Source organism: Neopsephotus bourkii, unplaced genomic scaffold (genome assembly GCF_033783945.1).
Source record: "Neopsephotus bourkii isolate Nb327-2 ecotype Australia unplaced genomic scaffold, CSIRO-AGI_Nbou_v1 NB_911, whole genome shotgun sequence".
In the NCBI taxonomy this organism is placed as follows: domain Eukaryota; kingdom Metazoa; phylum Chordata; class Aves; order Psittaciformes; family Psittacidae; genus Neopsephotus; species Neopsephotus bourkii.
Window position 1 is genome coordinate 1,469,817 of NW_026901405.1, and position 60,948 is coordinate 1,530,764.

Sequence of the window (60,948 nt, forward strand, 5' to 3'; positions counted from 1 at the left end):
TGGCCTTCATTTCTCCTGCCTTTCCTTTTTATTCTTCCTTTGCCCTGAGATTTTTTCTCAGTGAGCACCTGCTCCACTGAGCACTTTTCTGCCCTCCACCTAAACTGTCCTTGCTTTCAAAATGTGGGTTCAGTCAGGACTGAGTAAAATCATGTGCCTTCTTTTTCCCTTTTGTAATTATACCAACCTCCTCCCCTTCCCCAACTTACACGTGAGAGACGCAGGAGGAGGCTCTTTAGAAGTGCTACTTGTTTATAGGTGTCCAGCAAAACAGTAAGGTGGTGGTGAGAGGAAGGGGATCGGAGAGATGCTATTAGCTCCTTTCCCCTTCCACACGTAGCAGGTCTTTCCAAGGAGACACCCTCCACCACCACCTCCTCAGATGCTCTCTCCTACAGAGTAGTCATAGTGGGCATGGGGCGGCTTTTCTCTCCCATTGCTATCCTAGATGAGTGAAGCACTCAATTTGAGTTCATGCCATTTGCAGGCAGTTACATTGACAAGACAAATGCAGTTTGTGGCCTTATCAAGATGACTTTTAAACCACTAAAGGTTAAAAAAAAAAAAAGGCAACTCATTTCCCACCCAAAGTTTGTGTCATTTCTAAAAACACAGTCCACAGCAGTTTAATCTCAGTCCATTTTACTGATGATGGCTAAACTGACTAGCCTAGAGCTTAAGTGCTAGACTGCCTGGTCTCACACTTTCTTTGCTATAACCCCTACTGTCTGCTTGCTTTTCTTTCTTTCTTTCTACTATATTCTCTGCTTTATGAGGCAGCCCTAGCCTTTGGTGAAGGGTGAGAGGAGCCAGTGGAATCCTGGCTCAGAGGAGGTAGTTGATTGATAGACTGTTTTGAGCCTTTAGCAGGAGAAGGATATACCAGCTGCCACAGCAAATGCATATGATGGGCTGACTGCAGTATTTTTAGGGTCAATTAACCCCACTCAGTTACTGGAACAGGGCTTGTTCCCAGGTCAAAACCACGGGGAGAGAAAACAATTCATTGGCACAACAGAAAAGTGGCTTGCAATCCACAGCCGCTCGTGGGCAAAGACGGGGACCCTACTGCCACCCGGCTTCCCTGCAGATGTGCCCACTGCACAGTCAGTGTCCCCATCTCCACGGAGGAGCCAGCTGAGCTCTAAAGGCTTTTCTGGATGTAAAAATCAGCATGAAGCAGCCCTTGAGTAGTGTCCATCTGCCAGGCAAGCACGAAGGTGTGCGCTGTTCCTCCACACAGCAGGAAGCTCCAAAGCTCCATGCAGGCTTTCCGGGAGCTTACCTTTTCAGAAACCCACCTGTAAAACCTGTAGCACCTGTGTGATGAGAATGAAAAAATCTCTCAATCACTTCCATAAATGATCCAGTAAATTAAAATGGGGGGCCTTAAATTTTTTCCTTTAGGCTGGGCTCTAGAGCCAGGAAGGAGCAGCAGGGGAACGGTGTAGTTATTCCTGCCTCCCTATTAACAGTCTGCATGTGTGCATGTATATACAAGAGAAGGGTTATATTCCTACCCATCTTTGGTGCTGATGGACTTACTTAAAGGCATTTGTCCAAGGCTTACTTTTGACACACACAGAGAACATAAGAATAAGCTCTAGCACATGCAGTATTTCCCCCCCAGAAAGGGAAGGAGGGAGAGGAGAGCAGTGTGGGCAGTTGGGATTGTTAAGGTTGGATTACTTTGCATCTTTTGTAAAACTGTAACTTCAGCAGTGCCTTATTCCTAATAGATGCTGGCACTTGGGACACACACGATGAAAGACAGAACTAGAGAGAGTCAGACATGTACATCCTTAAGACAGAGGTCATTAATCATTGTAAAGGAAGCTGTATTGGGAATGACACAGCTATGTCAGAATTGAAAATAGTTCAAATATTCAACCTCTAAAGCAATTTCCCTTCCACCACCTCCTGCCTTCCCTCCTTGCCAATGGTGCTGCCCAAGAATAGCTGCCTACACTGAGGCCTGTCACTGCCCCATTTGCTTTTGGCTTTGTCAAGTCCAAGGAGTTTAGCATAGTCAAGCTTTCCACTGCTATCATGTTTTTCCATGGGGTATGTGAATGCTAGTTATTTTGCTTTAAATGCACTTTAAATAAAAAATCAAAATCAAAGCTCCAGACTGTTTCAAATACATAGGGGAAGACAGTGCATATGTGTTTGAACCCAGTTCACTTTATCTCCAGTTCTAATCTACTCCATGCAGTGTGTATGTATAGAACAATGTGTATGCATACAAACACACACACATCAACCTTAAAATATCAGCAGACTAACCTTTCTCCTTAAGCTCATGAAACCAGATGCTACACAAACACAACAGCAGCAGAGGAATTACGGTTGGGCTCTTGAAACAGATCACAAAAAATAAAAACAACTACTTGGTCCTTTCTGTACGTTCAATAATTACAGAAGGAATTGGGTTGTCACCAGAATAAAAAGGAACGGTGCTAACTGAATGAATGGGCAAAAAAAAAAACAAAACAAACAAGACAAAAACAAAAACTCAGCCCAATAATGCAGTTTGACTTCTAGTCTCACATTGGGTTGGTTTGTTACTTTTTTTTTTTGTTGTTTTATATGAAAAAAAGAATATGTGCATCTAAACTGATCCATCACAACACCACCACCAACGGCAAAAAGAAGCCAACAAACAAAAACGCATCCTGCCCTGAGGAAGCTCTTGTTTCTGGAGGATGTCAGAAGTCTCAAAACTCTCGGCCTTGCTCTCACGTACCACATGCTCAATCAGTCCTTTTTTTTAAATGTCTGAAACTGAAAAAAAAATAGAAAAAAATAATAAAAAAAAAAAACTTTTTGAAGCACCTTACGTGGCTTCCCATTCCACGAGTGGGAGCCACCTTTTTTTCTTTGAGCACCTTACTGATGTGTTAATGCTATCTGCTGTCTTTTTGTTACCCATGGGCCGAGTGGCTGGCTGTTAGCACGGACACGCATGCATGATGGGGAGGCCAGGCACACGTACACGGCCTTTCTGCAACACGCGCGCCTGAGTGTCCAGCCATGGTCCCATTCCTTGTGGCTTGAACCCGGATGAACATTTCTTGGTCAGTCTTTGTGGCATGGAGGGGAAGCTAAATGATGGATTGGAGAGCACGCACAAGTGTGTGCAGATGTAAAAAACACCCAAATGGGACATTTTCTTCTTGGGGACAAAAACTCCCAACAGTCGTTTGATGCTGAGTGAATGGGAAACTGCACCCGGGCCTAAATCCTGGGGTCTTTATGCAGGCAACCAACAGTTATGACCTCAGGGGCTGTCTTGCCAGCACAAAGACTTCAGGATTTGACCCCAGAGTGGCAGAGGTACTCCACGGGAGACGGGGCTCTGCCAGTACCAATGCGTGTTGCTGTGGTCCTAAGTGTCGTCAGGTGCCCTCCCATCCGCACACACACACACACACCCACACACCCCTGCTGTACAGGCATCTCTTGAGAAACACAGTTTGTCACGATGTGAAGAGCAGGTCAAAAGTTTTGAGGGGTTAAGTAAGTTCCTTTTTTTTCTCTCATTATACTCTGTAAATGGTATGTCAGTTATGAAAAAAAACCAACAAGCAAATAGAAAAATTGATTAAAAAAAGAAAACAAAAATTACCTTGCATACGCCTTTTCTATCAAGTGCTTTAAAATATAGAATAAATACACACATCCTGCCAGTTTTTTCTTACAGTGAGAGTATCCTTACCTGCCATTTAATATTAGCCTCGTATTTTTCTCACGTATATTTACCTGTGACTTGTATTTGTTATTTAAAACAGGAAAAAAAAAACCCAAAAAAAATCCTAAAAAGAAAAAAACAAACAAAAAAAGAAGAAAATTAACTGTAGCGCTTCATTATACTATATTATTATTATTATTATTATTATTGTGACATTTTGGAATACTGTGAAGTTTTATCTCTTGCATATACTTTATACGGAAGTATTACGCCTTAAAGAAAAAAAATACGGAAATAAATTTTACAAGGTTTCTGTTTTGTGTGGAAGAGTAATTGATGTTGCTAAGAATGATGTTTGTTTTTTCTTGTTTTTTGGTTTCTTTTTTCTTTTTTTTTTTTTTTAATGTTACCAGCACTTTTTTTGTAAGTTTCACTTTCTGAGGTATTGTACAAGTTCACACTGTTTGTGAAGTTTGAATATGAAGGAATAATTAAAAAAGAAAAAAAAGAGAAAAAAAAAGACAAAAAGAACGTGGCGGGTGTCTTTGTGCGTTACTTTGTCTCTGGAGGATGTGGGAGGGAGATGGCCCCAGGACCCCCTCTTAGAGCTGGTGCAGCATGGCGCGAGGCCCTGCTGCCATAGCAGAACCTTTATCCTGTTGGGATTATCAACCAGTTTCTATACTGGGCATGATGTGCTGTGGTATGGAATACCCCTTTGGCTGGTTTGGGTCAAGGTGTCCTGTCTCTGCTTCTTCTCAGCTTCCCGTGCCCCTCCTCACTGCAGAGCATGAGACTGAAAAGTCCTTGATCGGGGTAAACATTACTGAGCAACAACTGAAAACATCAGTGTTACCAGCATTGTTCCCAAACCAGAATCAAAACCACAGCACTGCACCAGGTACTAAGGAGAAAAATGACTGCTACTGCTGAACGCAGGCCAAGGTCACAAGGATGTTCAGGGGACTGGAGCATCTGAATGAAGACAGGCTGAGAAATTTGGGGCTGTTCAGCCTGGAGAAGAGAAGGCTGCGTGGAGACCTCATAGCAGCCTTGCAGTATTTGAAGGGGGCCTATAGGGATGCTGGGGAGGGACTCTTCATTAGGGACTGTAGTGATAGGACAAGGGGTGATGGGTTAAAACTTAAAAAGGGGAAGTTTAGGTTAGATATGAGGAAGAACTTCTTTACTGTAAGGGTGGTGAGGCACTGGAATGGGTTGCCCAAGGAAGCTGTGAATGCTCCATCCCTGGAGGTGTTCAAGGCCAGGTTGGATGGTTGAGATGGCAGGAGGGGTTGGAACTGGATGATCTTAAGGTCCTTTCCAACCCTAACTATTCTATGATTCTATGCCTGGAAATCTTGAAGATAGAAAGAATGACTTCTCATTCTCCCAGTTTTAAGCAACTCTGCACCAAGTCTGTGAAAGCAAGACATTCATGACTCCCTGTTAGTCCCTCCAAGTATCAGAAACATGCTCTGCCTGTTGGTTCTAGCTCTGAAAGACTGAAGAGCTCCTTGGGATCAGTGGGATCCACACTCCCTCTGAAGGGTCTTCTTTCCCCTGGAAATCTTTTTCTTGACAATGACTAGTCCTCAGTCCTGTACTTTCAACGAGAAGTTGTTCCTCAATCATTACAAGCAGCACATTAAAAAGCTCTAAAAGCTACTAATAACTATGTTGAATGGTGGCAAAGAACACCAGCTGATAGTTCATACAGGTTCGTGCTGTTCACTAATGATTTTTCCTGCAGATCCAAGGTTGAAATGGTCAAAATCCCACAGGCACTGTGTGTGCAGCACAGATGCGGCTGAAAGAAAGCTACATTTAAGTAACTTTTAGAAGCAACGAAATCTGCTCCATTTTAAAAGTTTAAAGTTTAAAAGTTTTAAAGTTTATGGTATTTTCAAAGTTACTGAAGATCTAAGCAGTTCTACCTTTCAGCTGTGTCCTTGCAGCCCTGCCATTTTCATAGTGGATGTCACTTAACTTTCCATACCTAAACTAAGGTTTTCCCTTCAGTACCAATTAACCATTGAGTTGCAATATCCTAAGTTTGATGAATTTCATTAAAACCACAGAATAGTCAAACCCCACCAAATTCACTCCCAGGTCGCACTTAAGCCAATGGCATAAAAACAGAGATAAGCTTGCTGCAAGTAACAGCAGAAGTGATGTAAAAACAAGGGCACAGACATGGCCAAGCTGAGGATGCTAAAGCTGAGAATTAGAATTACTGTAGAAATTGGAAATGCAGACCTAAACTGAGCTTCTGCTCACTGCCCAAACACTGCTCCCACTTAACCAAAACCATATTGGATCTAGAAAAGCCCCTAATTTTGTTTCCAGGTCATCATATTAAAAACAAACAGTAAGGTTTACCTTAGGATAAGCTTTCTGCTTGGAGCAGAGCGAGAGCCCCAGGGTAAGACCAATACCCTATCTTAACTTTCTCCTTGTGAAAATCAGGACCATTTTGTCCCTTTCCATTCTGCTGCATGAACTGCATCCAAAAGAATTGGCTTCGTTTTCCATAATGGCATAAAGGACAACTGGGAGAAACCATGTTGGGTAAGCTGCTCCATGAGGCTGGGAGAAACCATGTTGGGTAAGCTGCTCCATGAGGAGCTCCGAGGGGAATTTTAGCATGGAACTAAACCCCTGCTTCTCAGCCACCATCAGCAGACATGTCAAGCTATCTCATGTCTAACCCTTCATACTTCCCGTGGAGTGAGGAGGAGAACTATGCAGGGATAGCTCTGGACACTGAGGTTTGCTGGGTCATGGGTGGCCCAAGTTTTCCTGCATCTACCACATCCTTCTCCCACCCTCCAAGACCTGGTTTTACAGACCTGTGACGATACAACTGATGCAGGAACAACAAGCCTGATCTCGTGTCCGAAAGCCCTACCCTCACAGTCTCATCTTCCTCTCTCTCCACCAAATCAGACAATTTTTATTGCAGTGCTCACACTACTGATGTGGCTTTTGTAGTTCAAGACATTAAATGCTCAGGTTAGTTATCAGCCCCCTTCTGTACACTGGTACTTGGGGCTGACACTGCCTCTCCCTCTGCCATGGTGCCTGGTCCCCTGGCATCCCTCAAAAGCACCTCCATGGTATATTTGGCAGCATGTTTGTGGTTATATTTTTGCAAGGCAAACCAAACTAAACCAAACTGCTCCACACCAGAGAAGGCACACAGGCACACACACCAAGAACCACTGAAACCACCACATTCCCCAGGCGAGACTGATACCAAGGTGTTTGGGTGATGCATTGCTAGAAGGGCCACACTGTCCCATGATGGTGGAGCTTAGTGGAGGAGGGAGCAGGATCCAGGGAATAGAGGTGGTTTGAGATGTGTCCCTATACCAACCCTGTAGGCTGGAGTGCTTCTTAGAGGTGTCACACACTCAGTTGATGAGGGAGAAGCTCCTGCAGGAAACCTGTCCTCAGTCAGGGAAGAGATGAAGGCTCTCAAGCTGTACCCTCACCTTTGGTCTGGAGGGAGAGGAGAGACTGTGGCTTCTCAGTGGAGTGAGGGAACGGCTGTAAGATATGCTGGCACATGTAGAAACACAAGATAAGCTTAAAATGAGGATCCTGACATGAACCTCTTGCAGAATTGCACCTGTAGTAGCTGAGAGTGGGAAAACTGCAAGAATGCCTAGAAATGGGCTTCTGGGGAGCCACTGCATGTCCTCAGAAAGCACTTAGAAGTACATAGGGACATCTCATAGATACATACACGGTCATACAGGTACAGATGTCCATTCCTACTGCCACACAGCCCGGACAAGTTTCCTCACCTTGAAAACCACAGGGGAACTTGAGTCATGGCCGCAGCTTGGCCCTCTTGGGGGCTGGGTCCTCAGGCCTCAGAACAGATCAGAAGATGCAGTTGAACATAAAAGCACAGCGTTAGGGTGGGTTCAGTACCCTTCTTCAGATTCTCTAAGGTCAGAAGCTGTTGGCCGGGAGACATCTGTATTGGTTTGAAATGCTCAGCCAAAACACTGCTGCCAAGAGCAGGGCTGGAGAGGTACCACCCCAGAAACAGCAGCTAGAACTCCCCTGTGTCCATCCAGGGTCTGTGCTGGTACCTTGGCCCAACACAGGGTGCTGGATGCACACCAGTGGCCTCCCGGTATGGCAAGAGCCATGTGGCTGCACAGTCCCTTCACCTCCCCATTCACGGGTCCAACTCTAGTCAGAGGAAGGTGACAAGTATTGGTGAACCCTGCCTTGTTGAGTTAGTTCATGCTTATAATAATCACAGATAGGCTGGGCCATGGCCAGGGCTCTCTCTTACCTGTTGGGATGAAGTAGAAGCCTAAATCTACCAGCGGTGCATGCACCTCATGTCCAAGCTGCGAGACTAGCAAAGGGAGTGCAGTGTCAAGCTCCTGAGTTAAACATGGTCCAAGAGTCTCCTTGCAGGCCTTTCCCCCAGCCCTCAGGCTCCTTACAGCCATGGAACTGGGCAATGGAAGTATTTGCAGCTCACCACCAGCACAGCCACCTGGTAGCCCTCATTCTGAACACCTCCATCGCCTCCTCTGACTGGGACCAGACATTGCTTGGCTGCTCAAGCATCTCCATCCAGGCCTGTATGCCGAGACTCACAACAAAACAGGTATATGACCATGCAAGGGGTGTACATCAAACCCTTCAATAAGGCAGGCACCACAGCAGCAAGTCACTCCAGAGTCACCATAAACAGCCAACAGCCTTTCCTAGCCCATCTGCAGGAAGGTGCAGCTTCATTGCTGGCTGGCAGACACACAAGGTGAGCCTTAAGTTGCTTGTGGTTCTGTTCTAAAGACCCTTCACTGCAAGGGTCAATGCCTAAATTGCCCCCACAGGAAGAAAAATATCCTCTTAATGCACATTTGTCTACATCATTAATAAAGAAATGCAAGATCTGTGGCCCAGTGCTCAGGTTACCGCACAACTCCCAGATCAGGGTTTACAGAAATGCATGTTTAAAGATTCACATTTGCATATTTTACAGCATGGGAAATGGAACAGAATTTTAGGAAAAACTAAAAAAATCAATCAGGAACCTCAAAGTTTCTTCAGGCCATTTCTTCATACAACTAAAAATGCTTCCTTGTGCCAAACCCAAGATGAATAGTCCCCATTTCCAATGAAAATGTGCAAAGTTCAAGCAATTTTTAGCAAAACTGTGGCTTTTGCTAAGTGCTGATAAAAAATTAAATTGTAATCATATTTCATTAAAAATAGCTTGGGTTTTTTTTTTTCCAAAGGGCTACAGTCCTAATGTTCCAAATGGATACCCATGGGATGCAGAGCAGTTCAGAACAGTAGCTCTATGAGTCTGTAGGCCCGAACAGATTTATTAAACACTTAAAGGCCAGGTCCATGGGGGCTGCTCTGTGTGTCGAACACGGCTCTGTTTCAAAGGAGGCAAAGCATCCATGCAGCTCCTCAGAGCTGAACCCCAGTGCCTTTAGAGAGCAGGATGTACCTGCTTTTGGAACACTGCCTCATTTGCCAAGAGCCTGCTTTCCTACAGTTTTCCTTGGCTGCCCCATTCACTGGTGGGTCTGTGCACAAAACCCAGGTCTGAAACACAACAGGAGATTGAAATATCATTTCCCCTAAGGAACAAAAAATGTGATTTCCTTCATGAGACACAGGAGGATGCCCTTACACAACTGTATGGATACAGAGCAGATGAATACTGCCATCATTGCACATCTTTCTGAGTATCAGAGATGCTCCCCATGGCCTTGGTGAAATGGAGCCAACTGTGCTTCAAGGCCTTGACATAGGTGCTTTAGTAATCATCATCAATGACATCTCTGTGACACTTGCATAGGTGCTGCGCAATACATCTTGCAGACCAAGTCATTATATTAGGATGGAGGAAAGGCATAAATATCATCAATCCAAGGAATTAAAAGTGTCCGTGGAAACTCACTCTGACAAAAAATCTCTGTGTGCCTACAAACCAGCAGACAATGGTCTCGCAGCCTACATTAGTCCCAGAAAAGTATTTGCTTCACATGTGCCCCTCAGTGGTAGCCCTTATGCCAACCAGCGGATTGTAGGCAACAATGATTTAGCATTTATTTCATGCAGACACTGTCCCCCTAGCACAGCACTGATGAACCTCACACCAATACCATGGCTGATAGTCAGTTTCGAATCCCTGTGTGCTGTAGGGATTTCAAGCCTGGCTTTTCTACCCAAGCCAGAAGAAATGCCTGAAAACGGAACTGGCAGTACTACTGACCTCAACCACATCTATCTCATCTCATCACATTAAAATATGCAAGCGAAGAGGAATTCAGCTATTCAGACAAGTTCTATTTTCCATATAGCCACATTGCCCGTCATCAATTAGCCTGATGAATGAGACAGAGCCAGCTGTCTGGGAGAGAGTAAAAACAAAGCAATTAAAGGAAGGAAAGAAAGAAAACAAACAAATACGCAAACAACAGGAGCTCAGCTTCCCCAGACAACAGCATACCCCTCCTGGTTTGCTTCTTGCATGATTCTGGAGGCTTGCAGCACCGAGGGAAGCACTTGAGTGCTAAAGCAACTTGCCCCCCTGTGAATGAATAGCTGCATTTCAGACAAACCCCATGGTTTCTCCTTCTCTGCCTGCACCCCTGGAAACCCATCATAACCCAGCACACCCCTAGGACCGTACCTGGACCAGAGAGCATGAAGATGCTGATCACACACCAGCGCAGCCCCCTTGGCCATGCTGCCACCAAGCCATGTAAGCTAACAGGCGATAGCTCTTGCAATTCCCACTGCAGCAGGCATTGCTATTACAAAGAAAATTGAAGAGGTTATATTAAAAGCTGTCCTCTGAAAGAAGCATAAGTGAGCATGTCACTGAGCTGCAGTCAGCTGCTTCTGCCTGCAAATGCATTTCTAGTTCCCAGCGTAGCATCTGCAATGTGGGGGACAACTACATTGCCCCCATGGTGTAAATAAGCCATAAGGAGAACACTACATGGGTTCTGGGAGGAGGGAAGACAGGAGAAGCATCTGCAAGCTCATGTCTATAGTGATGTGAGGAGAAGGAAAGCTTCTCAGCCCAAGAGATCCTCATCTTCTAAAATTTAGGACATGCACATCCCATTCCACAGAGTGCTGCGGCTTTGCAGTGTCGCACCTCTACACCTTGGCCACCAGCAAAGTATGGAGCTGCAGCCCAGCTGCTCCACCAGCAAACCTGTGCCCATGGGAACCAAGCCTGCCCCAGGAATTTGGGCAGTGGTTGCTTTGCCTTCACCTAAGTCATGGCTTTAAGATACAGAGCAAGCTGGCAAGGAGCCTCCAGAGTTTGCAGCCACAACTTGCGCTTTCCTAGGTTTTGAAACTCCCTTGAAGCCTCCCACAGAAACGTTGTCACCACATCTCTGCTAATTCAGGCATGCAACTGACCCCTGATCACTTCTGGCAGCATGTGCCCAAGACCTGTCTTTTAAGTCAAGTCCTGCCTGGAGAGGCTTACTAAGCCTGTACCCATTGCTGCTCAATGGCAGCTTTGCCCAAGCGTTTAGCAAGTGTCTACTGCCTTGGAGGAAGGGTTTGCCAGCTGCCAGCTCTCCAAATGGGTCAAATTAAGTTTCTTTCTCACTTTACCTCTCAACCTATGTACCCTCTGATCCATTTGCCCAAAGGGGCTGTGGATGTGTCATGGAATCATAGAATGGTTTGGGTTGGAAAGGACCTTAAGATCACCTAGTTCCAACCCCCCACCATGAGCAAGGGCACCTCACACTAGACTATGTCACCTAAGGCTCTGTCCGTCCTGGCCTTGAACCTGATCTAATTGAAGATGTCCCTGCCCATGGCAGGGGGGGTTGGACTAGATGACTTCTGAAGGTCCCTTCCAACCTAAACCATCCTATGATTTTATGATTAACCAACCCCCCTCCCTCCCCATCCTGCCCCACAAGCTGATTTGGGGCATCGTGGTACCATCAGCCCACAGAGCCTGTGCCCCTCACACTGCTCACTGCCTCCTTCCACCAGCTTAACAGTGCACCAAAACTTTACCTGCTCTTAACTGTTCTTCTCTTGCCTGCCCAGACGCCTTCTGAAGCCAAGCAGGCTGCCTCCATGGGGATTTACTGTCCAGCACAGCAAGGTCTATAGCTTGGCTTCACAGCCGCTCATGGCTTCAGAATGCTTTGTGGCCTTTGCAAGCATGGCAGTGTGACAGCTCAGGGCTGCAGGTCTCCTCACTGCCCCTTGGCTCAGAACTGCATTAGTGACCTGAGCTGACCATAAATACAAGCTGCTGAGTGCAAGATAGGCGCAAAGCGAACTTCAAGGCATTTTAATCCTGTTTCCTTACCCCTCATCCCCTATGTTTCGGATGACGCCTACCTGAATTCATATACCTTCACACCCACCTCTCTTCCTCAGACCTTTCTTTGGTCCATTTGCAATCTGCTTACATGGCTTTTGGAAAGATATTTTAATGACTGTGTTTCATCGCAGCACCCAGGCTTATTTGGGTTTGCGTCTTTGGACAGCCTCCAAAGGACTTTATTCAAGGGGCTTAATTAGTCACCATTAATAAAGTGTATAAACAGCTGCTTAGGAGAAAAGCAGATCATAAGCCCAAGGATCTTAACAAGGGCAATGGCATGTTAAAATGTATGCGAGACAGAAAGACGTTAGCAGACCATCCTGCACCAGCCTCAGGAGATGTTTGAAAATATGCCAAAGAAACGTAGGTGTTGGCATCCTCTTGTCCTGTTGTTTGCTGCTTGGGAAAAGAAACCCACCTTGTTACAACCTTCCGGAGATTTGGTTTAAAAATTCCCTTCCCTTTCCATAAGATCCCATGCAGAGTTTTCTTATATTTCTTCCCTACATTCTTACTATCTTTTGAATTTGTTACCAAGCCCCTAAAACACAAAGGTTCGTTAATATTTGCTTGTTTGCTACGAGTGAAACCCTACAGATCAGAAATACACTGTTTAAACTAATCAAACATCTACAGGCATAGAGAAGTTCCTACTGAAAGACAGAACTGAAAGGGTATTTTTGTCATTTATGCTCCCTAATTTAGTACTGGTAGATTTTGTCGCATTGATACTAAAATGTTCTTCCTACAAACTACTAAAACATGGCACCGTGTTGAAGCTTTTAACTGAAGATGTAAATCACCAAGCCTTAACTAGAAAGAACAACCTGCTAACTCACCTCACCTGGTACTGGTTTTCCAAAAGAGAAGAAAATCATTGAAATGGATTAGTAGCTGCCTTCAATGGATAAGAATAGGTTACTGCCTTCTGTTCTTATATTTGATACCTTTATCAAACACAACTCCTATGGCTTCTAAAAGTCCATGGTAAAGTCTACAACACAATGTCTCTCCTTTCTTGTCATTACAAATCCACATCAGGAAAAGATTTGGGACAATCCTTCAGCCCTATGCACTGAAGTATGTATTTCCTTAATTGCAAATGTCCTTATTGTTGCAGGTCCTAGAAATTCTTTAACTTCCTCTCTACTTTCAGAATCTGGAGGGAAGCATACATCCAGCAAGAACTTTTATGGAAATATTCAGTACCCCAAGGAAGGCTGAGGCAAGGAATTAATTATCCAAACATTGTACTAGGGTTGGCCAACACTGGTGAGCACTGACCCATTAAGGCAACAGCAGCTGGAGAGCAAGGCGAATAACAGCAGTTTAGTTCTCTGAAGTCCCTCTCAGAATGAGGGCAAGTCTTGCACAGTGATGCAATAACCTCTGGGCACTTAAAAGTTTCATAGCTTTATGTTTTAGTGAAGGAACAGCTCATGTGCAATTTCCATTCTGGAGGAAAAAGAAGAAACATTAAGCCAGTAAGAAATAAAACCCTACCCAAGAAATAAATCTGTGAGGACGCAGCCAACCTTTCAGTGTAGGGACCCTTGTTTTAGCTCTGGTGAGACAACCCCTGTCTGGGCTGCTGCACCCCAGGTCTCCTGCCTTGATAGCACAGACATTTCTAATGAGGAACTGAAAAGATTAATGTTCTGCACTGAAAGAGAAAAGGTTAGGAATGACAAGTAGTTCTCTCACTGCATTTGGTGTCCTTATTTTTTTTTTGAGGTATTTATAATTAATCAATGCTAAAGCTTATTTCTGCATACTTGAAAATTTCCTTACTTTGACTAACACGGTCATCCTGTAAATGTGAAGCTCCTCAATGCAAACACACTATAGCTACTCCACATCTTACCTGGGACAGTAACATACACACTAGGCAAGGGGACAGCCCGCAGGGCTGCTCTCATGTCAGCAGCAGGAGGAATTTGGTGAGCTTTGCTGCTGAGTTTGCCTCAGAAACATTAATAGAAGCAATGTGATCATTTTCTGGCTTTAGATAGCACTGTTACATGCACATGTTAACTCGAAGAGAGAAAGGGCTCTCAAACTTTCGTGTGGTTACAGACTGATTGCTATTAACACAAAGATTACCTTCCAAAGCAAAACACCCCACTTTTTGCACTGGCAGAGGAAACTCTGAGACAGATGACTCAGCTGATCAGAGTTAGCCCTGGGAGAAAGAAGAACCACTGGGACCATACCACCTGCAAGGTGACAGCATTACAGTAAGCTGGTGACTCCAGGTGGGAGCACACTGTGCCACTGGGGGCCTGCCCCAAGAGGAGTCTGGGCCCAGACTGGAGATTCCTGGGCATGAATCTGGATTCAGTGCAGAGACCTCACTTGTTCTCCTGGGCATCAATGTACAACCAAAGGCTTCCATGGGGGGAACTCCAGACTAAAATTTCAGTAGTGAACCAGCAACTACGGAGTTTGTAACAAGCAAAATGCCATTTATTTCATAGAGTCATTTAATAGCAAAATATGATTTATTTCATAGAGTCATCATAGAATCATAGCATGGTTTGGGATGGAAGGAACCTTAAAGCTTATCCAGCTCCAGTCCCTGCCATGGTCAGGGACACCTTCCACTAGACCATATTGCTCCAAGCCCCATCCAACCTGGCCTTGAACACTGCCAGGGATGGGACAGCCACAGCTTCTCTGGGCACCCTGTGCCAGCGCCTCAGCACCCCCACAGTGAAGAATTTCTTCCTAATATCTAATGTAAATCTCTTCTTTTTCAGTTTGAAGCCATTCCCCCTTGTCCTATCACTACAAACCCTTGTAAAAAAGTCCCTTTTGTGGACTTTCTAAACCTAAGAGAGAAAATTGGCAATCCCCCTTGGGTGTTCAGGTTTGAATCTTTCTGGTCACAGATGGGAGATGAGCCTCACAACAGCAGGTCTTTGCTTTGGGCAGTACCATCTTATAAACCAATAACAGCATAATCAGGGCCAAGAACGGAGACAGGTTGGTGATAAAAGTATGACTAATTTCACTGCTGCACTCCTGTGCTGGTCAGAGCTGCTAGAGAACAACTATCTGGCTTTTTACTGATCAGTTTAACAACCAGCACTTGACTTAATACAATTTTGTGTTTCTCCTAGGTTGGAGATGAAAACACAGAGAACCAGCATCTTTAATTCCTTATTTCTGCCTTTTGGAGCGAGACCATCATCACCCCGCTCTGGAGGAGGAATTGAAATTGGACGTGGGACTGCCCCTGGAGCTACTCCAAGAGGGCAGAGCACCTTCCCCCAGCTGTGAGCTCCCTGGAGGCCCTGCTGGAAAGATGCTGGCACAGGGACAAGTCCCCTGCTCCCACTGCTCCCTGGCACATGGACCAAAATGTGCTGCAGTGGCTCTGCGGATGGGGTTAGCAACAGCCGCCTTCTCACTCAAGACAGAGGGGACAGTGTACCTCCAATGCAAAGTGCAGAATTGAGGTGAACTGACTAAGCTGAGCTAAGCAAAAAGGTGAAGGGCAATTTGGAGCTACCCTTCAAAAAGCTCATGATCATGCAGGGCTGGCTGATCTGCAGATGGCTGGGGAAGGTGGGGAGGACAAGCTGGTGGGATGATGTGCACGTAAGGCGCTCTTCAAGCACCTCACATTACAGAGTGAGCTGGTTCTGCAGGCACCAAAAAAGCTAACGTAACCAACAGCAGAGCCTAAGCACAGTGAAAGTCTGTAAGCAAACAAAACAATGCAGGAATATGCATTATGGCAGTAAAGAAAGGCCTCACATTTTGTAATCCAGTGATGATCTCTTAAGGGATGTGCATACAGAACCCATTCCCTAGAAAGCCTCTGTTCAAGGATATTAGATGTCATTAATCTTCCCTTATAAGAAGATAGTTGGTGAAATTAAAAGAGAAAACATTTGGTACTGACAAAGACTGTGTTTCAAACACCATCATTATCCCGTGTGACTCACTGCCACACCGTATCATTGTTACCAAGAGGTTAGATAGAATAAAAAAACCCCAAAACATGGTGTTTACATGAGTCAGGAACCAGTATACAGCTGTGTTAAACAGGGAAACCAATGCAGGAAACATCTCTTTCTTTAGAACACTGGCCATGTGAGATACTGGAATATGTTGCCCAGAGAAGCTGTGGCTGCCCCATCCCTGGCAGTGTTCAAGGCCAGATTGGATGGGGCTTGGAGCAACTTGCTCTAGTGGAAGGTTTCAGGAGGGATGAAGACAGTGGTATAGGTCAAACACCACAGAGCACCTACGACCTGAATAGCCACTTGTAAAATACATTTCCAGAGCCACTGTGCATCCCTTCTTCAGCCGGGCACCAACACCTTGTCCCCTTGTGTCCTACAAGACAGGCTGCCAGCACTGATGGCACTGCTCTGCCACTGACACCCCATGTGCCCTGTAGTAACTGCCTTTGCTCCACACCTCCCTCAAAGCCCTTCCACTAGTGGGACTCAAACTTCTGCAGCTCCAGCTACAACTGTTCTGTGCTGTGGGTCTTGCCTGCATACAGGGAAGCAGCTTCCTCTTACTACATGTATACCCAGTGCCCAGCTCAGGATGGTCTTTATCTCAGCCAGGCCTCCTAGATGCTGTAGTAATAAAAGTAATCAGTCCTGCTACAGCAAGGGAGCTAAGGAGCCCATGTGCCCTCAGAGCAGGTCAAAGCACTCAGCCCCCAGACCTGTTCAGGAGATGTTACCTGTATGCGCAACCTCAGCTCTGGGTTGGGGCTCATCAGACAAATCCCTTCATGAGCAGGTGATGGCTCCTCTATAGCCGTGCAGCAATTCCCTGTCAAATTTTGAGTCTGAGCTCTAAAACACATGGGGTTTCCATTTTAAGAGGTAGGGTTTCAACAAAGGCAAAAGAACATTTTTCTTCCCCTTGTGTTCTAGCTCTAGCTTAACATCCTTGAAAGTATTCAGCATGACTCTGGTCACTGGCATGGGAAGGGGCTATGTGTGGCACAATCAGAAGTGAAGAAGAAAGCCATGTAACAGGCAGTGTTACATGATCAGTATCAGATCAGTAAGCACTGCTGCAGGAGTACAGTGAAAGTATTACAGGCTTAAGCAGAATACCTGCTGCTCATCAGATCTACCAAACTAAATGCTGTGGGCTTCTGATCCCACCACACTCAGAGCTCTGCTCTGCAACTGTGTCCTGGGAGAAAACAGCCCCAGACTCGAACACAAGTACACACTGAAACTCCTGATCTCTGGCTCTCAGAGGCTTGGCCTGATAGAAATAGATAAACCAGCCTGAAGCTCCATGATGCTTGTGAAACTGCAAGTACCCTGCCGATGACTCTGACAAAGCTGCTATTTGCTTCTTTGGGGAAAGCACTTAGCGCAGGGTTTTAAAACCTGAGCAGCATGCGAATGGCACTGAGATAGGAAGATGCAGCTCTGAATGACACCTTAAAACGCTCCCTGTCTTCTGGTGCGCTTCAGGGATGCAGGGTAGAAAACCAGGGAGGCAGCAGCAGGTCCCACCATTTTCTGGCCCAGAATAGAGGTTTACATTGAAAAACCCACAAGAAACCATAGGTAGAGCAGAGTTCACTGAGGCAGGGAGGGGAGTAGGTCTCAGGGAAGGAATTGGATGGGATGCAGGAGAGAAAGGAATGGGGGGTCTGTGAGGAAGTTTGATTTCAAGGCAGATGGAAAGCAGAGAGAGACTTCAGTTCGCAGCCAGGGAAACGCGTAAATGCTACATTCACCCCAGCAATTTTCACTTGAGATCATTTCATGGTGTGTCTGTATATAGCAGCTGAAGTACCTCTGAAAGCTATAATGAAGAGAACCAGAACGCAGTCTAATTTCTTGGCTCGCTATTTGGGCTATAATTTTGTCGGTCTTGCTTCAGCTCAGTTTTCTCAGTTCTTTTAAGTAAAAACAGTTCAGATGCTTTCAGCTTCATGGCTCTTCTAAAGAAACACGGCTCTCACAATCATACTGCCTCTCTGGTCCTCAGCAAAGCTTTCGAGCCCAGTGACACAAGCCTGACGGAGAGAGTAGCAGCAAACCTAGAGAGGATGACACTACTCCAAACCCTGTGCAAACTAGGAGCAGAGGGAGGAGAAAAGGAGCAGGTCAGGCTCTGCTGCTGCCAGCACTTCCCGGTGTGCTGCTGTGCTTGCCTGGAACAAGCCTCCTGCTGAAGGAGGAGGAGAAGCAGCCGTGGTTATGGTGGTATAAGGAAGACAGAGGTCTGAAACCCATGGGAGGGCAGACCCTGCTCCTCCCACTGCTCCTGGAACAACCCAGTTCTGAGGAAAGTGGAAATAGGATCTTCTCTTTAAACTGGAAGCTAAATCTCCTGGAGCACTCTTGGGTCATGCCTCGGGGCTAGAAAGTCAATATTTGGCAGATGCAACACTTGTCCGTGAGGCTCAAGTGATTGGTGTGTGTTGTGGGATATACGGGCATCTCAGCCAGCAGCGATAAGGACGCTCCAGGTCCATGCAGGAGGCATGGTATCCCCCCCCCATCCTCCCCAGTGACATGGATGATGTCCGCCAGACAGTCACACCACAGTCCAAGAGGAGAGGTGAGAGCCACTGCTCAGTGATCAAACCCTGTGTGGTGGTAGCACTGTGCCACCCAAAGACAGAGGTAACTCTGGGCAGACACCGGGGCCGTTGGTTGATTAGTGACAGGAGAGAGCCACAACCACCCCTTTTATCTGGCCTGCATGCAAGCCTGCATGCACACAGCCTCTCACCTGGAACAGGAAAGAGGATTAAAGATTCCTGCTAGCTGTGAGCAGCACTGGGAGAAACCGAGAGGTCAGAGAACCAGGACAAGCACCCCAGAGCCATGGGCGCCAGACAGACAGGTTTGAGCAAGGGTCCCAGGTGTAGGACAAAAAGCATCAGTACTATTACTGATAATGCCAAGACCCCAAAAGCCCTTTTGGATGGAAGAGGTGTGAGGGAAGAAGAGACACCACAGAAAAGAGCTGCTGCTGCAGCAGACCTTTGCTAAGGGATCTGTTTGCTGAGGTGGAGGAATGAGAGAAGGAAGGACATGGACTCGAGAAGCAAGTATAGCTTTAGCATTTGGGTTTGGCTCTTAGAATCCCTGTCCAGTTTAGACTGAGTGGCTGTCCCCAGCAGGGCATGGGAACAGCCTTCCAGCCCTCCCTCCCAGCATTCAGGGGGGCTGGAACTAGATGATCTTAAGGTCCTTTCCAACCCTCACTATTCTATGATTCTATGATCAAAGTTGTCCTGTGCAGGAGGGACCGTCATGCTACCCAAGGAAGACCCACACTCCCCTCCCTGCCTCCAGACATGGCTGTGGCAGAGTGGCAGATGCTCAGCAATAACCAGTCTGTCTGAGATTATGGGCTGCTTCAATAAATGACTTCACCCCAGCTACCACAAGTCTGTGCCTTATAAGAAAGAGAGAGGTGAGACACCCCCCCCCCCCCCAGCAACATAGGCCATCACAGACCAGACAGGTTCATTTTCCAAGGCAGGAAGGAGGGACAGAGGTAATGGCAGCCCTGCAACTCCACAGCCCTTCCTCTGTCAGGGGTCCCTACAGAAGTCATCCTCCTCACTTTTAGAAGCCCCATCTCCTCTCTGAGTGTCTGTGGCTGGATGCAGAAGAACATTCACTGCAGCAGGATCCATCCTGTCACTGTCACGCTGCAAAACATGTGTTCTAACACTACCAACATTCCATGAACGGAAAACAGGATCAAAACTGTAATTTTAGAGAGGGGTTTGGTTGGGATGCTGGCTTTATCAGCTTGCTTTATAGGATGCAGAGCCTGAAGTCCCAGTTCTGCCTGACAGAGAGATGTCTCTGTCTCTACCCCAGATTATGCCCTTGGTGAAGCAGAAGGACTTAGCCCTGAAAGTCCCAGCCTAATACCTAACCACCAGATGAGAGTTGCTATGCTACCACCTACCCTTGTAGAAATATTATTTTCTGTATAAAACCCATTGCGGATGGGATTTACATGACAAACATCCCCTGTGGGCTAAGCTCAGACTGCTGCGTGCTGTGCAGGTTTGGGATGCACCACCTATCTCCAGATTATTGCTGGAAGAGGGAACAGGGAAGTTAAAGACTGAGCAGAAGGGAATCAGTATCAGCAGGATCTGAACGTCCTGTGAGTCTTATTTTACACGAGCTGTGGTAGCTTCCTCCCATTTCTCGAAGGAGCCTGTACTGGTTCTGCAAGCTGCTGTGCATACATTATCCCAAAGCTGCCTGACTTCCTTTTTGGTCGCCACTGTGAAAAACATGTGAGTTTTGTTAAAAATTTAAAGTGACCAAGGCTGAACAGGCAATTCCTGCTTGGATGGTGTGGGAATGAACCAAAGTTTCTACAGAAGCCTGCAGGTTGTGCCAGCAGGAAAGTTCTGTTTACTTCCAGTGCACAAGGTGATTTTCATAGCAGCATGGGCAAATTCAGGTTGGGAAGGGTCTCCCAGATGTGTCTAGTCCAGCATCCCACTCCAAACAGGTTCAACCATAAGGTCAGAGTAGGTCTTTATTCAGTCTTAAAAGCCTCTGTGGATGCAGGGTATTTTGGCAATACTCATTGTGAGGGGAGCATCCTGGCTTGCAGGATGAATGATGGAAGGCTTATTCCACCTGAGTGGCACATATTAGACACTGCACCTTAAACAGTGGCTATAGTGACAGCAACCATTGTGTGAAAGCACATACATCATTTGCTAACAATCCTTTAAGCCACAGCAGTGCAGGGCACTAGCAACCCAGCTAGAGATGGCAAGGTTCAGAGTTAGGAACTTGGGAAGGAGCAATAGTGGGGAAGGACAAATAGGCTGGATGAAGCTGCCAGAGGTTTGGGAATCAAGCAGAATACCAAGACTGTAACTAGAAATCAAAGGAAGAAATATGAGCACAGGCCAGAGAGACACAAGGGATCAGGAGTACACAAACACTCACTGAACATACTTACTACAAGAGGAACATTAGGACTGATGGGCAAGGGGATGGACAAAAAAGAAGCAGGAACACTGAGATTTATCCAAGTTACTTGAAAGAGCTTGGGAGCACATGGGACTGAAAAGAAGAATTGGGAGACCTGGTGTTGGAGATGAAGGCAGAGAAACAGGCTGGAGAGGATCCGGAGGGCATGGACCAGGTCTGGGAACCATGGCTTCTCCCAGCTTTATGCATATGGGAGCATAAAGCCTGTGATGGAGCTGGAGATACGGGAGCTTGAGGAGGCTTTGCTGTTAGGATACACCTGTGAAACCTGCTGGCACATCCTCTCATCCTGAGTTTCCTACAACTCACTACTGACCTGTTTCTCTGCCATGCTCCAGTGATGCTGTGTTGTCACAGCCAAAGGCTTGTCCAGTGTTTAACTGAGGCAAATACAAGCCACCTACTTGATTTTGGAGTAGGAAAAGGAAGCATTTATGAGAGAGGCATTGCACTGAGCACTTTATTAAAGAAGATGTAATGTTTTAAAGCCTCCAAATTCCTGCAAATATCACAGCTATGATTGCCTATGCAATTTTAGTTCAGCCTGTCTCTGTGGGTGGTACAATCTAATCTAAATTAAAGGATCGCATGGATTATTATCTTGCTCCACAAGACCTCTGCTGCAGGGCAAACACTGTCATTAAGTCCCTACCCCAAAGGTAGGACTTTTCCAGTCGCAGGAAAACCAAAGAAGGGGGAATGAAAAGAGCCACCCAGGAAGGAGGTGGGGAAGGAGCACTGCTGAGAAGGAGCTTAAATAGAGCAGCAACATTTACAACTGGATGATTTTTCTTCTCAAGTCAGAGCAATGTTAAGGAAAGATACAAAAATTATTAAAGCAAGAAACAGGTTTGACAAGCTCCTACTGCCCATCTGTCTCATTAATCTGAGTGGGCTGTTGAGGACAGGTTGTCACAGACCTTTCAGGACCAGATAAGGATAAAAGGCTGGGGCATCTGCAGTGGGGGTCTCTGGGGCAGGAGGTAACATGGATTACAGGGTGAGGAGGCTCCTGGAGGGACAGCACTGGGGGCTCCATTGACCACAAGAAAAGGCAACAGAGGGAGTTTCAATGCTGGAAGACAAAAGACATGAATCAGAACAACAGTGCTTTTGTGGGCTCCCCGGGCTGAATCCCTCTATCTTAAAGGAGGGGAGCAGCTGCAAGGTAATGCCTCTTGATTGATCCGTGGTTAGCCATTCCATCGAACGGGTAGCATCAGTACAGCAGATTGCAGTAGCGCCTTGTGGTCCCAGTGTCCTAGAGACCATGTAAGCACCTTGCTGGCCACAACCCTTTGGGGATCGCCTACAAACAAACTGCATTTAAAAACTGAAGCTAAAATGCCTCCAGCCCCACAGCAAGGGGTCATGCTCACCAGTCATTCCCACCCAGCCCTTCACTCCCACAGCATCACCATGTGTGCTTTTCCCTCCGGTTTTAAGCACATGAGTGTGGGTGTGCTGGAGTCTTTCCAAGCTCACAGCAAAAAGGCTGTGCTGGGGATGGATGGGAGGGCTTCCCCCCTTCCTCAACTGCTCCAAGTGCAGATAGCAAACGCATTTTGCTGAAGAAGAGCAGTATGGAATAGGTGACAGCAGTTCAGCTGCATACACATAAGCGCAGTAAATACTATGCATATGTTAAGCCTATATACTAAGCCTATGTTACACCACTTTGGAGCTCCCAAGGGGACAAGGGGGCTGTAAAACCCTTCATTGGTCATTCGTTCTGTAGCCTAGCAGCTATATCCTCCATCAAGAACACCTGACGTTCAAATGTGTTACCTGTAGGGAGGTGGCAGTGAATCATGACACCCATTCAGTGCCATCCACCTTGGGGTACTCACTGCCTTGGTTAAATGCCTTGGTGCTGATTAGCTGTATGGGCATTTCCACCACCCACAGCCAGGCTGAAGCTTGTACTGTCACATCCTTCACACCTCATTGGGTATGAGTACTCTACCGCACTTCTCCCACCTACCACCCTTACCCACAAAGAGGTTGTTGACCTGGGTGTCTGCAGTCAGGAGAAACGATTCAGGCAGCCAGAATCCCAAAGCATGCTTGTTAAGGTAACTTATTTCTTAAACTTCTGTCTGCAGTATCTCCTCATCTCCTCACCCACCTACAAGTTAGCCCATGGCCACCCTGATCAGCGGGTGCATTAAAGGGAGAAGAACTTCCCCTCCTCCCTGCTGGGGCTGCAGAGCAACTCCTGCAGCTCTTGCATGCATGGGAAGGGAAACCTCAGCCCTTGCAGCTGAGCTTCCTACACCCTCATGACAACCCACAGTGAGCCCCACTTGCGGTGCCAGAGTGAGTGATGGGCACAGTTGAACCCCAGGAGACAGAAGGCCTACTGGGATCATTCATACCCCACACAGTGACCACAGTCTGAGGAGAACTGGGCCTCGGAGACCTAATCTCAGACCTCAGGGGAAGCCACATAACAGAGGCAGGGGCTGTAGCTATGCTGTGGCCATGTTAGATGCAGCATACAGTGCCCACAGGCAGGGATCCCAGAAGGATGCTTCCCCCACATCACTGTCCTTCCTGGCTTCCCCCCTGCTTACCCAACACTCTTTCATCTCAGTTTTAAGGTAGTTTATGAAAGATTTATTTTCCCCCAATTCTCTCCCATTTTAAAACCATCCTCGCTCTGATCGTATTTTTAAACTAACCATTTTTAAGCGCGAGATTCCTATCCCAAGCAGTACGCTCACAGCATCCCCCGAAGGGCTTTTGCCTGTTTGCCTTCCACCGCAGCGCGGGCAGCTCGACCGGGGCATCTCCTCCAGCTCCGCCACAACAGAGGCGTTTCATGGTCAAGGGCAGGGTCCAGATTTGGGGTTCCCCCTCTCTACTTCGCCTCCGAGGCAGAAGCAGGTCTGTCCCTCACCCCTGGCTCCGGAATTAGCCGAGACCCCTCCGCCGGGTCCCTTTGGTACTTGAGGACGGGATTGGGGAGCGCAGACCCCGGCCCCGCTGACTTCCCCCCTCCCGGGCACCGCGGGGTCCCGGCCCGCTGCTGCCGGCGGGTGGCGGTGGGGAGGCGGGGGACAGCCGGGCTCCGCCCCGCGGCTCCGCGCCGGGAGGGCGGCAGGAGGGAGCGGGACCGGGACCGGCACCGGCACCGAGACCGTCTGGGCGGCAGCGGCAGTGGCGCGGCCCCGCGGGCCGGGGTAAGTCCTCATTGCTGACCCCCCCCACCCGCACTCCTCTACCGCCCGGTACCGGAGGTGCCCCCATCTCCGCAGTGTCCCCGCTCCGAGTTTTCCCAGCTTCCCTCGCCCCCCCCAGGGCGCACGGCTGCCCCTCGGGTGCGGGAGCGGCAGCAGGAGCGGGACCCAAAGCCGCAGCCACACTTGGACCCCGAACCCTTCCTCTGCACCCCACGCCCGCACCATGGCATCCGGACCAGGACCTGCACCCGGACTTCCCTCCCTCCGGGATCTACGGGAGGAGCATCCCTCCCTCTCCCCGCCGTCTGCTCGTCCCCGCGGCAGCAACCCTTGTCCCTACGGGTAGGGGGTATCCCGGCACTCCGGTGTCCCTGTACCCCTGTATCCCGGTACTCTGGTTTGGCAGCATCCTGGCTGCGGGCAGAGCCAGCAGAGCCACGGGAGTGTAGGGCAGTCGAGGGCTGGGGCTCCTGGCAGTGAGGAACTTGAGGGGGAAACCTGGTAGGGAACACTGGCCTCCCGGTGATAGCTGAAAATAGTGCTTGAGGATGTAAGGGATAAAAGATGGGGCAGTAAACCCGTTGGCAAACTGTGTAGTACAGTGCCTTAAACCTCTCAGTTCTGTGTGCCGTTTTGTTCATTCCCTGTCATGGCTTTGCTTATCAGCTAGGCAGCTGCTTAATGTGGGGTTTATTCCCAAAGCTACAGAACTGGCCTTTCATGTCCCCAGACAATACAGATTTCCCGGAGCAGGAGCTGTGTCACTGCAAGGGACGCTCACTGCAAAAGAAGCCCTGTCTTTGGGTGGCTGCAGCAGAGCTGTTTTATGAACAAACAGTCCTGGGAGTCATGCTGTGGAAATCCTTCAGGTCCAGTGGAGGGCTCAACTTGGGTCAGGGGCTGGCAGAAGGAGAAGGAGAGGCAGGCATGGGCACTTGCAAACAAAACATGCCATAAGAGATTGTTTCACCCCAGTCCTGAGGGATCTGTGTTCATGGGACAAAGGAAAGTTCAGTCTCCATCTCATTCTGCCCTTGTGCTCTCCCAGCTACAAACAGCAGGGGTAAGTGACACCCATTTTAAGGGTGCTGGAGCAATTTATACCCATTTATACCTACTGTACAGCTACTCCTCCTGGAGTGCATGCATCACAGATGATACTGTTCAAGGGGCGAGATGGAACAAGGAGTAATATTTATACCATTGGCATTGCAATGTTTTGTCCTTATGTTTCATACCTGTCACGCTGATGAGGAGTTCAGCAATGGGAGCACTAGCAAAGGGAAAAAAACCCTATCATATACAAGCAATTAAATGTCACAGAACAACCCTGGACAGCAGCCTTCATAGCCCTGGAAAAAATTATCCTCCCCTAAATCAACAAAGGATAGGTTCCTGAGCACAACCACGAATCCATTGTAAGGAAAATAAATACTAAGTACCCTGTAAGCATCCGTCCATTATTTCATCCCAAATGACAAGTTGGTTTGCTCTTCAGAGCAGGAAGTGCATTTTCTGGCCAGGCGTGGAAAAGACAGAGCACACTATGGATGAAATGAGGGCAGCACCGGTAGCTGAACTTTGGCAAGGTAGGCAGGGTACAAGCAGAGCATTATTTGAACAGAAGGCCTGGGACAGAAACGTGTTGCAGGAAAAGTGTACTTTCCACTTCCCTCATCAAAGAAAAGATAGTAGGTCCAAGCTACCTGGTTTGGGTACCTGGTTTGGGTAACTGTGTTGTGTTGTTCTCAGTACTACAAATTGCCTTTAAGACTGAGCTCTTGCCCAGCTGACTTGTACTGTGCTGTGACTTCAGTGCATCTTAAAACTACTGACACTTTCCATATATCTACGTTGGTTGGTAAGATGCATCTCTCTCACACACAGGAGGTGAAATATTGCATTCTTCTCTTGGCTTGAATTCAATAAAAAACTAAACAGGCGAAGCAAGACCATAAACAGTCTGTCTGTATACGAGCAGAAAAAAACCTTGCCTCTTTCTTCATCTTCCCAGAGGCATCCCCATGGCCCTCTTCACAAGAGCCAGCAGTCATCCAAATAACACCAACCCCATTCCCTGTGGAGCAGAAAACACTACGGAGCCTTACCTGCCACACTCACATGCCTACTACGCCCTCTGCTACTGCATCTTGATTTTGGCCATCATCTTTGGGAACGTCCTGGTCTGCTTAGCTGTGCTGAGGGAACGTGCCCTGCAAACCACAACAAACTACCTGGTGGTGAGCCTGGCGGTGGCGGACCTGCTGGTGGCTATTTTGGTGATGCCATGGGTGGTGTACCTGGAGGTGAGTTGGACAGAGTCCTGGGTGACATGGTCTAGGGTGAGGAATCCCTGCCCATGGCACAGGGGTTGGAAGTAGGTGATCCCAAGGTCCTTTCCAACCCAAACCATTCTATGATTAACAGAACTTCACCACAGTAGGAGTTTACCATGATACTGCATGTGTGATCATGTTCCCAATCAAGTCAGTAGTAATGTTTAGGCTGATCTGTGTGGAGCAGTACTGGAGCTGGCCTGCAGGATGTGTACAGTCAGGTTGTATTACAACAAATGATTAAAAAGGGGATAATGGGTGAGCAGAGGAGGGAAGCCATTCCAACAAGACAGATTAGCCTTTGCAATTGGATAGGAATTAAAAATATGTTCTTAAAAGTCAAATTTCATTGGACTAGAATAATCCACCATTTCAAGCATATTCCAGTCTTTAATGAAATCACAATATACTTTTGCATTAAACTTAGCACTCGCTGTGGACAGGGTGAGATTGAGGCACATCTGTAGAGCAGCCTGTGCCCCCATGTAGTACTGTGGTCACAATTTGTGAGCACAAAAGTAGCCCATTCCCTAGTTGTGTTTGAGACCCATTCAAGATTCATTTCTATCTGTGAAGCTTGGATAATCAAAGTAGCTGATCCAAGAGTCACACAAACAACAGGCAGAAGACCCCACACACATCCCAAGCTACCACTCCCAGCATTGCACAGTATCTCCTAGAGAGCCAGACTGTAGGACTTCAGCAAGACTAAGATTATAAAACCAGTCCAAAGTCATTTAGATTCTTGCTGCTGTTTATGGATGAGCGATGCCACCGGTGAAGCAGAAATGGCATCATGCTTCAGTACACTATGGGCCTAGAAATTGCCAAGAAATAATTGTTTCCAAAACCATGTACAATACCTATTCCTCTACTGGTCGTTTGCCAAACCAGGCATCCGAGACCTGGCCATTATTTATGGAGAAGCTAAAGGTGGATGAATACCTCAGATTTAAATGTTGCTTGTGAACTTTGTTGCTTTACACTCATTTTTTAGAGCCATCTGTGGCCTGGACCTTCTCCATATAATTTGTCATTTTATCAATCATGTAAAGAACTGTGTCTTTCCGAAAGGCCTCTTGGGAAGGCTGTGATAGATCAACCAGAGGAACGTTTTATAGTCTCAAAATCCTCATCTCCACCTAGTGAAGTTTCTGGCACAAAAATGTGTTCAACACTGTGTCTAGCAATCTCCTGGGGTCAACATACCTGTTGTTGACCTACCTGGTCTAATATGCTGACCATACCTGGTCTAATATGCCAGTTCTGTTACCCTATTTCTTTACTGACCTCTGATGCTGTGGCCGATGCATCTACTTGGCTCACCAAGATGTCTAAGACAGTGGCTTTAGGGTACCCTGCCCACTGGAGTTTGTTTGGCATTAAACACCATCATACCTTATAATCATTGTATAAACGGAGGAGGACATGTAGCAGCATGGCCTGGAGCATCCTTCTCCATCTTTTCACGACATCTAGCTCTACCTTCAGAGGACCAGAAGTTTCTGAAGGTGGTTGCCAAAGGGAGGACAGACGCCTGAGTTAGTGCAGCTCAGCAGTTTACCACTCCTCAGCAGGCCTGACTGTGTGTGTGCTCTTAGTTACTCCCACCATACAAAACCATAAGCAGCCATTTCACAGCTGCAGGGAGCTAACAGCACCCCCAAGAAGAACACTCTTAAGCACAAAACACTTAAGTGAGCATGCTTAAATGCACCACTATTCAGATGTCTGTCATCACCTGATGTAACTTCATGTTCCTACCTTCCCCCCTATGTGTTCCTCAATACAGCATCATCTGATTTACACACATTCCTTTGTTTATTTGCAAGGATTCAGGAGAGTGATGGATTTGCATAAGCTTATGAATGCACATAAACTGGAAGACTACTTTATGGTTGGAAAGTTTAAAATAATAATACTGCAGTTTTATGGATAAAGCAGATGTGGTGAGAACCTGACCTGAATAGTCTTTAGGGAGCTTTAGCATTGTCTTTATCAGAGCCAGGATTTCAACCTGCACTCTATTCCCACTTCTGTTGCATATGCACAGAGGGGTAATGAGAGACCTCATCAGCTCATCTCTCTGTGGTTTGCTCTTATCAGTTGTCAAAGAAGAACATTTGACCATCCACCTCACCCAGGCAGTTGTGAGGATTCATTCAATTAATACCTGTGATGTGCTTTGAGATTCCTGGACAAAAGGCATCAGAGGGGTAAAGAACAGGTACCCTGCCAGCACATGAAAACCAGAAATGCACACTAGCAAGTTCTAGCTGCTGTAGCAAAGATGAGCAGAGCAATAAAAGGAATAGCAGAAATAGAATTTTAAAGATTATTAACAAGGCCTGTAATAAAAAGGTTCTTCTTCACTATTAAATTCCAGAACAAATTCTGGGTTTGCATACCAAGCAGGTAAATATTAACTACTTCACTGACTTCAGCAGAGCTAATGCCCATTTTAGAGGTTGAGGCTGGTGGAAGTGGGTGGGTTTTAAGCCCAAACATTTTGATCTGTCAAGCATCCTCTTAATACAATCCACAGCTTAGTATGCAGGTGGCATGGTCTGAATGCATCATCCCTAGAGGGTTCACTTCAAAGCCATTCCCACCACCACCTTCTCAAGTTTTAATGGTTCACATTCTTGGGCTTAAAACCTGAATGTGCTCAGGACCTTGGAAGCTCCCTCAGTTAAGTGCTTGCACATCTGCTGGGCGAGCAGCAGGTGGCTTTCATGCAAACAGCTGGCACCAGCTCCTGGTGAAATACTCTTCAAACTCCACAAATCACACAAACACTGCGTTGCATTTTGTCTCACGCTACCAGAAACACCTCTCACTGCAAACCACTGCAAAGGCTTCCAGCAGTTACAGTCATATACATATATATATACACACACATATACATATATATATATACACACATACATATATGTATTTTCAGGTGGTCAAGCAGATCTCAAAAATCTGCACCTAAAGCAAAAATGGTGTGGGTTTTCTTTGAAAACTGAAAAGAAAAGCTTTAAGAGTTTGGGGCTTTTTTTCTTTCCCTGCTTTTTTAAAGAGAAAACAAAGAAGCCCCATAAGCATCAGAGAACCAAAGATGAAAGCATAGTTCCCTATTGCCTTTTGTAAGCCAATTCCTATTTCTCTCCCCTTCATGTCAGGGGTCCTAATGGAAGACTGTCTTGTCAGTACCTGAATTGTGACACATACCTGGGTACAGCAGGCAACAGCCTAAAGACATAGCACACCTCAGCAAGTTTCTGTGCCCAAGTGCTGGCACACTTAAAACCATTTATATTTTCCATTATTGTTTCTTGAACAGCTCTGAAAACAACTCCCACAGAGTGAATTCTGTATTTATACAAGTGCATCTCTCTGCAGAGCCACGTCCTTCCTAGGCATCAACACTTGTTGCAGGGTTGACCCACTGCCTTAGAAGCCAAGCTTACTTGTGGCACCCTCTCCTGCCTGAGCTGGGATAGGTATTTTTGAGTGGGTCTTGAAAGCCTCCAAGGATGGAGCCTGCACCATCTCACTGAGCAACTGGCTTCACTACCTCACTGTCCTCATGGTCAGAAACCTCATCTTCATCACCAGTGTGCACCTTTCTTTCAACTTATGTCTATTGTCTCTTGCTGTGGAAAACCTGGCCCCAGCTTCATAGATACCCTTCCCTGACTTTCTTAATAATCTCCCACTAGGGGACTGCTGTTAGTCCTCCACAAAGCCACCTTTTCTCCAAGCTGAACAAGCCCTGTTTCCTTAGCAGCTCCTCACAGGACAAGTGCTCCAGCCCCATGGACTGTATTGGTGGCCCTCCACTGGACTCACTCCTGTTTATCAGTGTTTTTGCTGTACTTGGGCCACAAAACAAGTGGGTTTCACTTGTTTAGACCACAAGACTCCAGTGGCCTAAATGTAAGCAGAAATGCTAGGAATCAGTGCCAGGTCCTAATAGCTTCCCAGGATCCAGCTGAACCAGCAGGACCTATGGGATTGAACATTGAAGGCTTTCTCCAAGCGAGGACTTCCCTCCCTCTTTCCCTCCTACCAGCACAGCATTAGATTTGTTTGCTGTACTCATCTAACAAGCTTATCTGTGGAAAGCAGGCTGCCTCCTTGTTCATCTCCTACAAGGAGGGAGTACTGAGGCAGACCACCTCTCTTGACGTTATCATCCCCCCAGGAGAGCAGTACCACATCGTGCTTGGAACATATTGTTGTCAACTGAAAATGGTATTATCAAGAACTTGGTGCCTAGGCCAAAAAAAAAGGAGCATTTCTCCATCGCAAGGATTGGTCACAGCTAAGCTTTCATGATTGCACACTTCAGATTAAACATTCAAAACCACCAGAACAAAAGCTTGACACGGTGGCAAACCAGAACGCTTTATCTGAATAGCTTGCAAGTTCCCACTCAGATCTAATAATCAAAATCTATAACTGAGATAAGAATCCAAATAAGGCTTTAGAGAAACCTTGGGTCTCAGGACTCTCTTTCATACATAAATGCATAAAATTTGCAGCACTTTTCCAGCTCACTGCCTGTAAGAGAACTCCAGCAGCTAAGCTGAGAAACTCTTTCAGCCCTTATTTTTTCTCAGATAATCCTTAATCAAAGGATATACACAGTGATACCAAATTTAAATCAATTTGTCATGCTGGGCCTTAAGGGAAGGGATAGCTGAGATCTATTTCTTCTCTCTCTATAAGAGTAACTAAAGGACTGAAACTGAGGTGCGGCTCCTTCTTTGCAACCTACCGCTGCGTTATCTTGCGCACAACACAGGTACCTCAGTTTCCCTCTGCACATCACAATGGACATAAACTCATGTAGCTGTTGAGATACTTGGAGGAGACCACCTCCTTATACATAACTTATCAGGACTTGGTGCAGAACAAGGCTGACACTTTTGTGGTTGCTGGTGCAGGTGACTGGAGGAGTCTGGACCTTCAGCCGCATCTGCTGCGATATCTTCGTCACCATGGATGTAATGATGTGCACAGCCAGCATTTTAAACCTCTGTGCTATCAGCATTGACAGGTGAGAGCCAACAGCATCTGGGGGATACTCTGGAGGTGTGGGACAACCCTGTACCATAGCATGGCAGGGACAAGGAAGTAGGATTTGGGCATTGGGGTGCTCAGGAGCACAAACCTCCCGGCAAGTCTATTACTGCTGCTACTGCTATTAATATGGCTTGGCCCACGATGTGCTTGAAGATGTCTGCAATTAAGGGCAGACAGGCACAAGCAATAAAACATCACCAGTAGGCAATCAACCTCATCCTCATGCTTCTTGAAAGCAGGAACCAGAATGGGTTATCTAATTCCTACTGAGTCTTAAAGAGGGTATCTCCTCCTGAAGACCTCACTCATGAAGTTTTAATGAACAAAATCCTGCCATACACATAGAGAGGGGGTGGTGATTATTGCTGTATAATCTTCAGCCTTGCCCTGCTTTTCTGCATCTTAAAACTTAGCCTATTTAAAGCCATGCTGAGGGCGGGGAGCCAAGACCTTGCTGCACATGGTACTGTTAGGACCGAGAAGTGGGGGAAGGAAAAAGACCTGCATGCTGTACCTTTGTAATATGTGGCTAAAGGGTAACTGTATGAGGCAGCTCCCAATGCTGGGTTGGTCTGGAGTACCAGCCCCTGGGCTATCCTAAAGACAAGACTTCTGTGCCTTCATCCTAGCCTTGCTGAGCTGCATCCCCTGAGGCACCCTGGCAGCTGAACGCCCTGGACACCTACCCATAGGCTCTGTCAGTAAGGCCAACACCAGAGCGGGCAGCTGAGGCACAGAGTGCAGCAGGCTGTGGTTGCTCCAAGACTGCTCTTTCCCAGCAGTGTGCACATATAACCTTAGGGGCTTCCCGGGGTTTCTAGATCCATCTGGTATCCCAAACCTTGCAGCTTCACAATGCCAGCAGATCTGCAGAGTGTTTCTCTGCAGTGCTGACAACTAACTCTGATTTCCTCTGTTCCTCCTCCCAATGCCCCACTTATCATTTCTACAAATTGCTGGTCCCATCATCTGGTCTCCTTTCCTCTTCCATTTATTTCTTTACCACGTTCACCATCATGTTCCCTACATGGCTTTCCTTTCTCCTTTTAAAACCTGGTCCTTTTCCTCCCTCCCTCTTTCTGGAGCTGGTTTGGCCCACAGATACACCGCAGTGGTGAAACCAGTTCAGTACCAGAACAACACTGGGCAGAGCTCCTGCAGGAGGGTGTCTCTCATGATCGTGATAGTCTGGATGCTGGCATTCGCAGTGTCATGCCCTCTCCTCTTTGGCTTCAATACTACAGGTAGGTGACGTCCTTGAACAGCACCAACTGGTGAGGGGTTGAAAATGGAGCTGCCCTGTGTACAGGCAGGTCATTTAACATGGGTCCTGCACACTTTCCAAGTTACAGGAAATTTTGGGAAACTGGAAAGCACACTATGGTGAGAAAAATCTCTGGTGCTGAGCACACATGCTCTTGTCTTATGAGCTTGCCATTTACTCCGGCAGACACTGACTATTGCTCTGACAACAGACCTGCCTGCTTTATTGACAGATCAATGTCTGTCAAAGCATCTGGGTCTACAGATTCCTCCAGTCACTCAGTGCATACAGAGCGAATCTCCAGATACGCAGCACATCCAGTACACATCAGACTTACGGCATCTTGCCGATATCAACAGCTCCAGGCACAGTTTTCAATGTGGTACAGGACAGATTCCTACCCAGCAAGGACTGCACACTGGCACTGCTTGTGAGAAATCTCTTTCCCATGCAGAGGGCTGCTTCCTCACCTAACCCCTTGAGGAAGGGAAACAATTTAGTCTCCTCCTTGGAATCAGGTTGGTCTCTTTCCCCTCACCTAGGGCAGCCCATTCTCCCTGGAGGTAGAGGGGTACAAGAGCCTTCCTCCCCTCTGAGTCACAGGCAGAGGTCCGCTGCTCCCCATCCATCCTATATACAATGCTTGAGGTGAGAAGAGAGCAGGGAGTGGGAAGTACTGCTGTCGCCCTCCTTCCTGGTCCAGACAGATGAGGGTGAAGGCACCCCTCTGCAACCAGGCAGCTCAGAGGCTGTCAGAAGAATAGGAGAAAGGATGGGAATAGACATGAGAGAAGAAAAGCAGGCAGATCCATGCTGGGTCATGCTAAATGGCCCTAGGTAGTCCCTTTTAAGCATCAGTTAGGTGAGTATGTAGGACACAACTAATTTGCAACAACAGAGATAGGAGATACTTGCACTCCTTAGACTGTCTTTGTCCACCAAAGACCCCTTGTACTAAACCAAAGCAGCTCTCTCCTCTCTTTTTCTCTCTCTTCTCCTCCCCAGGGGATCCCACTGTCTGTTCCATATCCAACCCTAGTTTCATCATCTACTCCTCTTTGGTGTCCTTCTACCTCCCCTTCCTGGTGACCCTGCTGCTCTATGTCCGGATTTACCTCGTGCTAAGACAGAGACAAAAGAAGCGAACCCTCACCCGGCAGGGCAGCCACAGCGCCAGCACCAAACCGTGTTATGCACACAAAGTAAGGTTCATATGAATACAGAAGGAGCTGTCGAACAGGGCAGGGCATGCATGATCTCTTCTGCTTAAAGGGTCAAAGCACAAAACAGAAAGCATAAAGAAGAGACATGGCATGTTTTCATTCCATCCCTCACCCATACACCATGATATCTGAGATGTGGAAGCTCCAGTTAAATCCTTTTCAGCCCTCTAGAAAGAGGATATTCCCCGTCTATCTCTGCTCTCTAGAAACAGGGCACAGGCTACTTCAGTATTTCTTCAGAGCAGGGCTTTTTCAGCCATGCAGAAGTCTGGCTAATTTCTTCACATCGATTTTTAATGTCTTTCTTTATTGGTTTTTGTTGTGTGAAGCTTTGTTCTCAGGGCTTCACAGGCTTTAACCTAGATTATTGAAAAAGAAGAACCAAAACAAAACAACTCTTCATCTGACAGACTTAAGAGGTCAAAATGCTTATGGTGCATGGAGCATTTGTTCCACTGACCTTTCTAGATGAAATATCTGCAACCATGGGAACCAGCACAGTGGTTTGAAAGGGATTGCCTGGTCACGCATATCCACTTGTTTTACCCATTTCTCACAGTGAAGCTGCATTAATAAAAGTGTGGAGGGGGGGGGTGTTGAGGGGAGTAGGGCCAACACAAAAATACAAGGGTAAGGTTAGCAGAGCAGGTGTTTCAGCTCTACTTGTTCTCATGCTTCTCCTCAGTGTGATGGAAGCAGAGAGTTGTCCAGTGCTGGTTCACCCCTCTGATAAGCCAGATCAGTCTAGAGGGTAAGGTGCAAGTGGGGCTCCTACAGCTTTCCTTGTCATCCTTTAACCCAGTGAATGGTTTGGAAGGCTCCCAGCCCCTGTGTGGAATCCTCTTTTTGCAGGAACACTTGGAGAGAAAAGCTTTGCCAAGCAGATGCCAAGGCACCTTTTCCCCCTGTCTCCCGCTCAAGTGCTCAGGCCAGGGGATGTCTACCAAAAGGAAGTTGCTGACTATCCTCAGCCTGCAGCGGTACCGCAGCTTCTGCCATGAGGCATCCCTCACCAAGACACCCAGGAGCACACAGCACAGCAGGCTGGAAGAGATGAGGAGTACCAAGCCAGGACTGGAGGTACGGAGGCTCAGCAATGGCAAGACCATCAGCTCTTTGAAGCTAGTGCATCAGCAGCCCCGGCTGATCCAGCTTCGGGAGAGGAAGGCTACACAGATGCTAGCTATCGTCCTGGGTGAGTGAGAGCCACTCTATCTAGTGGGGGGCAAGGGGTGATGGTTTGGGACTTGCAAGAGCAAGGAATCTCCTAATACAGTATTGAGCTTAAAAAAATGGAAGCCAAGCCCAGACTTCAGTTTGACTGCTCCACAAACTCAGGAGAGACAGAGATGGGGCATTTAGGGATCTAGGGAAATGCTCTCAGATGTTGAGAGACAAGTATGTTAGTATTGTATTTGCTACGTTATGTTACCCTTTTGTTTTAAACCAGTGGCCAAAGATCCCTGCTACAGGCAGCAACAGCCAACATCTTTGCTTTCCCTTTTCCTTTGTTATAAAGTTGAAACAGTCCTAAGTTTCTGCACATGCAGCAGCTCTCAGGTCCAATTACAGAAGGGGAAACTGAGGCAAGGAGCATCATTGGAACCAGCTCATAGAGCTGGATAGAGAAACCAGGAGAATGGTGCCTCAGTCACCTGCGAGGGTCACCAGACACACCGCTGCCCCTCATTAACTTGGTAGTAGCAGGGAAGCAGCCTCATTGTAACTGATAAAAGCAGCTAAAGCAGCAGTCTTTCCCTCTAAGTTGTGGCCACTGTCTTTTTGTCAGTTGAGGCCACTTCTGAAGCTGCATCCATCCATTCACATACCTGACCCCAAGGAGCTGAAGCTCTTGCTAAGTCCCTCTGTCTCAGCAACATCACTTTCAGCACCTCCCAAGTGCAGACACACGCATGGAAGCAGTGAGAGGATGGAGGGAGGACACGGGTCAGTGCCCTCTATCTTTCTGAGTAGTTGTTTCCCTAAAGTCCTGAATTGTTTTCTCCCTCTCTCTAAACCCAGGAGCATTCATAGTCTGCTGGCTGCCCTTCTTCTTGATTCACATCCTCAACACCCACTGCCCGTCCTGCCACGTGCCCCCAGGGCTTTACAGTGCCAGCACCTGGCTTGGCTACGTGAACAGCGCCCTCAACCCCATCATCTACACAACCTTCAACACCGACTTCCGCAAAGCCTTCCTCAAGATCCTCTGCTGCTGACCGCGGGGCTGGCACCGGGCTGCACGGGCTGCGCTCTGTGGTACAAGTGCTCCCCACTTCTGGGGAAGGAGGAGAAGACACAGAGGCAAACCAGTGAGTCCCTCAGCACTGGGCACTGAGAGGCAGACCCAGGCGTGCAGTGCAAGATCAGCCACCATAGTGCACGTGGGACCAAAGCAGACAGCATCTCATCTCCCTGCCTGTGGGCTGGGAATGCATTTGGCTTCCCAGTGCTGGAACCTCAGACTGCAGAAGGCACCCAGCTCATGCACAGCAGTCCTAATAGAGGGCAGAACATGACCTGTTCCTTAAGGATCCTATCCCTTTAATAATGAGCCAACTCAGAAAGAGAACACTGACAGAGAAATGACAACATCCTTGTCTCTGTCAAAAGGCTTACCGATAAAACTGGGTCACTCTCAGTGCTTGAGTAAATTGCCCCAGTTGCAAGTGAAACCTTCCCTTGTGCTGCCAGGTTGTATTTTATTGCTCCTTGCAAGACAGAGAGGTGGCTACCATCCCTCTGGTAGGTCAGGTCTCATGAGAAGCACAGCACTATCACAAGTGTTCCCGCTCTTCCTAACCCAAAGGCCAGTGCTAGATTGGCCACTACTTAACTACCACACACCCACTCATCACTACTTAACTACCACACACCACACACTAATGAACAAGGCCTAGGATAGCTCCAGTCATGCCTGCAATAGATTCAAACCTGTTTTTTCCACCTGGGGCAGGTTGCATGCACCTTGCCTTGAAATTTGTTTGTGGTCTCTTTGGAACCAATCTCTGCACTCCTGTCCTCGTTAGGAGCACTGCTGGATTATGTGTTTGTCCTCTTCTGATAACTCCTGTTACAGCCCACACCTGGGGAGCAGCTGTTTCAGTAGCATCCCTCCCTGTAAGAAAGGATGTGTGCCACAGGATCAGACCCAGGACTCTCTGGCTCCCTTCACCGATATACCTGTCAGCACACAGGGCATCCATACATCCCAGCTTCCAGGAGCTGGCCAAACACAATCATGCCATGGTCTCCTTTCCCAGCAATATTTTACAAAGCCATCTCCAGTAGCTCCTGGATAAAAACACCAGACAAGCCCTGCTGTACCATTTAAGCTGGCACTCTAATGTTCTTCTTGTATAGACAAACTTGACCTGGGACAGCCTCTACACATTTCTCTCGTTTCCACCCTCCTCACTGTACTGGATCAGAGGCTCCAGCTCTCACTTCCAAGACCAGGCTTAGCTGTGCTGTTAGCCACACTTGTTTGACAGCTTTGGATGTACCTGTGTGCGTTGTTGCTGCCTGTGTCCATGCCACAGCTCCTCATCTGGGAAGGGCTTCCTCCCTTTCCTAGTATAAAGCCAAATCCATTCTCTGCCTCTGGAGCACATAGCAGAGATCTAGCTTCTTCTCTTGTTTGTCTGGGCTTTGGGAGAAGATGCTCGTGGACAGCATGTGTTGTTTGCCTGGGGAGTGCCCTCCATACTGCACTGTAATTGTCAATCTAATAAAACACAGATGTAACTGGAAGGTTTGGTACCTTTGTGGTGAACATAGCCCTTCCTTAAGCCTTTTCTCAGTGACAGCCCTCTTAGCACTTCCCTGTACAAAGTAATCATCTGCCTGGAGACCTGTAAGAGGCCTTCATTATTACTTGCATTTTACTTGTACCTGGAAAAGAAATCAATGGCTGTTTTAAGCACTTCCAGCTGAAAATATGGTCTATCAGTTTCCCAGCTATGCCAGGCAGGCGTGTGGTACTGTTTACTCCATCTGCTCATAGGTGGTGGCTAACATGGGAGCTACTCAGCACACAGGGTATTGGGGATATCAATTGTGTGAATCAGCCTGTGGACAGATTGCTGCTCAAGTAATTCTTATTCAAATGCTTCACAACACAGATCACCAGAGACCAGTTTCAGTTGCTTTATATACACACTTACCGGAAAGGTGGAAATAAGGAAAAAGACCTTTTAGAGCACGGCTAGGTCCGTTTCAAGCCCTGCCCTGGCATCTCTTAGGTGTCACATTCACTCTGATCTTACTTGAATTTGAACCTGTACTTCAAGCAGTGAATCCCAAGGTGATTCAGGATAGAGGTAAGGAAAAAGAGATGTGGTAGAAGACCAAGCAGTATTTTGGTACCCACACACCTCTGAGGGATGGGGAAGGTTCTGTATCTAAATATACAGTTCTTTATTTAATAGTTAAGATTTGAACTGTGAGTCACAGAACTGATAGCAATCGCTTGATCTATAACTAGGGAAGAAAAGAAAAAAGGCATCACAAATCCCACCCATAATTACAATAACTTAACTCCAAAAAAAAACAGCATCTCTCCCCCCCTCTCTCAAGTACTGCTTGAGCTCCATGCCACATTTTACTATGGCAATAAGAACACACAGGAGAGGCCAAGGAACAGAAGCAATCAAAGGTGCAACCAGTTAATACCCTTCATCCATCCCCAGGAAGCCAGAGGGACACCTGAGGAGCCCCCCAGGACCTCTGCTGCTTCACACCCCCCCCCCCCCCACACACACACACACACTCATTCCTGGCAATAGAATAATCTGTACTCCCCATTTGTTAACTGAAATGCCTCCTCCTGACCTTCATTTTCAACAACATTTTCATCTTTGCTGTTTGGGTTCCCTCCCTGCCTGGCTCTGTGACTGACTGGAAGAGGAGAGGTGAGCCCCGACTGTGCTCTGCTGAAGAACCACAGGCTGTTTAGATGCTGGCATTCGCTTTAGAAGAGCCTTTGGAGAATGCAGAAAGCTCCTCTACGGCAGAGAGAAAGAAGGAGCTGAGAGACCGCCGCAGGCTCTAGATATTTCCCAGTGTCAGGAAACCTGCTCTGACAGCACGGCTGGGCAGACGTGCAGGCACAGCAAAGGGTCCTGAAGCCTGTGCTCACCTTCACTCTGCTCCAGCAGGCAGCAGGAATGGGCTACCTAACGTCCCCTATGCTGGATGCCGTTTGTAAACCAGCCAGCAGACAGAAGAGCCAGGAAGCATCTCTACTGTGGCTGAGGAGAGTTAAGCCCCTTCAGAGCTGAAGGAGAGCTGGCAAAACCTATTGGGAACAGCAGCCACCCCTACAAAGGTACAAGGCAGCCATCCAAGGCTGCCTGTCTAGACATAATTACAGCACGCCTGAGAAATGGGCTGAAAAATGCCATTTATCCCCTGCCTTCACCATTTCTCCAGGCAGACGTGTGCCCCAGCTCACAGAGCCACAGGCTCTGACTGAGCTCCTGTGTGCCAGCTCACGGAGCCATGGGCTCTGTTTAGGCTGCAGGAGCCCAGGCAAATGAGGCTCACAATGAGTTATGCTCGCTCAGGTTAGCAGGCACATACAGCACCACACAGCGACATGGACAAAGCCACATCAGTGGTAGGTGTGACATGTATGCATCAAGTTTACTGCTTCCATCTGTGATGCTGCGATCTGGGGGCTCCTGAGCAGCACAACCCACCCGAGCATATGTGTGCACCTTCCAGTGCCCTCCCTTAAAGGGACACGGGATCCTGATGATGGCTGCAGCTTGAGGTGCTTTCATTTCAGTGCATAAAACATGTAAACAAAATGGCTTATGAATCCATAGCTCAGAATAGGAGTTTTTGATAAGTGACAGGAGCCTGGCTCTGGGCTAGGAAGGACAGCCATCCAGGCAGCAACCTGCTCTCCATGGTGTCTCAATCCACAGCCTCTCTGTGTGATAGCTATGATGCTAGAGGGTGTTTTAAGATGGGTACTGATTGCCTGAAAACAAGGCAAGGCAAGGCAAGGCAACCCACCCCAAGCAGCTTTCAGTCACTCACTCCTACAAGCATGGCAGGCAGAAATGAGCAGAGAGCATCTCCATAGCTCACCACCACCCCTTCACAGACCACCAAAACTTTCTATTTAGGCTGCTATATGGTGTCTTTGGCTTTCTGTGGCTTGTTTGGATACAGGTGCAACAAGAGATGTTCAAGGATCAGAGCCCCACATGTGTGCCACGGTTCTCAGCTGTGTTCTCAAGGGCCACAATTTACACTTCAGGTCTATCAGCAAAAGCACAGGTTACCAATTACTTTCAGTGGTACCAGGCACCCAGTTGAAGCCATTCAGACCTAAAATCAGCATTCCTTACATCAAGCTTTACATTGCAAAAGGTAAACAGAGGGGAAACCATAAACCACCCACCCCTCTTGGAGACATCAGCAGGAACCAGGTCACGTACAAAACATTATACAGGAGAACACAAAGGCGCATGGGTCAGAAGATAAAACTATCTTCTCTGAGGGAAAGCTGCCTGCTGGGAAGGCAAGAGAATGATTGAGGAGGCAGATTTCACCTGCTGGCGTGGCCCTGATGCTCTGTAGGTGATAGTGCTCAGCTAACACGCTCCAGCACACCTTGCAGCAGCTGTAGGACATGCATTAACAATCCCAGCTGCGGCCACACGTTACAAACCACTTTTGCCAGACTACAAAAGGGACAAAGCAAAGTTTTGCAGAAAATCTTATGTCTCCAGCTAATCCTCCATAGACTCCTTAGGGGATGGACATGCCAGCTACTCAGCTGAGCTCAGCTGGAGGACCCCACTGTGGGGCTTAGCATGAGTAGCATAGCACACATAGAGTCTGCTGTGTTATAGCTTCTCTGAGAGGGATCAGAGTGACGTGGGGACCTGCTTGCCCCAGCTGGTCTCGGCACAACCTCCTCAGGATAGCAGCTCCTCTGCAAGGGGCAACTTTGTGCAAGACAGAGCTTGGTTTAAGCTCATTTGCAAAGCAAAGCCCCATCTCAGTCACTGTTACTGATGTGACCACATTTGAAGATATATGATCAATGCCAGCATTTTGAGGAAGGATCAACAGGCTGCAGGCTGCTGATTGTGATGGTGCTCAGAAACATACTAATAGGAACTGCAGGCATCTGGAGGATGCTGGTACCAATCTGATTAATTTCACCCAAGTCTGTGTTGATTTGTTCCCAAAATTACAGGCTCTGGCAGCCTTCAGCCTGAAAACACTCCTGGCTGTGAGGAGCCTCATCTCCCAAAGAGAATGGACACATCAGTTCTTTCTTAGACAAGCGCAAGCATCCTAAATCTGAACTAGCCTTTGAGTGAGACATTGAAGTGAACTTATCTAGTTGTAATAATGAACTAACATAATTGTCATCTCTTGGTGGTATCTTACCACCTGACCTGCTGCTTCAGGAGCAAAGGAAGGATCACAAGGCTGCAGGCCATTCAAGGTGTGAGGGATTCAAAGCAGTACTTCTTCAAAGTCAGCCACTGGCTGCTACGTACATCTTGCTGAATGACATTGAACAGGAGGTAGAAGATATATCCCCGACCAATCCTGCCTCTCAAATGCCACTGATCCAGCTGTGCTGTTACTTCCAGTCAACCTCAATTCAACACAGAGCACTGACCTTTCTTGTTCTGCTTTCCTGGCATCACTCATGACAGTTCCTTGGTTTCGTGCCACCTCAAGCACCAGAACAGGAGCCCATTAACTCTGATGCCAAGGACACCTTCCTCCAATGGGGATGCTCTTTCTCCTAGGCCCAGGTGAGAAAATCTCCTGAGCTTCTGTCAGTTTTAGTACGTCTCACCCCACAGCTGTGAGTATGGCACATTGAAGAGCACAGATAAAGGCTACTTTGGACTGAGCAGAAGCACACTTGCATTTCTTCATCTGCCACCCTATGCCAGTGGGCTGCTCGCCTTGCTATGCCCCAGCTGAGATGCAGCAGCATTTCTGTCTGTGAGGGACAGGCAGAGAGAGACAGGCAGCTGGTTAATGCTGTAGGACTCCCTTGAATGCACTGAGCTGCGAGGAACAGGAGAGCCAGGTACCAGGGTGAGTTCAGCACTCAGTCTGAGGTCTGAAGGCCACCAGCATTACTCTGTATTCTCCTTTCATGAGAGGGGGGAATAGCAGCCATTGCTAAATTGCCTGAACAACAACAGAATGCTTCTTCCTCCTCAAGGCGTGTGTGAAACAAGGGATGTAAAAAGGGACATGCCAGTGTCTTCTGCAACTTGATGTTGGCAATGCTACACTTGGGCATACTGCACAGCTCCCACTCCTTTCTTTGCTGGCCTTGCCAAATCCTAGTCATCCTGTTTGCCTGTGCTCCTTCCTCCCAGACGGTCCATCTCCTGCTCCCTTCCTTGAAGATGCTGCATCTCTTTGAAGGCTTCGGCTGCCTGCCAGTCTCTGTTCTCTCCATCTCAGTTCACTCAGCTTTCTCTGAAGAGAGCATCTGTCTTTTCTAAGGGTTGGTTTCCTCAGCTGTTTTTTTGGCACATAGTAGCATTACATTTGACATTACATTGTAGATGGTTCCACTCCGGTCTGGAAGGGCAGCATGAAGAGCTCAGGACAGATTTGTGGCCTCTGCTGACTTCCTGCAAGATGTTGGCTACATCACTTCAATTACCTCATCAAAAGGCAAATCAGCTGTTCTCCTGCGGAAGGAGGCAGTAACAAGCACAGAGAATCGCTACAAAGACAGCTTCATGTCATGCCTTGTGATATACGTCTAATACCCCAGAAAAGGCAGTCAGCTCAAGAGCAGAAGGTATCACATACGCAGCACTGGAATGGGCCCAGGAACCCTGCAAAGGACCTTGCAACCACTCCTTTCTTCAGCGAAAATCTGCGCTGGACCATTATATCTGAAGAACATAATTTTCAGGTCTTGAGCACCCATCTGCAAATCAACCTGCTCTGCAAGTACAGACAGGTGAGATACACCTTGTAGAGCCACAGGCAAGATCCATAGCCATTGCCTTTCCCAGCGCACTGGCCATCCCCTTGACCAGAAAATGGTATGCATTGCAGCAGGGGGATAGGGAAGACAGGAATCAGGCTAATCCTCAACTGTCTTGCAGATAGGAAGGCCTCTAATTAGCGTTTCTTTACATATGGCCCTCTTCCATCACACAGGTTCTTACATTTTCAGGCTGAAGTCTGGGATAACCCTGGTTAACTAGACAACCCCTTCTCATCCAAACCTGCTTCCCAAATGGCCCTGCACGATGTTCTGACACACAAACGGCTGCCAAAAAAAGAGCAGGCTTTCTTTGAAGTTTGTGAAATGATGGCCAGAGAGCAAGGCCAGGAGCTGGAGGAGGTAAATCCAAAGCGTGACAGCACATCCCACTGTGTTGCACCTTCACCTGACCGGTCTAATTGAATCATACAGGCGACAGATGTAGAAGTAACCAGGCAGTCCATCATCACCTCACTGTGAGGAAGTGAAATTATTGCCTATTGCCTTTCCCAGCCAATGCGCCACAGGGGAGGACACTGTGCCCTCTGACAGATGCCACTCACACTGGCAACAGCGACAGGGAAGCAAGAACATTTTGCTGCAGGAAGATGTTAACCACTTTTGTGCCAGGGCCAACATTGCCAGTCTATGTCCAACTTCTCAAAGGGATTTAACTTCACTCTCCTTTTGTTTGAAAAGTCCTATCGTGCCTACAGAACGTGCTTAAGGAAAGATGGTTATGTGCTTGAACATCTTTAGTAGTCTGTAGATGTAAGTACTGCATTACCAGAAGAGATGAAGTTCCCAGTGAATTATGTAGACCACCACCAAAGTACTACAAATGAGACCACAAAACTGGCCTGCACCATCATCTACTTTGTGTATGCATTCCATATCACAGAGGTAACCTCTCTGAAATGACTAAAAGGAGGGTTTAAACATTTTGTTGGGCCTTTTGTCATGTCAGGTCATAAATAAAAAATCAGCAGGGTTCCAGAAGGAAAAAAAAAATAGCTACCCAATACTTAAAACCACCTCTGAAACACCCCTGGAACCCATTCATTTATGCATAAACCCTCCATGATCTGAAAACCCTCTGGATTTCAAAGATGCAGAAATAAACAGAACACCCTGATGGAACACTTCCAGTCTTCGGCAGCTCCTGCAGTCCTGTAAAGCCGCAGTAGCGCAGAACTAGAAACTGCCAGATAAGGTTTGATACAACCCATTGTACAACACCTTGTCCTGGTCATTTAGAGGATGAATATGTGGGGGGAGAAATTACGTACCTGAAGGAAAGGAGAAAACATTTTAATCATAAACCGATTTGATCTTTTTTTTCCTTAACACATTTTAAAGCACATCTTTGAAACTGCTGAAGAGTTGCAATATTAAAATAGCTCCAAAAGGAGTAAGTTACTGATCAGAATAGCAATAAAGTGGTCAGAAGGGCACAGGACTTCACATTTAGTATGCAGCCCTGCCAGTTACTCTCATCAGAAACACGAAGGAGTTTTAATTGCCTTCAAGAGGAATGTTACACTAAAAGTTAAGGGAAGGATGTTCCAGGCTCTGATGCTTTTGTAACACACCATCTCTTCTGTATTCTGCTCTGCTCTTTTGTATTCTGCCATTTGGGGATGGATGGCAGTCAAGGATGTTTTTGCAGTCTTCATTGCTAAGTGAAGTTAATTTAGCACAGAAATTTTTCCACTCCTTACTCATTCCAATCTTCACTTCCCCATGAAAAGTTTAGGGTTTTTTCCATGTAGTTTTCTTCCCCATATTAAAGCAAGAATAAAATACAAAACCGTCTCAGTTAGCAAGAAAAATGTTGTTTATTTTTTACAAAGTGAACTAGGAAGACCAAAAGATTGAAAGCTTGGGTAAATACAACACATTAACCCTGAAACAGTGCAGTTCTTTACTGTTTGTTAGATAATAAGTAGATGTAGGTAGATTTTTGCCAATAGGAAACTGTTTGCTTTGTGCAGTTGGGGTACACACATGCACACACACACAAGCTAAGCAAACAACAGGAAAACCTGATTGGAATGACTGGAGACTGAACAAGAATACAGTATGGGAAGACTTGAAGGCCAGAGCAGAAGACTGATGAGAATGGCATGTTACTGGCACTTAGCTTAACAAGTCACTAATACTGCACTATAGCTCTGTGCTGTTTCTCAGGACACCCAGGTTGGGAGACAAAGAAAAATGAATAAATCCTCACGACTCACAGAGATGGGGAAGGATGGGTGGACTGATCACAGCTAGCTCCCAAAAGGTACGAAATATCACTCTGAAACTAGCAATAAGGCTACCAGCCTGAGAATGCAGACACAACAGCTAGCAGCCCTTATCCTCCACATCTTTACAGAGCATCCCTAGCAAACCTCTGGACACAAGCATCTTGGTACCTGAGTGCTGGGCTCATGCATGTTGGTGATTTGAGTATATGGATATGAAAGTGCCAGAGAATGAAAAACTTTAAAATAGCCCCTGCCCCCCCCCCCAATAAGGTTTTGCACTGTCACTTGCAACACTGTAGGAACAGGAACAAGCATTGCAAAGTCTCAACGTTACCACTGTATCCTTCATTCCTCCTGAAAGCAGCATAAACCATTATTTTGTTTCATTAGAATTCTCTGCCTTTTAAGACAGGCAGACCTCCTACCTCACACTCTATATCCAGAGCACCATCTCTGTATTTCCCAGTGCTGCATCAACATAAACAACCATAAGAAACTTCTTGGAGTGAGGACGTTAGTCATGGAGTTTATATAGTTTCTGGAGCTGAATTACTCCCCATAATCTCCATCTAAAGACAGTAAAGAAGTCTGCAACATTTCTTTAGGGTCCTGTGGAACAGAAGTGTAGTTAGTGCAAAGCAGTGGGCAATACTGGAATTGTAAAAAGGACTCTAACACCACTGTGTAGCTGCCCAAGGAGACAGGGATGCGCAGGCAATGCTGACAGGGAAGCTAAAGCTCCTTGTACTCTACAGTAAAGTCATTCTGATGTGAGGTATTAAAATCTTAAATCTTTAGAGGGGAGATAGTCAAGTTTTAAAACATCAGAGAAATGGTGAAGAGCAAGCTGCAGATTAATCTTTAACTGCTTTAAGGACAGCAACTTTACTGTAGCATTCTTTTTAAGCTTAGTTCAGGTAGTAGAGCTCTTATGGGGCGCAGGACAGGTTGGTCTTTAACACTTTCAGCCTTTAACACTTCTAGGTCTATTATGGCATTTTTTTGGAGGGAAATTATTTGTACCACTGCTTCATGAGAGGGTCCCATTGCAAAATGAGCCCCTGGTTCTCCATCAGGTTGAGTTTCCAGGAGACATCTTCTTGAGCAGTACACTCACACTCTCTGTCACACCACCTCTGTCACACAGTGAGCAGCCAGTGTAATGAATAATAAAAATATTTTATTGTTGCTTCATAGCATAAAACTAATAAATACAGGATTCCAAAGTTCAGGGCATAAAAAAACTGAATGAGCGGAATGTGTCATAACAAAGTCATATTTTAAAACAAGGAGCCACAAGAATCTTTTCTAAACACTTTCTTGAGATCCATCGCTTCCATAGCTCCATCTCACCCCGACGTTTGCGTAGCCTGATCTATGAGCAGTACTAGGAGAGCTGGAAAGAATAATGCATTCATCCATCCACATGCTAGGCAGGAGTGAAACATTTGTCCATACAGGTGAAAGGGTACAGAGCCAAAAGATCCCTCTACAGCAGGGCATGGATTACATACGTTCTCTTCTTTCTGGCTCTCATGTCACAGACTGGGGCTCCTGAGGAAGGGGTTTTTAAGGCCAGGCCGAGGTGGAGGGCCTTCTGGCCCAGAGAACATACTGCACCACATGCAGCATGAGAGAGTAGTACACAGTCAGCCCCTTGTGCCACTGAACACAGCAGCGCTTCCAGTCAGTTCCTTTCAGGGACACAGATGCTTGCAATGGCCGCAAGGAACTGTGTTAAACTGAGGTGGGATCTCTCATCAAGGAGCTGCACGATGAGACAACCACACCACTAGGATTTTCTAAGAAAAATAATTACCTATGATATCCATTGGGTACTGGATCAGAGTCCCAGACAGCTGCTGAGCCTCCAGGCAGCTGCATTAATTTTAAGTGTACAGAATCACAGACTGGCTAGGGCTGGAAAGGACCTTAAGATCATCCAGTTCCAACCCCCTGCCATTGGCAGGGATGCCTCAGACTAGACCATATCATCTAAGGCTCTTTCCAATGGGGCCCTGAACACTGCCAGAGACGGAGCATTTACCACTTCTCTGGGCAGCCTGTTCCAGTGCCTCACCACCCTCACAGTAAAGAACTTCTTCCTTGTATCTAACCTGAACATCCCTTCTGTAAGTTTAAACTCATCACCCCTTGGTCCTATTCCTATAGTCCCTGATGAAGAGTCCCTCTCCAGCATCCTTGTAGGACCCCTTCAGATACTGAAAGGCTGCTATGCGGTCTCCATGCAGCCTTCTTTTCTCCAGCCTGAACAGCCCCAATTTCTCAGCCTGCTGCTTCTTCAGTCACAAGTTCAATAATTCTGTCCTTTCACATGAAAGCAAACAGTGAGTAACTGAAAACAAAGCTATCCATCCTGGTCTTGTGAGCTGTTCAGTCTCTTCTGTACCCCAATAATACACTTAAGCCAATTAACTGAAGGGGATGTTTGAGTAAGACCTTCCTTCTCCACAGAAGAGAGATCTTCTTCAAATGTCTCCTTCAGTTCCCTCCAGGAAAGCAGGCATTTTACTACTAATAGGTCCAGGTGACCCTGCTGGCAGTCCACCTTAGTACAGTCTCACTAGATAAGGATGTAGCCTGCACCATCCTCTATGCTCTCTGAAGTCACTGGCCTGACTTCGCATTTGCTGGGCTTTGAAGTGCCTGCCTGAAGACAAACTCTTTCAGCTGATGCAGTTTATTGTCTCTTAAAGCATCCCGTATGGCACTGAAGAAACTGAAGTAGTGCTGGAAGTTGTGCATCATGAGCAGAACACCACCCAACAGCTCATTGGTCACGACGAGGTGATGGACATAGGCGCGAGTATGCCTTTGACAACAGTAACACGTGCATCCTTCCAGCACAGGACCAAAATCATCTTGGTATCTAAGGAGGAAGCAATGTTGGATTACATCAAAGGAAAGAAAACCCGTTTAAGCAATAAAGAGTATCCAGCTACTATATGGCCTTTTGCAGGGACCTGAGCCTAAAAGTCTTGAGGGCCTGAATCCAGCTGCTGTAAGATGTGTTGACATTCAAGACCAGCTCTACTGGCAGGTAGGACTTCAAGTATCCTGCCAGAACTTACTACAGAACCAAAAATGCCACATAGCTAAGTCAGAGGATGACTTTTGACTATACCACAGCTAACAGCAGCGAGAGCCCTTATCTAATGTCTTCCCTGAGAGCAAAGGTGCAGCACAAGACACACCTCACTACCTATCAGTCTGCGAAAGAAAAACGATCAAAACCCAGGATTTACTATTTACAAAACCATATTCCCCTCTATTGTGAGATGCACTGTTCTCAAAGTGGAGAGAGGATTGAGCAAAGTAACACAGTTGCCTACTGAGCCTAATGGTAGCTGTGTAAAAGAGAAGGCAGAACACATGGTAACACTGTCCTAAGTTTTTCTAAGTATCCAGAAACTGCCTAATTGCTCTGCAGCTGCAAGGAGTCAGAAAGAGGAGGCTCTCCGTGGTTCATATAAAATCTAGCATCTCAAGATGACCCATGTTAGATTTGGAAGACCAGAACAATTCCCAGACAACCTTTGTGAACCTACTGTCATTCAGCTGGAACATAGTTATGACCACAGTATGTCTGCTGGATAAATGGTAAGAAAATCCCCAGCTTTAGGTCAAGCAAAAGTCAGTGCTTCCAGCCACACACTGATGCCTAATCACAAGCTATAATGGTTGTCCAACACTCTCCACTAACGTGTCCAGAAGTACTGCCCTCAACAGCTTCATGTTTTATAAAGTCTCCCATCCAGCTACTGACCACACGCCATCAAGCACAGAGGACAAAAGCATCATATTTAGTGACACAGCTGTACGTACCCTCCTCACAAACTCACGTACCTTTTGTCCTTTAGACATATCTCAAATGGGGTCATTTCTGGGTCAGCTTTGGAGATTTCACCTTGGTCTTCTTCAACACCATTCTTCTCCAGGTCCTGGGCACCATTTTGCATGAAAACTGTTATAAATCAAGAGAACAGCCTTCTATGAAAAGGAAGGGTAACAACCTTAAAGTAGGTGTTTCTGCTACTCACTTAACAGATGAAAACTCCTACCCCAAGTTTCCACCTCTTTCCTATAGTAAGCAACTGATTTTCTTTAACTAGCATAGGTTAGTTAACACAAATACCATTTTAGATGATTAAAACAGAAAGAGGCAAGTGAAAACTTATCTACTAAACCTCATGAAGAGTTAAGAGCTGAAACAACAGTGTAACTTTCTGCTGCTTTACTAAGCTGCATTCTTAATAAAATGTCAAAAATACTTCCAGTCTGAACTGCATGCTGGATAGACTGCAATCACCTGAACAAAGTGATTTTATTGCGATTATGTTAGAGTAGACAGGCAATTCATCTGCATTCGCCCATTCTACACTCCATGCTGTCATCAGGCTCAAAAAGATGCCCTTTTTTTTAATTTCCTTGAAAACAGTGGCGATCAAAAGAGGCTGGTAGCACTAATGCAGAAAATTTAGATTTCACATCTGCCTTTCAGCAGTCTGTTTTAAAAATAAAAACTCACCACATAATTTTGTAGGCTTGCATTTTTTAGGTTTGTTCTTAAGCAGCAGATGTTATCTGGACACATCAATATTAGGGTTTGCACAATCCATGTCCACTGACTGTTAGACAGAGAACAGATTCTGTCCTTACCCAGAATCTTCTGATTTAAGAATAAAGTGAGGCAAGGTAAAGATTAACAACCAAAAAGAAGGGTTAAAAAACAGCAGCAAGCACAAAGAATCAAGATGTTCCTTTCTATTCAGGTTTTGAATTATCCAGGCATGGAAAGCTGCTATGTGCTACCCAGGAGGAAAAATGCAAAATGTTTTTTTCTGTATTAAAAACATTTAATAGGCCAAACCAAAACAGCTGCTTGAAAAATTTTATAGATGCTTTAATGGGTGATACGCATGCTCCCATCTCACAGGGCAACCAGGTAATGAGTTATGAACAGCTCCTTTTTGTTTTGATAGGAACTACCAAATATAAGGCCAGAGAGGAAAGCTGCCCAAAGAACTGGAATCCCTAACTTCTGTCAGGTAGAGAAAAGGGATTTAAAAAATACATCATCTAAACAAATACATACTCAGTTAATTCTAGAGATCAAATATCTTGGATCTCCACTTAATAGGTCGAGCCTTCACTGCTAACAGTAACAGAACATTTGCCAATGGTGTAGAACAGAAACTTCTCTATTAGGTAAATGTTTAAGAAATAATTTTGGCTAATCATTCAGATCCTAGGTGGAAGCCTCAAGTTCCCGTTAAAATATCCCACCTTCAAAAGCAATACTTGACAGTGGAATCCCAGTTTTCCAGTGCTTCTCACAATACTGGCTGATACAGTAAAAACTGTAATGACCATCAAGGAGCTTACTTGTTGCTTCAGGATCTGGACGGCAGTCATAACTGAAAACCAAGGCACAGCCTCGCTCTGTCACTTGGAAGGGAAAGAAGCTCTCAAAAATGTCCACACCCCTTTCAATGCACTCAAGCACCTCATCTGGTTTGCCTACACCATGGATGAGTCTGTAAGAGACACACAAGAAGACAAATCTAGAATATTCTGTCTAGAAAGCAAACAAATACCTGAAGGAAAAGACACATTTGCAGCACATGTAGCTTATCCCTGCAACTGCTAACCAGAAGGCAAGTGTATACAACAGTCATCACTCGGAATCCTGTGTGCTTCCAGTTCCCCACCTCCATTTTATCCAGTACATAGCAGGCTTTTCTTTATCTGCCGTTTGGAAGACAGCAATAATCTCTCATTTACTGCAGAAAAACCTCATTGTGTCCATGATGTTTGAAGTACATATACAAAAACACTCAGATTCAAAATTCCCCTAGCATGTATGTCATAGAACAGATATTTTCCTTAGTCGTGTTTGTGCCGTAGGGAACTACCAGTTTCCAGATACATGGACCCCTTTGCTGGGTAACTGCTTAGGAGAAACTCTAAAAAGTTTTGACAAGAGCAGCAGGGACAGCAGGAGATGGCTGGTCAAAGATACAAGTCCTCCAGGTGACAGACACATCACATAGCACTTGGAGACCTGCCTGGAAGAGAATGCACTAATGACAAATGTCATTGGAAAGAAAAAGTTCCTTGCTTTCTTCTTCCCTCCTCTTTACACTCTACCTGCTCAAAATGATTTGTCCAAAAACCTGGGCTGTAACATCTCCTAGGACACGGCATTAAGAGCCAGGAAGACCCCAGCTGGATTGCCATCACTGGTAATAGAGATCCTGCTGTTAGCCAAATTTAGCTGGCAGCTTCCCCGAGGGTGGGTGAAACAGAAGAGAACAGAGCAGGGCCTGCTATTCTGCAGGTGCATGGCTGGGCTGACAATAGTAAAAGCTATTGCAGGGCAATGATCTAAACAGATAATTAGGAAAATACACAGGGGCTGATCAAATGAAGTCACAAGACACCATTTTTGATCACTTTTCTAACTACCCCAATTAAATTTGTGAGCACAGAATAAGGACAGGGGAAGTTTACAGCACTAGTGTCTTATGTTTCAGGCTCTAGTGGCACAGAAAAAAAAAATACTTAATAGTTAACATAGTAGCTCTGCATATATGATCCAAACCCTTGCTAAAACTTATCTTTGCAGAGGTAATGATGACAAACATTTGCTCTTGCAAGGGTACTGAAAAGTAAAATAAATTTGAATAAGAAACTTCAGCATCGTTAGGTACATGACAGGACTCAGAGTACATTTATAAGATCATTTCACCACCACACAAAAACCAGCCACTTCTTGGGTGAAGCATAGGAAGCGTTTGTCTTCTAGAGAATTTCATTTTGGGGTAGAACAAAGCTGCAAAACAACTTCTCCAGCCAGAATGGCAAGGGTGATTCAGGACAGCAGGACTGTCTGAAATCCACTTGAAGTACTTACGACACCCCTTAGGGGTAACCAGCTTTCTTCCTACAGAGAGGTCAGAAACACTTGTCTTAACCAGGCAAGCAAACTATTTGATAGATGAAGCAGATGCACTGGTAGCCACTGAGGTTACCTGAGCAGATTGGACTCTTAATGCTCCCAGGGGATCTTTAAAGTAGCAAAACCAGACAGCACGGCAACAACACAGCAAGCCTTGTAATTATCAGGAAACTTCAAACCCCAGGTACCACTAAGCATGAACAAGCTGCAACACCAGGCACATGCTTTTGCATTTAATTGCATTTTGAACACTGCTAGGTCAAAGCAGTGCAGAAGGCAGCAGAAAGACAGTGGGGCCTGAGTCACTCTCTTCAGGAAATGATGAAAAAAGACACCCATGCTACTTCTGTTGCAGCTGCTCCTATAAGAGCAACCCATGCAAAAGACAGCAAGCTCAACCCAATACTAAGGAACATCCCCCCACACACACTTCTGAATCACTAGAAAATATCAGTGCATATTTTCTGGAAGTCTTTAATTACTGTTAAGTAATTTTTAAGAGTCAAGAAAGCTGCCCCTCCTGTCCAATCTTTGGCATCAATCTTATGGACATAACTTGCACCTTAGAATACACAATGATCCCCACACTATGCCAGTCCAAGCACAGAATACAATTGGTTTGGGCCAGGTTGTATCACCTCTGGTAAACTCATAGGCTCAGTTTCTTAGGTACTAAGTTAGAGCTGGCAGCTGTAAGACCGTGTGAGCACTCGCTGGTACTGTAAGCAGCCCTCCCTTCTCTCCTCTAGTTCACATCAGAGAGAACTGGAAACATGAGAGTTTTTCTGAGAAGAGGTCCCTGTAAAATACATTGGTAATCAAGTTCTTGTTTGAACTGGACTGCAAGCAAACCATGGCCTCAGAAGCCAAATGCAAGCAGTCCAGTTACATACTACCTGTAATTCCTCCTAAGATGTAAAGATGACTTGAGATAAAAATCTTGATTGTTCTGTAAATATGGGGAATACTCAAACCCAAAACCCACAGTGCAGGCACAGTTTGGTGCCAGTTGCAGCTAAAAACTGAAAGAGGCGTTGAATACCGCAGCCTGACAGTGGTAGATCTTACGTAGCCTGGCACATACAGAAAGCAGTACAATACAGTGATACTTCACAGCAGCCCCTCATAATAGGAAAGATGGACTTCTTGGGATGTTTCCCATACAGCTTACCTTGGTTTATCCTCTGGCAACTCTGCAGTGACAGAAGCTATCAGTTTCAACTTGGTCTCCTTGGCCATGGCACATCCCTGAAAGCCATCTAGCAGAAAGCCACCCACAGGTCGCTTGGCAGTCTCCCTGGCTGATCTGAGCCTCTCTTCCAAGATACTTCCTCCTTCAATTGCCCCAAACATTACACTTCTTTGGAGTTCCTGGCCCAAGAGAAAGCTACAAGTGTTAGAGTGTGCTCTGCCAAAGACATGGAAGACGCCTCACAGCCCAGACTCCAGATGCCAACTACTTAAGCCCCACATTCCCAGGAACTTAGCAGAAGCAGTGTTTCATCCCATGTATGACTATTCCCCACATACCACTGTGAAGTCCAAGTGTAAGGTAGAAAAAGGATTCAGAGACAAGATTCTGCTCTTTACTATGACACTGAAAATTTTGATTCCTTGAGAATTTTGGTGCCATTCCACCTCTCTATATAAGGCAATAACCACAGATCATCTTTGTACATGGCTTTTTATAGATAGCCTCTCAGCATTACACTTGTCAGTGCAGAAAACAAAGCTGGTGCCATTATCCTGGCTGTCAGACACCAGATCTCACAGTGAACTGCCTTTCAGGGGATACTAATACCAGCTCCTGTCACCCATTTTCCTTTGTAGTACAGAATTAGTATATTCCCTCTCACCAAAAGGGAGGGAAATTTCAGATCTGCTGGAGGAAATGAAGAATGGCACTGGCGAATTTCAGCAAGTCCTCCCTCACTTGGAACTGAGAGAACTTCAGAGCAAAAAGAAGGGTTTTCTCAATCTGAATGAGAAACCTTTGCCCACGTATATAACACGAAGGGAAGTAAAAGTAATGTACTACATTCCAAAAGCAGGAAAAAGCTATATAGCTCTCCTCAACTAGTAGATATTCATCCCTGGCAGTGCTCAAGGGAAGGCTGGACAGAGCCTTGGGTGACATGGTCTAGTGTGAGGTGTCCCTGTCCATGGCATGGGGGTTGGAACTGAATAAATTTAAGGTCCTTTCCAACCCCAACCATTCTGTTTTCTATGGGTATCCTGGTGCAGGAGGCAAGTTATTAAAGGAAGGAAGGAAACTCCACAGTGCTACTGGTTATACCTCATGCAGGACTCTCACCTGGTCATTCTCTGATACAACTGTGGGACATGATGTCCTACTAAATCACATCCTGGGACTATTCAAAGATGCAGCACAGACCAAAAAGCACCCCATATTTCGGGGACCTTACCGGTGATTTTTCTAGCATCTGAAGGCATGCATCCAGGAAGGAAAGTGACCTATCCACAGACTTCTTGGCCCTTTTTCTACCAGCTTCTCCAGCAACGGTGTCTCCATCAGAGATGCACTGGAACCAATCTGGCTGGATAGCTCGCTGCATATCCATGAACTTGGAAGCTGTGATTTCCATGCGCCCTGAGCTTCCCCACAGGGACACTGTCTATCAAGGACAAACAGGGATGAATGTTAGTTGCAAAAGTTAACAGATCTTAAGAGTCAAAGCAGAGAAGGAACTGGTCTGGTGAAACACTAGAGATTGGAATGATACTTCATAGGCAAGCTCTCCAGGACCATGGCTCAGGTAATCCACTGCACTTGGCACAATGAGTGAAAGGAGATAAATGACTTAACTGGGATGGTCCAGGATCCACTTTGATGAAGCCATAACACTCAACACAGTAATGCTGCACATATTTGAAATTCTCTGAGATGGAGCATATGGCCTATCATCACCCAAATTAGTGGCAGAATTGTAAAAAGAAAAATAAAAAGAAGAAAAGATTTAATTCCCATCAAACTTATGTTGTCATCTCACAAAATGCAGAAAAGGATACAACAGGAATTACAGTTCACTAGTTTTCTGTACATAATGTAAAACCAATAAACTATTTCCTCTTTTGAGCACTGAATTCATACCACCTGTGTGCATATACACGTATATATCAAGCACACCACACAGAGAAGAATACAAAAGGTTAGGCAATTTAATCTTAGAATGCAATGTTATTTGGATTCTGGTCCCAAATCCAGCCACTTAAGAAGAGACTGAAATACCAAGCAAAACAGAAACACGCAGCTTTCAGAGACGGTGTAAGAAATTGCAGGTACTCATTAGGATTTCACAGTCTTCTCGGTCTCCTCACACACCTTCCCTTCTGCATGCACACATGGGCCTCCATCATCTATTGCTCCTCCATGCTACACTCAAACGATTTTAAAGCAAGACAAAAGCACCTTTGCAGAGACGTTATGTTACCTCAACACCTCTGGGCTAGCACCATTCAATTCACTAACCATGCAGAGCCACAGAATGTTACTGCAGCCACTGTAACTATGCATGTTTTACTCCACCCATCCATCCATCCATCCATGCATCCATCTCTGCTGATTACTTCTGGCCTCATCAGCCAATTTCACAGAACCTGAGTAACAAGGAAACAGGCAGAAGTCTCAAGGTAGAGGGAGATCCCAAATTACCACCTGCAGAAAAACTGGAATGCAGCAGCTCTACATTGTTCTGCAGCAGCATGTTGACCAGTTCGTACCTGCTGCCTCTTATATGAGAGCACCAAGGAACAGCTGGTGAAGGCAGACAGAGAAAAGCCAGAACTGTTTGAGCCAAAGGGCACAGAATGTAATCAAGTCTATCTACCTTCATTCTGCTCTCCAGAGGAAAACAGCTGTTTTCATAAATAAAACAGCCATGTGGCTTAGAGAACTGAGCATTACCCTCTGATTATTTAAATCCAGCCTGTGTCAGGCTTTCTGGCACAGAATCCAAAGCCTTCTATCCCACCGCTTTCAAAAAGCTCTCAGGAGTATTTGTCAGTGTAAATCTAGCTGCTGAATGCCTTGTAGCAAGGTAACGAAAATCTTTTATCAGCTTCAAAATATGAAACCCAGTCAAACCTGCAACCTCCAAGTTTAGATTGCTGCCATCACCTCACTGCTGCACAACACTGAGACAAGCTTCAGGTGACTCCTTTCCTGCAGAGACAGATCTCAGCCTGGTTCCCAGCAGAAAGAGTATACACTGACAGCTGGATGACAGTCATTACCCCCTGTCATTCAGTAACCTTTCACCCAGTGCGATGGCACCCAAACCAGCCTTGGCACTGTGCAGGTGCCAGAAGTGGCTCCTCCAAGCCAAAGCTGTATCAGGCAGCAAGCAGCATGTGGACTGTACAGAGAACATGAGTGCCTGTGGCATGGAATGGGCAAACATCCATATCAGTATGCACTCCTGAACTGCTGAGCCACCTTCCTGCAAAAATACTAAGATCTTCCCCTTTGTGGGCCTGTAGCAGGCTGTAAATACACACACAGAAGTTCAGGTTTATTGCTTATCAGTGGCACTGTCATAAGCTTGTACAACATATAAGCTGAAATACATGGATTTTTTTTTCACCGCCATATTAACCACAAGAGTATGGGAGTCCAGAGCTCTCCTTTCTATCTGAATTGCCACTTAACTGTTCAGGGAACATCCTGTCAAGTAAGAAAATGTCCAGCTTTATTTAGCTGGAGGTATGAACATGTAATGATGTTCCTCTTTGTGCAAGTACTTATACAAAGCATAAAAACATCTTGTGGCTAAGTCAACCCACCCAGCCAAGGGGAGGACTGACAGCTTTCTTTTGGGAACTTTAAGTGGACCTTTCAATTCTTTACAATTACTGTACCTTGTTAGTGTTGTAGCCAGATGGACAGGGAGTGACGGGGTCATGAAGGGAGCAGTACAGCACCTTCTCTGGCATACCTGGAAACAAAGAAGAGTAAAGTTTCATGAACCAAAACAAAGCTAATGGTCTGTAAATCTGCAAAAGGGGAACAGGGATTCTCACACACATAAGTACATTCATTCTGACAAAGAAAATAAGTGTTCATTTGATCTCTCAGCACCAAAGAAGGCAGACATTTTCCCCAGCTTTATTAGCTTCAGGGAGGAGAGTGCAGCATCAGGACACACCATCAAATAACACCCTTTGACTCTGCAACCTCAGTAGCTCCTTTGAAAGTTTTTTGTATTTCTTCTTGATTAATACTGCTGCTATTAAAATTTGACAGACCAAACAGCTGACTTACTTAACCACTCAACTGATAAAATGGCCACATCTGACACAATCTAAAGTGAGCAACAATCTCAAGCCTAGGATTTTTAATGAACAACAGCATATAGCAAGACAGCAGATCAGCTGCACAAGTAAGTTTATAATCCCTGCCACTTTGGAGGCTTCAAATGCCAGAAAGCTAGATAGCATGTTCCAATGACATACAGTTTTCACAGATAGTCATGAAAATTGGTGAAGCCTCCAAGAAGTTTCAGAGAAAGAGGTTTTCAATTTTTCTTGAAGAAGCAAGTTGTCCCAAAGCAGTCGAAGTTTACTGCGAGTTGGGAGCAAGCAAATGTCCTTTAGAAATCCAAGCCATAACTTTGCTCACATAATGCAATGCATGTCCAAAAGTTTGATGTGCTTTAAAAGGAAAAAGAGAAAAAAAAAAAGAAGCTTGGTGTCTGTATATAGAATAAAAAAATTATGGACTGGTTTGGGCTGGAAAGGACCTTAGGATCATTCAGTTCCAATCCCCTGCCATGGACAGGGATGCCTCACACCAAACCATGTCACCCAAGGCTCTGTCCAACCCGTCCGTTAACACTGACAGGGATGGAGCATTCACCACTTCTCTGGGCAACCTATGTCAGGGCCTCACCACTCTCATAGTAAAGAACTTCTTCCTTATATCTAAACTGAACTTCCCCTGTTTAAGTTTAAACCCATCACCCCTTGACCTATCATTTTTAAAAATTGTAATAATTTGCATTATTTTACACATTCAGAATGTATGTGCAATGGACACATACAAAACATTCATAAGAACACCTCAGCATTGGCAATGCAAAGTTTTTTCTTGCAAAGTCTGACAGATTCTATGCAAAGAACTGATTATAAATTACAGAAACTAAAGACATGCCATCACTTTGACAGGGTTTACTCTATACCCAGTGCAGCCTGAGTCACGCAGACAGCCAAAGCATCCCAGAAAAGTTTCTTGACTTGGTTGATCATCCTCCAGTTCCCTGATCTACCTTCCCAGACATAAATACAGGCCATGATACAGATACTCACAAGATGCTAACCCCACATTCACTGTGCATTCAGGCTCCTTTGCCACAGCAGCCTGATAACAGTGATCTCTGTTGCATAATATGTGCGGTTACAACAACCACAGAAAAAACCTAGTACAGTTACAAATGTAAGCACTCCTCCTTTACTCATTCTTGTCAATGAGGTGTTAAGATAAAGACTTCATTCAGGAACTGCCCCAAGAATGGAGTACAGGGAACGAAGAGCACAAAGGCTTGGGGCTTGGTGCAGTAGCTGAGGGTGATGGCAGTGTTGACTGTCTTACATTTGACAAACTAAAGTTGAGTTTATTCCTAAAACTGATTCTTTAACGTGGAAAAATTGAAGGAGAATACAGGGAGCAAGTACAGTGCAACTAAAGGGACAGGAACAAAGAAAGGGGAAAATGAGCTTCTTCACCTGCTGCTTTAGTTCCTCAGAGCTCATGGGTACTCCCCCTAACATCTCAAAACAGCAACAGCTCAGAGGCAGAAGCATTCACCAGCTGAAACTGATTTGATGTGGGGCACTTTGCCTGTTTTTTATTCATACTGCATGAAGATTTCCTCTTTAGATGAAAACAACTATTTCATGAGAATCAGATAAAGCCAACTTGAGCAGACAGATGCTCTCAGGAAATGTATTTGAACAGTTCCATAAGGGAAGCCATTCTCATGACAATTTCCAGTTCTCCTCAAAAGAGGTCAGAAATTGTACACAGCAAGATTCACTTGCAGCTGTGACTTGGGGCTACACTCAAACCTCTCTCAGTTCTAGTCTCAACTTCTGGGCTAAGCCCACCCTCGTCAGTGCTGAAACTCACAAGGAGAAAACTGGGCACAGAAAGAAAAAAAAAGAGAAATAAAGGGAAACTCCCTATTTTTGTAGCCTGTTCGACAGATTTGTGGCCATACTAGTGACAACATACTATTTCAAGTCTTCCTCAGTGCCACGTTGATTGAGGAAATGCCATGGAAAGCCAACTTCCTGCCTACTGTGCTGCCTAAAAAATTCACCAGCAAGATCCACCTGTATTATCTCTCCAGACATACAAGCAAATACAGACATTTTACCTATAAATTTTGCAGCTCCTTCTTTGTATTCTTCCAGGACATCATGAATTTCTGCCCTGTATCCAGACAGAGAAACACATTAACTAAGCAAACAAGAAAGATCAGTGGTTTCATCACTAAGGCTCCTGCTTCTCATAGATATGCATCGTCTGAACTTCCGTTGTCTTAAGACACTGATAGTTGCCATCCAGCTATCAAGTAACAAAGCAGGACAGACAGAACTAAACAGAGCTCAAGAACCACATCTCACAAACCAGGGCACTCATAATTCTGTGACAAAGGCAGAGCTTTTACTCACACTGACCAGTAACCACTGCCTTGCTGGAGAGCACGAAATAAGGCTGTGATTTTCTGGGTAGCATTACTAACTTCACTCCATCCTCTTTGCAGGCAGTTGTAGAGCAAGATAAGGTCCCCCATGAGCCTGTTCTAGACTAACACACACGCCCCACCATTCCCCCCTCACTCCCCAGTTTCCTCAGCCCTCTGCATCCTTAAATCACTGCACCTCCCTCCGACGGGGATGCAACAAAGGACCAACAGACTCCGGCATTTCGCCTTGCACCAGGGGAAGCGAGAAGCCCGCCCGCCCCGCAGACAGACAGGCAGACAGGGCCGCGATACTCACAGCGTGGGCAGGGTGAGCTGCGCCACGGCGGGGACGCCTCCGACCGTCTGCAGCGTGTCGTGGGTGAGGTGTGGCGCCGACCCGGTCCGCGTGTAGAGCAGGCATCCCGGCAGCGGCAGCACGGCGGCCCCGCTCCTGCCCAGCCCCACCAGCGTCCCCAGCCGCCCGCCGGCGACCCCGCACAGCTTCATCTCCATCGCGGGCCCCGCAGCACCGTTACCGCCGTGCACGGCCGGAGGTGGCGGGAACGTGCTCTGAGCGCCGCCGCTTCGTGTACCCATCGCATCATCAGCGTGCGCCGGCGGGCACACTGCGCCCTTCGCGCACTGACGGCAACGTTGCCATGGCGGAGCCGCTGCCGGCGCGGGGCGTGCGGGGACTCGCCGGGAGGAGCGGGCGGCTCATGGCGGTGCCCGCCGCGGTTTAAAACACCTCCAACGGTCTAAACGGCGGCGGGGAGAGGGCGTTGGGTCCGGCCGAGGGTTGTCACACCCAGGGCGGCCCCGCGGGGAACCGGGTTCTAACAGCACGGTCAGCAAAAGGTTTCCCCGGCCCTGT

General features: G+C 46.5%; 2 protein-coding genes across 2 annotated transcripts; one reads left to right on the top strand and one right to left on the bottom strand.

Moving 5' to 3' along the window:
• The first annotated feature begins 26,252 nt into the window (after positions 1-26,252).
• DRD3 (dopamine receptor D3) lies at positions 26,253-36,980 on the top strand. Its single transcript, XM_061357698.1, has 6 exons — positions 26,253-26,537; positions 31,505-31,617; positions 32,745-32,887; positions 33,913-34,109; positions 34,983-35,325; positions 36,153-36,980. The coding sequence occupies exons 1-6, from the start codon at positions 26,256-26,258 to the stop codon at positions 36,347-36,349; spliced, it is 1,275 nt and encodes a 424-aa protein (XP_061213682.1). The 5' UTR covers positions 26,253-26,255; the 3' UTR covers positions 36,350-36,980.
• Positions 36,981-47,656: 10,676 nt separating this feature from the next.
• Positions 47,657-60,692, bottom strand: QTRT2 (queuine tRNA-ribosyltransferase accessory subunit 2). The gene is made up of 8 exons (XM_061357723.1): positions 60,391-60,692; positions 59,763-59,818; positions 57,247-57,323; positions 54,795-55,004; positions 53,540-53,739; positions 50,793-50,944; positions 49,254-49,371; positions 47,657-48,276 (listed from the first exon to the last, which is right to left on the bottom strand). Exons 1-8 carry the CDS (start codon positions 60,669-60,671, stop codon positions 48,015-48,017), a joined length of 1,356 nt encoding a protein of 451 aa, XP_061213707.1. The 5' UTR covers positions 60,672-60,692; the 3' UTR covers positions 47,657-48,014.
• Positions 60,693-60,948: the final 256 nt, after the last annotated feature.

Coding starts and splice junctions, on each gene's coding strand:
- DRD3 (XM_061357698.1), top strand. CDS start 26,256: ATGGCCCTCTTCACAAGAGCCAGCAGTCATCCAAATAACACCAACCCC. Junction 32,888..33,912: donor CTTTGGCTTCAATACTACAG/GTAGGTGACGTC, acceptor TCTCCTCCCCAG/GGGATCCCACTGTCTGTTCC. Junction 34,110..34,982: donor AACCGTGTTATGCACACAAA/GTAAGGTTCATA, acceptor CTCTTTTTGCAG/GAACACTTGGAGAGAAAAGC.
- QTRT2 (XM_061357723.1), bottom strand. CDS start 60,671: ATGGGTACACGAAGCGGCGGCGCTCAGAGCACGTTCCCGCCACCTCCG. Junction 59,819..60,390: donor CAGCTCACCCTGCCCACGCT/GTGAGTATCGCG, acceptor GTCTGGATACAG/GGCAGAAATTCATGATGTCC. Junction 50,945..53,539: donor TTGCCAGAGGATAAACCAAG/GTAAGCTGTATG, acceptor TGTCTCTTACAG/ACTCATCCATGGTGTAGGCA.